Source organism: Castor canadensis, chromosome 8, assembly GCF_047511655.1.
Source record: "Castor canadensis chromosome 8, mCasCan1.hap1v2, whole genome shotgun sequence".
Classification (NCBI taxonomy): Eukaryota; Metazoa; Chordata; class Mammalia; order Rodentia; family Castoridae; genus Castor; species Castor canadensis.
This window is the reverse complement of record NC_133393.1, coordinates 66,983,720-67,055,808: the sequence shown is the minus strand read 5'-3', so window position 1 is coordinate 67,055,808 and position 72,089 is coordinate 66,983,720.

Here is a 72,089-nt window from a genome sequence, read left to right as displayed (position 1 = left end):
GATTTTCTTTCAAGAGATACATGTGTTTCTACAAGTTAGCTGAAGAGGCCAATTTGGAACAAAATGAGCCTTTCTCCACCGAAAAAATACTGATTCTCGGGAGTTATTCCTTTCAAAACCAAATTCAATTTGGACAGGGAAACAGTGTGCTAGATGCTCCTGCTTCAAACAGGGATTGTTTTCTTGCGAGAAATACCTGTGTTTCTTCACTGGAGCCGAGTAGGGCTATTTGGAATAAAATGAGCCTTTTCGACCTTAAAAACTGTGATTTGCAGGGATTACTCATTTCAAAAACTAATTCAGCTCTCAAAGTGAAACAATGTGCTCTGCTACAGCTTCTAGCATACATGCTTTTCTTTGAAGAAGTACATGAATTTCTCCAACTCAGCCGGATAGCCCTAATAGACCAAACGCAGTCTATATTAACCCTTCCACACCTAAGATTCAGGAAGTTTTCCTTTACTAACTAATGCAGTTCTCACAGGAAAACAGTGTGCTTCTAAGTTGGATGGTTTTCCTTTGAGAGATACATGTGTTTCTTCAACTCAGCTGAAAAGGCATCTTTGGAGCAAAGAGAGACAATCTATCTTGAAATACCGTAGTTGCAGGAAGCATTGCATTGAGAACCTAAGTCAATACTCACAGGGAATCAATGATCTCGATGCTCCTGCATCTAATAGCGATGGTTTTCTTTGAGAGATACCTGAATTTCTTCCACTTGGCTGAATAGGTCTTTTTGGATCAAAATGAGCTTTTTTGCGCTTTGAAAACTATGAACGACAGGAAGCATTTCTTTCCAAACCTAACACAATTCTCATTAGGACAGAGATGCTGAATGCTGCATCTTCTAACTTAGAGGGTTTTCTTAGGAGGGATACAAGGGTTTCTTCACCTCAGCTGAATATACGTTAAGTTAACAAAAAGAGTCTCTCCCCACCTTGAACCACCAAAGTTCCAGGAAGTATTCCTTTAAAAAACTAACCCAATTCTACAGGGAAACAATGTGGTAGAAGCTCCTGGTCATAAGACAGATAGATTTCTTTCCAGAGATACATGTGTTTCTTCAAGTTAGCTGAATAGGCCTATTTAGAACAACTTGAGCCTTTCTCCACCTAGAAAATTCTGATATGCAAGGGATACTCCTTTCAAAACCAAATTCAATTCTCACCGGGAAACAATGTGGTAGATGCTACATCTTTTAAAACAGGTGGTTTTCTTTAAGGAGACAGATGTGTTCCTTCAACTCAATGGAAAATGCCTAGTTGCAGCCAATGGAATCGATCTCCACCTTGAAACACCTAAGTTGCAGGATGTGTCTTTTCAGAACAAATTGAATTCTCCCAGGAAAAGCATGTGCTACATTCTCCTGCATGGAACAATGAGGGATTTCCTTGAGAGACACATGTGTTGCATCACCTCACCAGAATAGGTGTATTTGAAGCACAAGGAGCCTTTCTCGCCTGTGAACATTTTGTTTTGCAGGAATTATTCCTGTCAAAACATAACACAAGCCTCACTGGAAAAAAGGTGCTACATGCTCCTGTTTCTAACACAGGTGGTTTTCTTTTGAGGGATACAAGGATTCCTTCAATTTAGCTGAATAGGTCTATTTGCAACAAAATGAGCCCTTCTCCACCTGGAAAACTATCGTTCACAGGAATTATTCCTTTCAAAACTAACTCAATTGTCGGAGGGAGACAATGCAGAAGATGCTGCAGCTTCTCTCACAGATGGTTGTCTTTGGAGAGGTACATGTGTTCCCTCCCCTCAGTTGAATAGGCCTATTTGGAGCCAAAAGTGCCTATCTCCACCTTGAAGCACCTACTTTTCACGAAGTATTTCTTTCAAAAGTTAACTCAGTTATCACAGAGAAACAATGTGCTGCTAGCTTCTGTTTCTACACAGATGGAGTTCCTTCGAGAGATACATGTGTTTCTTCAAGTAAGATGAATTGCTGGATCTGCAGCCAAATGAGCCTTTTCCATCTTGAAAACTTTGGTTTGCAGGAAGTACTCCTTTCAAAACCTAACTGAGTTCTCATGGCCTAACAATGTGCTCGATGTGGCAGCCACTTTCATAGCTGGTTTTCTTTGGAGAGATGCGTATGGTTCTTCAACTCAGGTGAAGAGGCCTATTTGGAGCAAAGTGAGGCTATTTCCACCTTGAAAGGCCGTGGTTGCAGGAAGTATTCTTTTCCAAAACTTAGCAATTCTCACAGGAAAACAATGTGCTACGTGCTCCTGCTTCCAACAGGGATGGTTTTCTTTCGAGAAATAGCTGTGTTTCTTCAACTTAGCCAAGTCGGGCTATTTGGAATGAGATGACAATTTTCGACCTTGAAAACTGTGAATTGCAGGAATTATTCTTCTGCAAATCCAATTCAACTCTCGAAGGGAAACATTGTGCTAGATGCTAGGGCTTCTACCATGCATACTTTTCTTTTAGAGGTACATGTACTTCCTCTACTCAGCTGAATAGCCCTAATGGACCAAACGCAGCCTATCTCCCCCTGCAAACACCTAAGATTCATGAAGAATTCCTTTCAAAAACTAACACAGTTCTCACAGGCAAACATGTGCTTCTAACATGGGTGGTTTTCCTTTGAGAGATGTGTGTGTCTTCAACTTAGCTGAATAGGCCTATTTGAAATGAGGTGAGCCTCCTACTTTGAATATTGATATTTGCAGGGTGCGTTGCTTTAAAAAACTAAATGAATTCTCATAGTGAAACACTGTGCTAGATGTGGCAGTTTCTAACATTGAAGGATTTCTTTGCATACATGCATGTGTATCTGCAATTCACCCAAATAGGCCTATTTAGAGTAAGCACATGCTCTCTCCACCTTGAAACACCTAAGTGGCAGTAAGTATTCCTTTCAAAATTAACTCAAGTCTCAAAGGGAAACAACGTGCTAAACGCAAATGCTGCCATCACAGACGGTTTCCTTTGGAGAGGTACATGTGTTACATCTCCTTAGGTGAATAGGCCCATTCGGAGCAAAATGATCCTTTCTCCACTGTGAAAACGATTTGCAGGATGTATTCCTTTCAAAACGTAACTCAAGTCTCACAAGGAAACAAAGTGGTAGGTTCTTTGCATCTAACACAGATTTTTTTCTCTCGAGATATACACATGTTTCATCAACTTTCTTGAACTGGCCTATTTGCAAGAAAATGAGACTTTCTCCACCTTGAAAAGTAGGATTTGCAGGAGTTATTCTTCCCAAACCTATCTGAAGTCTCACAGGGAAACAATGTGCTTGAAACTCCTGCTTCTAACTCGGTGGTTTTCTTTCTAGGAATGCATGTGTTTCCTCCACTTAGTTGCCTAGGCCTATTTGGAACACAATGAGCCTATCTCCAACCTGAAAACTGTGATTAGCAGGATGTATTCCTTTCCAAAACTTCCTTAATTCTCAAAGGGAAACAATGTGCTAGAAGCTGCGGCTTCCACCATAGGTGATTGTCTTGGCAGGGATACATGTGTTTCTTCAACTCACCTGAATAGGCCTACTTAGTGCAAAGAGAGACCTTCTGCACCTTGAAACAACTACATTGCAAGAAGCAGTCCTTTCAAAAACTAATTTCATTGTCACAAGAACAAGGTGCTGAATGCTGCAGTTTCTAGCATACATGGTTTTCTTTGGGGAGGAACATGTGTTACTTCAACTCAGCTGAATAGGCCTATTTGGAGCAAACCCAGCCTATCTGCACTTTGAAACACCCAAGTTGCAGGAAGCATTCCTTTCCAAAACGGACACCATTCTCACTGGAATACAATGTGTTAGATGCTCCAGCTTCTAACATAGATGGTTTTCTTTGGAGAGATACATGGGTTTCTTCAACTCAGCTGAATATACTTTAAGGGAGCAAACAGAGTCTATCTCCACCTTCAACCACCTAAGTTCCAGGAAGTATTCCTTGAAAAACCTAACCGAATACTACAGGGAAACCATGTGGTAGAAGCTCCTGGTTCTAAGACGGATGATTTTCTTTCAAGAGATACATGTGTTTCTACAAGTTAGCTGAAGAGGCCAATTTGGAACAAAATGAGCCTTTCTCCACCGAAAAAATACTGATTCTCGGGAGTTATTCCTTTCAAAACCAAATTCAATTTGGACAGGGAAACAGTGTGCTAGATGCTCCTGCTTCAAACAGGGATTGTTTTCTTGCGAGAAATACCTGTGTTTCTTCACTGGAGCCGAGTAGGGCTATTTGGAATAAAATGAGCCTTTTCGACCTTGAAAACTGTGATTTGCAGGGATTACTCATTTCAAAAACTAATTCAGCTCTCAAAGTGAAACAATGTGCTCTGCTACAGCTTCTAGCATACATGCTTTTCTTTGAAGAAGTACATGAATTTCTTCAACTCAGCTGGATAGCCCTAATAGACCAAACGCAGTCTATATTAACCCTTCCACACCTAAGATTCAGGAAGTTTTCCTTTACTAACTAATGCAGTTCTCACAGGAAAACAGTGTGCTTCTAACATGGGTGGTTTTCCTTTGAGAGATACATGTGTTTCTTCAACTCAGCTGAAAAGGCATCTTTGGAGCAAAGAGAGACAATCTATCTTGAAATACCTTAGTTGCAGGAAGCATTGCATTGAGAACCTAAGTCAATACTCACAAGGAATCAATGATCTCGATGCTCCTGCATCTAATAGCGATGGTTTTCTTTGAGAGATACCTGTATTTCTTCCACTTGGCTGAATAGGTCTTTTTGGATCAAAATGAGCTTTTTTGCGCTTTGAAAACTATGAACTACAGGAAGCATTTCTTTCCAAACCTAACACAATTCTCATTAGGACAGAGATGCTGAATGCTGCATCTTCTAACTTAGAGGGTTTTCTTAGGAGAGATACAAGGGTTTCTTCTCCTCAGCTGAATATACGTTAAGTTAACAAACAGAGTCTCTCCCCACCTTGAACCACCAAAGTTCCAGGAAGTATTCCTTTAAAAAACTAACCGAATTCTACAGGGAAACAATGTGGTAGAAACTCCTGGTCATAAGACAGATAGATTTCTTTCCAGAGATACATGTGTTTCTTCAAGTTAGCTGAATAGGCCTATTTAGAACAACTTGAGCCTTTCTCCACCTAGAAAATTCTGATATGCAAGAGATATTCCTTTCAAAACCAAATTCAATTCTCACAGGGAAACAATGTGGTAGATGCTACATCTTTTAAAACAGGAGATTTTCTTTAAGGAGACAGATGTGTTCCTTCAACTCAATGGAAAATGCCTAGTTGCAGCCAATGGAATCGATCTCCACCTTGAAACACCTAAGTTGCGGGATGTGTCTTTTCAGAACAAACTGAATTCTCCCAGGAAAAGCATGTGCTACATTCTCCTGCATGGAACAATGAGGGATTTCCTTGAGAGACACATGTGTTGCATCACCTCACCAGAATAGGTGTATTTGAAGCAAAAGGAGCCTTTCTCCCCTGTGAACATTTTTTTTTGCAGGAATTATTCCTGTCAAAACATAACACAACCCTCACTGGAAAAAAGGTGCTACATGCTCCTGTTTCTAACACAGGTGGTTTTCTTTTGAGGGATACAAGGATTCCTTCAATTTAGCTGAATAGGTCTACTTGCAACAAAATGAGCCCTTCTCCACCTGGAAAACTATCGTTCACAGGAATTATTCCTTTCAAAACTAACTCAATTGTCGGAGGGAGACAATGCAGAAGATGCTGCAGCTTCTCTCACAGATGGTTGTCTTTGGAGAGGTACATGTGTTCCCTCCCCTCAGTTGAATAGGCCTATTTGGAGCCAAAAGTGCCTATCTCCACCTTGAAGCACCTACTTTTCACGAAGTATTTCTTTCAAAAGTTAACTCAGTTATCACAGAGAAACAATGTGCTGCTAGCTTCTGTTTCTACACAGATGGAGTTCCTTCGAGAGATACATGGGTTTCTTCAAGTAAGATGAATTGCTGGATCTGCAGCCAAATGAGCCTTTTCCATCTTGAAAACTTTGGTTTGCAGGAAGTACTCCTTTCAAAACCTAACTGAGTTCTCATGGCCTAACAATGTGCTCGATGTGGCAGCCACTTTCATAGCTGGTTTTCTTTGGAGAGATGCATATGGTTCTTCAACTCAGGTGAAGAGGCCTATTTGGAGCAAAGTGAGGCTATTTCCACCTTGAAAGGCCGTGGTTGCAGGAAGTATTCTTTTCCAAAACGGACGCAATTCTCACAGGAAAACAATGTGCTAGGTGCTCCTGCTTCCAACAGGGATGGTTTTCTTTCGAGAAATACCTGTGTTTCTTCAACTTAGCCAAGTCGGGCTATTTGGAATGAGATGACACTTTTCGACCTTGAAAACTGTGAATTGCAGGAATTATTCTTCTGCAAATCCAATTCAACTCTCAAAGGGAAACATTGTGCTAGATGCTAGGGCTTCTACCATGCATACTTTTCTTTTAGAGGTACATGTACTTCCTCTACTCAGCTGAATAGCCCTAATGGACCAAACGCAGCCTATCTCCCCCTGCAAACACCTAAGATTCATGAAGAATTCCTTTCACAAACTAACACAGTTCTCACAGGAAAACATGTGCTTCTAACATGGGTGGTTTTCCTTTGAGAGATGTGTGTGTCTTCAACTTAGCTGAATAGGCCTATTTGAAATGAGGTGAGCCTCCTACTTTGAATATTGATATTTGCAGGGTGCGTTGCTTTAAAAAACTAAATGAATTCTCATAGTGAAACACTGTGCTAGATGTGGCAGTTTCTAACATTGAAGGATTTCTTTGCATACATGCATGTGTATCTGCAATTCACCCAAATAGGCCTATTTAGAGTAAGCACATGCTCTCTCCACCTTGAAACACCTAAGTGGCAGTAAGTATTCCTTTCAAAAATAACTCAAGTCTCAAAGGGAAACAACGTGCTAAACGCAAATGCTGCCATCACAGACGGTTTCCTTTGGAGAGGTACATGTGTTACATCTCCTTAGGTGAGTAGGCCCATTCGGAGCAAAATGATCCTTTCTCCACTGTGAAAACGATGATTTGCAGGACGTATTCCTTTCAAAACGTAACTCAAGTCTCACAAGGAAACAAAGTGGTAGGTTCTTTGCATCTAACACAGATTTTTTTCTTTCGAGATACACACATGTTTCATCAACTTTCTTGAACTGGCCTATTTGCAAGAAAATGAGACTTTCTCCACCTTGAAAAGTAGGATTTGCAGGAGTTATTCTTCCCAAACCTATCTGAAGTCTCACAGGGAAACAATGTGCTTGAAACTCCTGCTTCTAACTCGGTGGTTTTCTTTCTAGGAATGCATGTGTTTCCTCCACTTAGTTGCCTAGGCCTATTTGGAACACAATGAGCCTATCTCCAACCTGAAAACTGTGATTAGCAGGATGTATTCCTTTCCAAAACTTCCTTAATTCTCAAAGGGAAACAATGTGCTAGAAGCTGCGGCTTCCAGCATAGGTGATTGTCTTGGCAGGGATACATGTGTTTCTTCAACTCACCTGAATAGGCCTACTTAGTGCAAAGAGAGACCTTGTGCACCTTGAAACAACTACATTGCAAGAAACAGTCCTTTCAAAAACTAATTTCATTGTCACAAGAACAAGGTGCTGAATGCTGCAGTTTCTAGCATACATGGTTTTCTTTGGGGAGGAACATGTGTTACTTCAACTCAGCTGAATAGGCCTATTTGGAGCAAACCCAGCCTATCTGCACTTTGAAACACCAAAGTTGCAGGAAGCATTCCTTTCCAAAACGGACACCATTCTCACTGGAATACAATGTGTTAGATGCTCCAGCTTCTAACATAGATGGTTTTCTTTGGAGAGATACATGGGTTTCTTCAACTCAGCTGAATATACTTTAAGGGAGCAAACAGAGTCTATCTCCACCTTCAACCACCTAAGTTCCAGGAAGTATTCCTTGAAAAACCTAACCGAATACTACAGGGAAACCATGTGGTAGAAGCTCCTGGTTCTAAGACAGATGATTTTCTTTCAAGAGATACATGTGTTTCTACAAGTTAGCTGAAGAGGCCAATTTGGAACAAAATGAGCCTTTCTCCACCGAAAAAATACTGATTCTCGGAAGTTATTCCTTTCAAAACCAAATTCAATTTGGACAGGGAAACAGTGTGCTAGATGCTCCTGCTTCAAACAGGGATTGTTTTCTTGCGAGAAATACCTGTGTTTCTTCACTGGAGCCGAGTAGGGCTATTTGGAATAAAATGAGCCTTTTCGACCTTGAAAACTGTGATTTGCAGGGATTACTCATTTCAAAAACTAATTCAGCTCTCAAAGTGAAACAATGTGCTCTGCTACAGCTTCTAGCATACATGCTTTTCTTTGAAGAAGTACATGAATTTCTTCAACTCAGCTGGATAGCCCTAATAGACCAAACGCAGTCTATATTAACCCTTCCACACCTAAGATTCAGGAAGTTTTCCTTTACTAACTAATGCAGTTCTCACAGGAAAACAGTGTGCTTCTAACATGGATGGTTTTCCTTTGAGAGATACAAGTGTTTCTTAAACTCAGCTGAAAAGGCATCTTTGGAGCAAAGAGAGACAATCTATCTTGAAATACCTTAGTTGCAGGAAGCATTGCATTGAGAACCTAAGTCAATACTCACAAGGAATCAATGATCTCGATGCTCCTGCATCTAATAGCGATGGTTTTCTTTGAGAGATACCTGTATTTCTTCCATTTGGCTGAATAGGTCTTTTTGGATCAAAATGAGCTTTTTTGCGCTTTGAAAACTATGAACTACAGGAAGCATTTCTTTCCAAACCTAACACAATTCTCATTAGGACAGAGATGCTGAATGCTGCATCTTCTAACTTAGAGGGTTTTCTTAGGAGAGATACAAGGGTTTCTTCACCTCAGCTGAATATACGTTAAGTTAACAAACAGAGTCTCTCCCCACCTTGAACCACCAAAGTTCCAGGAAGTATTCCTTTAAAAAACTAACCGAATTCTACAGGGAAACAATGTGGTAGAAGCTCCTGGTCATAAGACAGATAGATTTCTTTCCAGAGATACATGTGTTTCTTCAAGTTAGCTGAATAGGCCTATTTAGAACAACTTGAGCCTTTCTCCACCTAGAAAATTCTGATATGCAAGAGATATTCCTTTCAAAACCAAATTCAATTCTCACAGGGAAACAATGTGGTAGATGCTACATCTTTTAAAACAGGAGATTTTCTTTAAGGAGACAGATGTGTTCCTTCAACTCAATGGAAAATGCCTAGTTGCAGCCAATGGAATCGATCTCCACCTTGAAACACCTAAGTTGCGGGATGTGTCTTTTCAGAACAAACTGAATTCTCCCAGGAAAAGCATGTGCTACATTCTCCTGCATGGAACAATGAGGGATTTCCTTGAGAGACACATGTGTTGCATCACCTCACCAGAATAGGTGTATTTGAAGCACAAGGAGCCTTTCTCCCCTGTGAACATTTTTTTTTGCAGGAATTATTCCTGTCAAAACATAACACATGCCTCACTGGAAAAAAGGTGCTACATGCTCCTGTTTCTAACACAGGTGGTTTTCTTTTGAGGGATACAAGGATTCCTTCAATTTAGCTGAATAGGTCTACTTGCAACAAAATGAGCCCTTCTCCACCTGGAAAACTATCGTTCACAGGAATTATTCCTTTCAAAACTAACTCAATTGTCGGAGGGAGACAATGCAGAAGATGCTGCAGCTTCTCTCACAGATGGTTGTCTTTGGAGAGGTACATGTGTTCCCTCCCCTCAGTTGAATAGGCCTATTTGGAGTCAAAAGTGCCTATCTCCACCTTGAAGCACCTACTTTTCACGAAGTATTTCTTTCAAAAGTTAACTCAGTTATCACAGAGAAACAATGTGCTGCTAGCTTCTGTTTCTACACAGATGGAGTTCCTTCGAGAGATACATGTGTTTCTTCAAGTAAGATGAATTGCTGGATCTGCAGCCAAATGAGCCTTTTCCATCTTGAAAACTTTGGTTTGCAGGAAGTACTCCTTTCAAAACCTAACTGAGTTCTCATGGCCTAACAATGTGCTCGATGTGGCAGCCACTTTCATAGCTGGTTTTCTTTGGAGAGATGCATATGGTTCTTCAACTCAGGTGAAGAGGCCTATTTGGAGCAAAGTGAGGCTATTTCCACCTTGAAAGGCCGTGGTTGCAGGAAGTATTCTTTTCCAAAACTTAGCAATTCTCACAGGAAAACAATGTGCTAGGTGCTCCTGCTTCCAACAGGGATGGTTTTCTTTCGAGAAATACCTGTGTTTCTTCAACTTAGCCAAGTCGGGCTATTTGGAATGAGATGACAGTTTTCGACCTTGAAAACTGTGAATTGCAGGAATTATTCTTCTGCAAATCCAATTCAACTCTCAAAGGGAAACATTGTGCTAGATGCTAGGGCTTCTACCATGCATACTTTTCTTTTAGAGGTACATGTACTTCCTCTACTCAGCTGAATAGCCCTAATGGACCAAACGCAGCCTATCTCCCCCTGCAAACACCTAAGATTCATGAAGAATTCCTTTCACAAACTAACACAGTTCTCACAGGAACACATGTGCTTCTAACATGGGTGGTTTTCCTTTGAGAGATGTGTGTGTCTTCAACTTAGCTGAATAGGCCTATTTGAAATGAGGTGAGCCTCCTACTTTGAATATTGATATTTGCAGGGTGCGTTGCTTTAAAAAACTAAATGAATTCTCATAGTGAAACACTGTGCTAGATGTGGCAGTTTCTAACATTGAAGGATTTCTTTGCATACATGCATGTGTATCTGCAATTCACCCAAATAGGCCTATTTAGAGTAAGCACATGCTCTCTCCACCTTGAAACACCTAAGTGGCAGTAAGTATTCCTTTCAAAAATAACTCAAGTCTCAAAGGGAAACAACGTGCTAAACGCAAATGCTGCCATCACAGACGGTTTCCTTTGGAGAGGTACATGTGTTACATCTCCTTAGGTGAATAGGCCCATTCGGAGCAAAATGATCCTTTCTCCACTGTGAAAACGATGATTTGCAGGACGTATTCCTTTCAAAACGTAACTCAAGTCTCACAAGGAAACAAAGTGGTAGGTTCTTTGCATCTAACACAGATTTTTTTCTTTCGAGATACACACATGTTTCATCAACTTTCTTGAACTGGCCTATTTGCAAGAAAATGAGACTTTCTCCACCTTGAAAAGTAGGATTTGCAGGAGTTATTCTTCCCAAACCTATCTGAAGTCTCACAGGGAAACAATGTGCTTGAAACTCCTGCTTCTAACTCGGTGGTTTTCTTTCTAGGAATGCATGTGTTTCCTCCACTTAGTTGCCTAGGCCTATTTGGAACACAATGAGCCTATCTCCAACCTGAAAACTGTGATTAGCAGGATGTATTCCTTTCCAAAACTTCCTTAATTCTCAAAGGGAAACAATGTGCTAGAAGCTGCGGCTTCCAGCATAGGTGATTGTCTTGGCAGGGATACATGTGTTTCTTCAACTCACCTGAATAGGCCTACTTAGTGCAAAGAGAGACCTTGTGCACCTTGAAACAACTACATTGCAAGAAACAGTCCTTTCAAAAACTAATTTCATTGTCACAAGAACAAGGTGCTGAATGCTGCAGTTTCTAGCATACATGGTTTTCTTTGGGGAGGAACATGTGTTACTTCAACTCAGCTGAATAGGCCTATTTGGAGCAAACCCAGCCTATCTGCACTTTGAAACACCAAAGTTGCAGGAAGCATTCCTTTCCAAAACGGACACCATTCTCACTGGAATACAATGTGTTAGATGCTCCAGCTTCTAACATAGATGGTTTTCTTTGGAGAGATACATGGGTTTCTTCAACTCAGCTGAATATACTTTAAGGGAGCAAACAGAGTCTATCTCCACCTTCAACCACCTAAGTTCCAGGAAGTATTCCTTGAAAAACCTAACCGAATACTACAGGGAAACCATGTGGTAGAAGCTCCTGGTTCTAAGACGATGATTTTCTTTCAAGAGATACATGTGTTTCTACAAGTTAGCTGAAGAGGCCAATTTGGAACAAAATGAGCCTTTCTCCACCGAAAAAATACTGATTCTCGGGAGTTATTCCTTTCAAAACCAAATTCAATTTGGACAGGGAAACAGTGTGCTAGATGCTCCTGCTTCAAACAGGGATTGTTTTCTTGCGAGAAATACCTGTGTTTCTTCACTGGAGCCGAGTAGGGCTATTTGGAATAAAATGCGCCTTTTCGACCTTGAAAACTGTGATTTGCAGGGATTACTCATTTCAAAAACTAATTCAGCTCTCAAAGTGAAACAATGTGCTCTGCTACAGCTTCTAGCATCCATGCTTTTCTTGGCAGAGGTACATGAATTTCTTCAACTCAGCTGGATAGCCCTAATAGACCAAACGCAGTCTATATTAACCCTTCCACACCTAAGATTCAGGAAGTTTTCCTTTACTAACTAATGCAGTTCTCACAGGAAAACAGTGTGCTTCTAACATGGATGGTTTTCCTTTGAGAGATACATGTGTTTCTTCAACTCAGCTGAAAAGGCATCTTTGGAGCAAAGAGAGACAATCTATCTTGAAATACCTTAGTTGCAGGAAGCATTGCATTGAAAACCTAAGTCAATACTCACAAGGAATCAATGAACGATGCTCCTGCATCTAATAGCGATGGTTTTCTTTGAGAGATACCTGTATTTCTTCCATTTGGCTGAATAGGTCTTTTTGGATCAAAATGAGCTTTTTTGCGCTTTGAAAACTATGAACTACAGGAAGCATTTCTTTCCAAACCTAACACAATTCTCATGAGGACAGAGATGCTGAATGCTGCATCTTCTAACTTAGAGGGTTTTCTTAGGAGAGATACAAGGGTTTCTTCACCTCAGCTGAATATACGTTAAGTTAACAAACAGAGTCTCTCCCCACCTTGAACCACCAAAGTTCCAGGAAGTAATCCTTTAAAAAACTAACCGAATTCTACAGGGAAACAATGTGGTAGAAGCTCCTGGTCATAAGACAGATAGATTTCTTTCCAGAGATACATGTGTTTCTTCAAGTTAGCTGAATAGGCCTATTTAGAACAACTTGAGCCTTTCTCCACCTAGAAAATTCTGATATGCAAGAGATACTCCTTTCAAAACCAAATTCAATTCTCACAGGGAAACAATGTGGTAGATGCTACATCTTTTAACACAGGTGGTTTTCTTTAAGGAGACAGATGTGTTCCTTCAACTCAATGGAAAATGCCTAGTTGCAGCCAATGGAATCGATCTCCACCTTGAAACACCTAAGTTGCGGGATGTGTCTTTTCAGAACAAACTGAATTCTCCCAGGAAAAGCAGGTGCTACATTCTCCTCCATGGAACAATGAGGGATTTCCTTGAGAGACACATGTGTTGCATCACCTCACCAGAATAGGTGTATTTGAAGCACAAGGAGCCTTTCTCCCCTGTGAACATTTTTTTTTGTAGGAATTATTCCTGTCAAAACATAACACAAGCCTCACTGGAAAAAAGGTGCTACATGCTCCTGTTTCTAACACAGGTGGTTTTCTTTTGAGGGATACAAGGATTCCTTCAATTTAGCTGAATATGTCTATTTGCAACAAAATGAGCCCTTCTCCACCTGGAAAACTATCGTTCACAGGAATTATTCCTTTCAAAACTAACTCAATTGTCGGAGGGAGACAATGCAGAAGATGCTGCAGCTTCTCTCACAGATGGTTGTCTTTGGAGAGGTACATGTGTTCCCTCCCCTCAGTTGAATAGGCCTATTTGGAGCCAAAAGTGCCTATCTCCACCTTGAAGCACCTACTTTTCACGAAGTATTTCTTTCAAAAGTTAACTCAGTTATCACAGAGAAACAATGTGCTGCTAGCTTCTGTTTCTACACAGATGGAGTTCCTTCGAGAGATACATGTGTTTCTTCAAGTAAGATGAATTGCTGGATCTGCAGCCAAATGAGCCTTTTCCATCTTGAAAACTTTGGTTTGCAGGAAGTACTCCTTTCAAAACCTAACTGAGTTCTCATGGCCTAACAATGTGCTCGATGTGGCAGCCACTTTCATAGCTGGTTTTCTTTGGAGAGATGCATATGGTTCTTCAACTCAGGTGAAGAGGCCTATTTGGAGCAAAGTGAGGCTATTTCCACCTTGAAAGGCCGTGGTTGCAGGAAGTATTCTTTTCCAAAACGGACACAATTCTCACAGGAAAACAATGTGCTAGGTGCTCCTGCTTCCAACAGGGATGGTTTTCTTTCGAGAAATACCTGTGTTTCTTCAACTTAGCCAAGTCGGGCTATTTGGAATGAGATGACAGTTTTCGACCTTGAAAACTGTGAATTGCAGGAATTATTCTTCTGCAAATCCAATTCAACTCTCAAAGGGAAACATTGTGCTAGATGCTAGGGCTTCTACCATGCATACTTTTCTTTTAGAGGTACATGTACTTCCTCTACTCAGCTGAATAGCCCTAATGGACCAAACGCAGCCTATCTCCCCCTGCAAACACCTAAGATTCATGAAGAATTCCTTTCAAAAACTAACACAGTTCTCACAGGAAAACATGTGCTTCTAACATGGGTGGTTTTCCTTTGAGAGATGTGTGTGTCTTCAACTTAGCTGAATAGGCCTATTTGAAATGAGGTGAGCCTCCTACTTTGAATATTGATATTTGCAGGGAGCGTTGCTTTAAAAAACTAAATGAATTCTCATAGTGAAACACTGTGCTAGATGTGGCAGTTTCTAACATGGAAGGATTTCTTTGCATACATGCATGTGTATCTGCAATTCACCCAAATAGGCCTATTTAGAGTAAGCACATGCTCTCTCCACCTTGAAACACCTAAGTGGCAGTAAGTATTCCTTTCAAAAATAACTCAAGTCTCAAAGGGAAACAACGTGCTAAACGCAAATGCTGCCATCACAGACGGTTTCCTTTGGAGAGGTACATGTGTTACATCTCCTTAGGTGAATAGGCCCATTCGGAGCAAAATGATCCTTTCTCCACTGTGAAAACGATGATTTGCAGGACGTATTCCTTTCAAAACGTAACTCAAGTCTCACAAGGAAACAAAGTGGTAGGTTCTTTGCATCTAACACAGATTTTTTTCTTTCGAGATACACACATGTTTCATCAACTTTCTTGAACTGGCCTATTTGCAAGAAAATGAGACTTTCTCCACCTTGAAAAGTAGGATTTGCAGGAGTTATTCTTCCCAAACCTATCTGAAGTCTCACAGGGAAACAATGTGCTTGAAACTCCTGCTTCTAACTCGGTGGTTTTCTTTCTAGGAATGCATGTGTTTCCTCAACTTAGTTGCCTAGGCCTATTTGGAACACAATGAGCCTATCTCCAACCTGAAAACTGTGATTAGCAGGATGTATTCCTTTCCAAAACTTCCTTAATTCTCAAAGGGAAACATTGTGCTAGAAGCTGCGGCTTCCAGCATAGGTGATTGTCTTGGCAGGGATACATGTGTTTCTTCAACTCACCTGAATAGGCCTACTTAGTGCAAAGAGAGACCTTGTGCACCTTGAAACAACTACATTGCAAGAAACAGTCCTTTCAAAAACTAATTTCATTGTCACAAGAACAAGGTGCTGAATGCTGCAGTTTCTACCATACATGGTTTTCTTTGGGGAGGAACATGTGTTACTTCAACTCAGCTGAATAGGCCTATTTGGAGCAAACCCAGCCTATCTGCACTTTGAAACACCAAAGTTGCAGGAAGCATTCCTTTCCAAAACGGACACCATTCTCACTGGAATACAATGTGTTAGATGCTCCAGCTTCTAACATAGATGGTTTTCTTTGGAGAGATACATGGGTTTCTTCAACTCAGCTGAATATACTTTAAGGGAGCAAACAGAGTCTATCTCCACCTTCAACCACCTAAGTTCCAGGAAGTATTCCTTGAAAAACCTAACCGAATACTACAGGGAAACCATGTGGTAGAAGCTCCTGGTTCTAAGACAGATGATTTTCTTTCAAGAGATACATGTGTTTCTACAAGTTAGCTGAAGAGGCCAATTTGGAACAAAATGAGCCTTTCTCCACCGAAAAAATACTGATTCTCGGGAGTTATTCCTTTCAAAACCAAATTCAATTTGGACAGGGAAACAGTGTGCTAGATGCTCCTGCTTCAAACAGGGATTGTTTTCTTGCGAGAAATACCTGTGTTTCTTCACTGGAGCCGAGTAGGGCTATTTGGAATAAAATGAGCCTTTTCGACCTTGAAAACTGTGATTTGCAGGGATTACTCATTTCAAAAACTAATTCAGCTCTCAAAGTGAAACAATGTGCTCTGCTACAGCTTCTAGCATCCATGCTTTTCTTGGCAGAGGTACATGAATTTCTTCAACTCAGCTGGATAGCCCTAATAGACCAAACGCAGTCTATATTAACCCTTCCACACCTAAGATTCAGGAAGTTTTCCTTTACTAACTAATGCAGTTCTCACAGGAAAACAGTGTGCTTCTAACATGGATGGTTTTCCTTTGAGAGATACATGTGTTTCTTCAACTCAGCTGAAAAGGCATCTTTGGAGCAAAGAGAGACAATCTATCTTGAAATACCTTAGTTGCAGGAAGCATTGCATTGAAAACCTAAGTCAATACTCACAAGGAATCAATGATCTCGATGCTCCTGCATCTAATAGCGATGGTTTTCTTTGAGAGATACCTGTATTTCTTCCACTTGGCTGAATAGGTCTTTTTGGATCAAAATGAGCTTTTTTGCGCTTTGAAAACTATGAACTACAGGAAGCATTTCTTTCCAAACCTAACACAATTCTCATGAGGACAGAGATGCTGAATGCTGCATCTTCTAACTTAGAGGGTTTTCTTAGGAGAGATACAAGGGTTTCTTCACCTCAGCTGAATATACGTTAAGTTAACAAACAGAGTCTCTCCCCACCTTGAACCACCAAAGTTCCAGGAAGTATTCCTTTAAAAAACTAACCGAATTCTACAGGGAAACAATGTGGTAGAAGCTCCTGGTCATAAGACAGATAGATTTCTTTCCAGAGATACATGTGTTTCTTCAAGTTAGCTGAATAGGCCTATTTAGAACAACTTGAGCCTTTCTCTACCTAGAAAATTCTGATATGCAAGAGATACTCCTTTCAAAACCAAATTCCATTCTCACAGGGAAACAATGTGGTAGATGCTACATCTTTTAACACAGGTGGTTTTCTTTAAGGAGACAGATGTGTTCCTTCAACTCAATGGAAAATGCCGAGTTGCAGCCAATGGAATCGATCTCCACCTTGAAACACCTAAGTTGCAGGATGTGTCTTTTCAGAACAAACTGAATTCTCCCAGGAAAAGCATGTGCTACATTCTCCTGCATGGAACAATGAGGGATTTCCTTGAGAGACACATGTGTTGCATCACCTCACCAGAATAGGTGTATTTGAAGCACAAGGAGCCTTTCTCCCCTGTGAACATTTTGTTTTGCAGGAATTATTCCTGTCAAAACATAACACAAGCCTCACTGGAAAAAAGGTGCTACATGCTCCTGTTTCTAACACAGGTGGTTTTCTTTTGAGGGATACAAGGATTCCTTCAATTTAGCTGAATAGGTCTATTTGCAACAAAATGAGCCCTTCCCCACCTGGAAAACTATCGTTCACAGGAATTATTCCTTTCAAAACTAACTCAATTGTCGGAGGGAGACAATGCAGAGATGCTGCAGCTTCTCTCACAGATGGTTGTCTTTGGAGAGGTACATGTGTTCCCTCCCCTCAGTTGAATAGGCCTATTTGGAGCAAAAAGTGCCTATCTCCACCTTGAAGCACCTACTTTTCACGAAGTATTTCTTTCAAAAGTTAACTCAGTTATCACAGAGAAACAATGTGCTGCTAGCTTCTGTTTCTACACAGATGGAGTTCCTTCGAGAGATACATGTGTTTCTTCAAGTAAGATGAATTGGTGGATCTGCAGCCAAATGAGCCTTTTCCATCTTGAAAACTGTGGTTTGCAGGAAGTACTCCTTTCAAAACCTAACTGAGTTCTCATGGCCTAACAATGTGCTCGATGTGGCAGCCACTTTCATAGCTGGTTTTCTTTGGAGAGATGCATATGGTTCTTCAACTCAGGTGAAGAGGCCTATTTGGAGCAAAGTGAGGCTATTTCCACCTTGAAAGGCCGTGGTTGCAGGAAGTATTCTTTTCCAAAACGGACGCAATTCTCACAGGAAAACAATGTGCTAGGTGCTCCTGCTTCCAACAGGGATGGTTTTCTTTCGAGAAATACCTGTGTTTCTTCAACTTAGCCAAGTCGGGCTATTTGGAATGAGATGACACTTTTCGACCTTGAAAACTGTGAATTGCAGGAATTATTCTTCTGCAAATCCAATTCAACTCTCAAAGGGAAACATTGTGCTAGATGCTAGGGCTTCTACCATGCATACCTTTCTTTTAGAGGTACATGTACTTCCTCTACTCAGCTGAATAGCCCTAATGGACCAAACGCAGCCTATCTCCCCCTGCAAACACCTAAGATTCATGAAGAATTCCTTTCGCAAACTAACACAGTTCTCACAGGAAAACATGTGCTTCTAACATGGGTGGTTTTCCTTTGAGAGATGTGTGTGTCTTCAACTTAGCTGAATAGGCCTATTTGAAATGAGGTGAGCCTCCTACTTTGAATATTGATATTTGCAGGGAGCGTTGCTTTAAAAAACTAAATGAATTCTCATAGTGAAACACTGTGCTAGATGTGGCAGTTTCTAACATTGAAGGATTTCTTTGCATACATGCATGTGTATCTGCAATTCACCCAAATAGGCCTATTTAGAGTAAGCACATGCTCTCTCCACCTTGAAACACCTAAGTGGCAGTAAGTATTCCTTTCAAAAATAACTCAAGTCTCAAAGGGAAACAACGTGCTAAACGCAAATGCTGCCATCACAGACGGTTTCCTTTGGAGAGGTACATGTGTTACATCTCCTTAGGTGAATAGGCCCATTCGGAGCAAAATGATCCTTTCTCCACTGTGAAAACGATGATTTGCAGGACGTATTCCTTTCAAAACGTAACTCAAGTCTCACAAGGAAACAAAGTGGTAGGTTCTTTGCCTCTAACACAGATTTTTTTCTTTCGAGATACACACATGTTTCATCAACTTTCTTGAACTGGCCTATTTGCAAGAAAATGAGACTTGCTCCACCTTGAAAAGTAGGATTTGCAGGAGTTATTCTTCCCAAACCTATCTGAAGTCTCACAGGGAAACAATGTGCTTGAAACTCCTGCTTCTAACTCGGTGGTTTTCTTTCTAGGAATGCATGTGTTTCCTCAACTTAGTTGCCTAGGCCTATTTGGAACACAATGAGCCTATCTCCAACCTGAAAACTGTGATTAGCAGGATGTATTCCTTTCCAAAACTTCCTTAATTCTCAAAGGGAAACAATGTGCTAGAAGCTGCGGCTTCCAGCATAGGTGATTGTCTTGGCAGGGATACATGTGTTTCTTCAACTCACCTGAATAGGCCTACTTAGTGCAAAGAGAGACCTTGTGCACCTTGAAACAACTACATTGCAAGAAACAGTCCTTTCAAAAACTAATTTCATTGTCACAAGAACAAGGTGCTGAATGCTGCAGTTTCTAGCATACATGGTTTTCTTTGGGGAGGAACATGTGTTACTTCAACTCAGCTGAATAGGCCTATTTGGAGCAAACCCAGCCTATCTGCACTTTGAAACACCAAAGTTGCAGGAAGCATTCCTTTCCAAAACGGACACCATTCTCACTGGAATACAATGTGTTAGATGCTCCAGCTTCTAACATAGATGGTTTTCTTTGGAGAGATACATGGGTTTCTTCAACTCAGCTGAATATACTTTAAGGGAGCAAACAGAGTCTATCTCCACCTTCAACCACCTAAGTTCCAGGAAGTATTCCTTGAAAAACCTAACCGAATACTACAGGGAAACCATGTGGTAGAAGCTCCTGGTTCTAAGACAGATGATTTTCTTTCAAGAGATACATGTGTTTCTACAAGTTAGCTGAAGAGGCCAATTTGGAACAAAATGAGCCTTTCTCCACCGAAAAAATACTGATTCTCGGGAGTTATTCCTTTCAAAACCAAATTCAATTTGGACAGGGAAACAGTGTGCTAGATGCTCCTGCTTCAAACAGGGATTGTTTTCTTGCGAGAAATACCTGTGTTTCTTCACTGGAGCCGAGTAGGGCTATTTGGAATAAAATGAGCCTTTTCGACCTTGAAAACTGTGATTTGCAGGGATTACTCATTTCAAAAACTAATTCAGCTCTCAAAGTGAAACAATGTGCTCTGCTACAGCTTCTAGCATCCATGCTTTTCTTGGCAGAGGTACATGAATTTCTTCAACTCAGCTGGATAGCCCTAATAGACCAAACGCAGTCTATATTAACCCTTCCACACCTAAGATTCAGGAAGTTTTCCTTTACTAACTAATGCAGTTCTCACAGGAAAACAGTGTGCTTCTAACATGGATGGTTTTCCTTTGAGAGATACATGTGTTTCTTCAACTCAGCTGAAAAGGCATCTTTGGAGCAAAGAGAGACAATCTATCTTGAAATACCTTAGTTGCAGGAAGCATTGCATTGAAAACCTAAGTCAATACTCACAAGGAATCAATGATCTCGATGCTCCTGCATCTAATAGCGATGGTTTTCTTTGAGAGATACCTGTATTTCTTCCACTTGGCTGAATAGGTCTTTTTGGATCAAAATGAGCTTCTTTGCGCTTTGAAAACTATGAACTACAGGAAGCATTTCTTTCCAAACCTAACACAATTCTCATGAGGACAGAGATGCTGAATGCTGCATCTTCTAACTTAGAGGGTTTTCTTAGGAGAGATACAAGGGTTTCTTCACCTCAGCTGAATATACGTTAAGTTAACAAACAGAGTCTCTCCCCACCTTGAACCACCAAAGTTCCAGGAAGTATTCCTTTAAAAAACTAACCGAATTCTACAGGGAAACAATGTGGTAGAAGCTCCTGGTCATAAGACAGATAGATTTCTTTCCAGAGATACATGTGTTTCTTCAAGTTAGCTGAATAGGCCTATTTAGAACAACTTGAGCCTTTCTCCACCTAGAAAATTCTGATATGCAAGAGATACTCCTTTCAAAACCAAATTCCATTCTCACAGGGAAACAATGTGGTAGATGCTACATCTTTTAACACAGGTGGTTTTCTTTAAGGAGACAGATGTGTTCCTTCAACTCAATGGAAAATGCCGAGTTGCAGCCAATGGAATCGATCTCCACCTTGAAACACCTAAGTTGCAGGATGTGTCTTTTCAGAACAAACTGAATTCTCCCAGGAAAAGCATGTGCTACATTCTCCTGCATGGAACAATGAGGGATTTCCTTGAGAGACACATGTGTTGCATCACCTCACCAGAATAGGTGTATTTGAAGCACAAGGAGCCTTTCTCCCCTGTGAACATTTTGTTTTGCAGGAATTATTCCTGTCAAAACATAACACAAGCCTCACTGGAAAAAAGGTGCTACATGCTCCTGTTTCTAACACAGGTGGTTTTCTTTTGAGGGATACAAGGATTCCTTCAATTTAGCTGAATAGGTCTATTTGCAACAAAATGAGCCCTTCCCCACCTGGAAAACTATCGTTCACAGGAATTATTCCTTTCAAAACTAACTCAATTGTCGGAGGGAGACAATGCAGAGATGCTGCAGCTTCTCTCACAGATGGTTGTCTTTGGAGAGGTACATGTGTTCCCTCCCCTCAGTTGAATAGGCCTATTTGGAGCAAAAAGTGCCTATCTCCACCTTGAAGCACCTACTTTTCACGAAGTATTTCTTTCAAAAGTTAACTCAGTTATCACAGAGAAACAATGTGCTGCTAGCTTCTGTTTCTACACAGATGGAGTTCCTTCGAGAGATACATGTGTTTCTTCAAGTAAGATGAATTGGTGGATCTGCAGCCAAATGAGCCTTTTCCATCTTGAAAACTTTGGTTTGCAGGAAGTACTCCTTTCAAAACCTAACTGAGTTCTCATGGCCTAACAATGTGCTCGATGTGGCAGCCACTTTCATAGCTGGTTTTCTTTGGAGAGATGCATATGGTTCTTCAACTCAGGTGAAGAGGCCTATTTGGAGCAAAGTGAGGCTATTTCCACCTTGAAAGGCCGTGGTTGCAGGAAGTATTCTTTTCCAAAACTTAGCAATTCTCACAGGAAAACAATGTGCTAGGTGCTCCTGCTTCCAACAGGGATGGTTTTCTTTCGAGAAATACCTGTGTTTCTTCAACTTAGCCAAGTAGGGCTATTTGGAATGAGATGACAGTTTTCGACCTTGAAAACTGTGAATTGCAGGAATTATTCTTCTGCAAATCCAATTCAACTCTCAAAGGGAAACATTGTGCTAGATGCTAGGGCTTCTACCATGCATACTTTTCTTTTAGAGGTACATGTACTTCCTCTACTCAGCTGAATAGCCCTAATGGACCAAACGCAGCCTATCTCCCCCTGCAAACACCTAAGATTCATGAAGAATTCCTTTCACAAACTAACACAGTTCTCACAGGAAAACATGTGCTTCTAACATGGGTGGTTTTCCTTTGAGAGATGTGTGTGTCTTCAACTTAGCTGAATAGGCCTATTTGAAATGAGGTGAGCCTCCTACTTTGAATATTGATATTTGCAGGGTGCGTTGCTTTAAAAAACTAAATGAATTCTCATAGTGAAAACACTGTGCTAGATGTGGCAGTTTCTAACATTGAAGGACTTCTTTGCATACATGCATGTGTATCTGCAATTCACCCAAATAGGCCTATTTAGAGTAAGCACATGCTCTCTCCACCTTGAAACACCTAAGTGGCAGTAAGTATTCCTTTCAAAAATAACTCAAGTCTCAAAGGGAAACAACGTGCTAAACGCAAATGCTGCCATCACAGACGGTTTCCTTTGGAGAGGTACATGTGTTACATCTCCTTAGGTGAATAGGCCCATTCGGAGCAAAATGATCCTTTCTCCACTGTGAAAACGATGATTTGCAGGACGTATTCCTTTCAAAACGTAACTCAAGTCTCACAAGGAAACAAAGTGGTAGGTTCTTTGCCTCTAACACAGATTTTTTTCTTTCGAGATACACACATGTTTCATCAACTTTCTTGAACTGGCCTATTTGCAAGAAAATGAGACTTTCTCCACCTTGAAAAGTAGGATTTGCAGGAGTTATTCTTCCCAAACCTATCTGAAGTCTCACAGGGAAACAATGTGCTTGAAACTCCTGCTTCTAACTCGGTGGTTTTCTTTCTAGGAATGCATGTGTTTCCTCCACTTAGTTGCCTAGGCCTATTTGGAACACAATGAGCCTATCTCCAACCTGAAAACTGTGATTAGCAGGATGTATTCCTTTCCAAAACTTCCTTAATTCTCAAAGGGAAACAATGTGCTAGAAGCTGCGGCTTCCACCATAGGTGATTGTCTTGGCAGGGATACATGTGTTTCTTCAACTCACCTGAATAGGCCTACTTAGTGCAAAGAGAGACCTTCTGCACCTTGAAACAACTACATTGCAAGAAACAGTCCTTTCAAAAACTAATTTCATTGTCACAAGAACAAGGTGCTGAATGCTGCAGTTTCTAGCATACATGGTTTTCTTTGGGGAGGAACATGTGTTACTTCAACTCAGCTGAATAGGCCTATTTGGAGCAAACCCAGCCTATCTGCACTTTGAAACACCCAAGTTGCAGGAAGCATTCCTTTCCAAAACGGACACCATTCTCACTGGAATACAATGTGTTAGATGCTCCAGCTTCTAACATAGATGGTTTTCTTTGGAGAGATACATGGGTTTCTTCAACTCAGCTGAATATACTTTAAGGGAGCAAACAGAGTCTATCTCCACCTTCAACCACCTAAGTTCCAGGAAGTATTCCTTGAAAAACCTAACCGAATACTACAGGGAAACCATGTGGTAGAAGCTCCTGGTTCTAAGACAGATGATTTTCTTTCAAGAGATACATGTGTTTCTACAAGTTAGCTGAAGAGGCCAATTTGGAACAAAATGAGCCTTTCTCCACCGAAAAAATACTGATTCTCGGGAGTTATTCCTTTCAAAACCAAATTCAATTTGGACAGGGAAACAGTGTGCTAGATGCTCCTGCTTCAAACAGGGATTGTTTTCTTGCGAGAAATACCTGTGTTTCTTCACTGGAGCCGAGTAGGGCTATTTGGAATAAAATGAGCCTTTTCGACCTTGAAAACTGTGATTTGCAGGGATTACTCATTTCAAAAACTAATTCAGCTCTCAAAGTGAAACAATGTGCTCTGCTACAGCTTCTAGCATCCATGCTTTTCTTTGAAGAAGTACATGAATTTCTTCAACTCAGCTGGATAGCCCTAATAGACCAAACGCAGTCTATATTAACCCTTCCACACCTAAGTTTCAGGAAGTTTTCCTTTACTAACTAATGCAGTTCTCACAGGAAAACAGTGTGCTTCTAACATGGATGGTTTTCCTTTGAGAGATACATGTGTTTCTTCAACTCAGCTGAAAAGGCATCTTTGGAGCAAAGAGAGACAATCTATCTTGAAATACCTTAGTTGCAGGAAGCATTGCATTGAGAACCTAAGTCAATACTCACAAGGAATCAATGATCTCGATGCTCCTGCATCTAATAGCGATGGTTTTCTTTGAGAGATACCTGTATTTCTTCCATTTGGCTGAATAGGTCTTTTTGGATCAAAATGAGCTTTTTTGCGCTTTGAAAACTATGAACTATAGGAAGCATTTCTTTCCAAACCTAACACAATTCTCATTAGGACAGAGATGCTGAATGCTGCATCTTCTAACTTAGAGGGTTTTCTTAGGAGAGATACAAGGGTTTCTTCACCTCAGCTGAATATACCTTAAGTTAACAAACAGAGTCTCTCCCCACCTTGAACCACCAAAGTTCCAGGAAGTATTCCTTTAAAAAACTAACCGAATTCTACAGGGAAACAATGTGGTAGAAGCTCCTGGTCATAAGACAGATAGATTTCTTTCCAGAGATACATGTGTTTCTTCAAGTTAGCTGAATAGGCCTATTTAGAACAACTTGAGCCTTTCTCCACCTAGAAAATTCTGATATGCAAGGGATACTCCTTTCAAAACCAAATTCAATTCTCACAGGGAAACAATGTGGTAGATGCTACATCTTTTAAAACAGGAGATTTTCTTTAAGGAGACAGATGTGTTCCTTCAACTCAATGGAAAATGTCTAGTTGCAGCCAATGGAATCGATCTCCACCTTGAAACACCTAAGTTGCGGGATGTGTCTTTGCAGAACAAACTGAATTCTCCCAGGAAAAGCATGTGCTACATTCTCCTGCATGGAACAATGAGGGATTTCCTTGAGAGACACATGTGTTGCATCACCTCACCAGAATAGGTGTATTTGAAGCAAAAGGAGCCTTTCTCCCCTGTGAACATTTTTTTTGCAGGAATTATTCCTGTCAAAACATAACACATGCCTCACTGGAAAAAAGGTGCTACATGCTCCTGTTTCTAACACAGGTGGTTTTCTTTTGAGGGATACAAGGATTCCTTCAATTTAGCTGAATAGGTCTACTTGCAACAAAATGAGCCCTTCTCCACCTGGAAAACTATCGTTCACAGGAATTATTCCTTTCAAAACTAACTCAATTGTCGGAGGGAGACAATGCAGAAGATGCTGCAGCTTCTCTCACAGATGGTTGTCTTTGGAGAGGTACATGTGTTCCCTCCCCTCAGTTGAATAGGCCTATTTGGAGCCAAAAGTGCCTATCTCCACCTTGAAGCACCTACTTTTCACGAAGTATTTCTTTCAAAAGTTAACTCAGTTATCACAGAGAAACAATGTGCTGCTAGCTTCTGTTTCTACACAGATGGAGTTCCTTCGAGAGATACATGTGTTTCTTCAAGTAAGATGAATTGGTGGATCTGCAGCCAAATGAGCCTTTTCCATCTTGAAAACTTTGGTTTGCAGGAAGTACTCCTTTCAAAACCTAACTGAGTTCTCATGGCCTAACAATGTGCTCGATGTGGCAGCCACTTTCATAGCTGGTTTTCTTTGGAGAGATGCATATGGTTCTTCAACTCAGGTGAAGAGGCCTATTTGGAGCAAAGTGAGGCTATTTCCACCTTGAAAGGCCGTGGTTGCAGGAAGTATTCTTTTCCAAAACTTAGCAATTCTCACAGGAAAACAATGTGCTAGGTGCTCCTGCTTCCAACAGGGATGGTTTTCTTTCGAGAAATACCTGTGTTTCTTCAACTTAGCCAAGTAGGGCTATTTGGAATGAGATGACAGTTTTCGACCTTGAAAACTGTGAATTGCAGGAATTATTCTTCTGCAAATCCAATTCAACTCTCAAAGGGAAACATTGTGCTAGATGCTAGGGCTTCTACCATGCATACTTTTCTTTTAGAGGTACATGTACTTCCTCTACTCAGCTGAATAGCCCTAATGGACCAAACGCAGCCTATCTCCCCCTGCAAACACCTAAGATTCATGAAGAATTCCTTTCAAAAACTAACACAGTTCTCACAGGAAAACATGTGCTTCTAACATGGGTGGTTTTCCTTTGAGAGATGTGTGTGTCTTCAACTTAGCTGAATAGGCCTATTTGAAATGAGGTGAGCCTCCTACTTTGAATATTGATATTTGCAGGGTGCGTTGCTTTAAAAAACTAAATGAATTCTCATAGTGAAACACTGTGCTAGATGTGGCAGTTTCTAACATTGAAGGATTTCTTTGCATACATGCATGTGTATCTGCAATTCACCCAAATAGGCCTATTTAGAGTAAGCACATGCTCTCTCCACCTTGAAACACCTAAGTGGCAGTAAGTATTCCTTTCAAAAATAACTCAAGTCTCAAAGGGAAACAACGTGCTAAACGCAAATGCTGCCATCACAGACGGTTTCCTTTGGAGAGGTACATGTGTTACATCTCCTTAGGTGAGTAGGCCCATTCGGAGCAAAATGATCCTTTCTCCACTGTGAAAACGATGATTTGCAGGACGTATTCCTTTCAAAACGTAACTCAAGTCTCACAAGGAAACAAAGTGGTAGGTTCTTTGCATCTAACACAGATTTTTTTCTTTCGAGATACACACATGTTTCATCAACTTTCTTGAACTGGCCTATTTGCAAGAAAATGAGACTTTCTCCACCTTGAAAAGTAGGATTTGCAGGAGTTATTCTTCCCAAACCTATCTGAAGTCTCACAGGGAAACAATGTGCTTGAAACTCCTGCTTCTAACTCGGTGGTTTTCTTTCTAGGAATGCATGTGTTTCCTCAACTTAGTTGCCTAGGCCTATTTGGAACACAATGAGCCTATCTCCAACCTGAAAACTGTGATTAGCAGGATGTATTCCTTTCCAAAACTTCCTTAATTCTCAAAGGGAAACAATGTGCTAGAAGCTGCGGCTTCCAGCATAGGTGATTGTCTTGGCAGGGATACATGTGTTTCTTCAACTCACCTGAATAGGCCTACTTAGTGCAAAGAGAGACCTGCTGCACCTTGAAACAACTACATTGCAAGAAACAGTCCTTTCAAAAACTAATTTCATTGTCACAAGAACAAGGTGCTGAATGCTGCAGTTTCTAGCATACATGGTTTTCTTTGGGGAGGAACATGTGTTACTTCAACTCAGCTGAATAGGCCTATTTGGAGCAAACCCAGCCTATCTGCACTTTGAAACACCAAAGTTGCAGGAAGCATTCCTTTCCAAAACGGACACCATTCTCACTGGAATACAATGTGTTAGATGCTCCAGCTTCTAACATAGATGGTTTTCTTTGGAGAGATACATGGGTTTCTTCAACTCAGCTGAATATACTTTAAGGGAGCAAACAGAGTCTATCTCCACCTTCAACCACCTAAGTTCCAGGAAGTATTCCTTGAAAAACCTAACCGAATACTACAGGGAAACCATGTGGTAGAAGCTCCTGGTTCTAAGACAGATGATTTTCTTTCAAGAGATACATGTGTTTCTACAAGTTAGCTGAAGAGGCCAATTTGGAACAAAATGAGCCTTTGTCCACCGAAAAAATACTGATTCTCGGAAGTTATTCCTTTCAAAACCAAATTCAATTTGGACAGGGAAACAGTGTGCTAGATGCTCCTGCTTCAAACAGGGATTGTTTTCTTGCGAGAAATACCTGTGTTTCTTCACTGGAGCCGAGTAGGGCTATTTGGAATAAAATGAGCCTTTTCGACCTTGAAAACTGTGATTTGCAAGGATTACTCATTTCAACAACTAATTCAGCTCTCAAAGTGAAACAATGTGCTCTGCTACAGCTTCTAGCATACATGCTTTTCTTTGAAGAAGTACATGAATTTCTTCAACTCAGCTGGATAGCCCTAATAGACCAAACGCAGTCTATATTAACCCTTCCACACCTAAGATTCAGGAAGTTTTCCTTTACTAACTAATGCAGTTCTCACAGGAAAACAGTGTGCTTCTAACATGGATGGTTCTTCTTTGAGAGATACATGTGTTTCTTCAACTCAGCTGAAAAGGCATCTTTGGAGCAAAGAGAGACAATCTATCTTGAAATACCTTAGTTGCAGGAAGCATTGCATTGAAAACCTAAGTCAATACTCACAAGGAATCAATGATCTCGATGCTCCTGCATCTAATAGCGATGGTTTTCTTGGAGAGATACCTGTATTTCTTCCACTTGGCTGAATAGGTCTTTTTGGATCAAAATGAGCTTTTTTGCGCTTTGAAAACTATGAACTACAGGAAGCATTTCTTTCCAAACCTAACACAATTCTCATTAGGACAGAGATGCTGAATGCTGCATCTTCTAACTTAGAGGGTTTTCTTAGGAGAGATACAAGGGTTTCTTCACCTCAGCTGAATATACGTTAAGTTAACAAACAGAGTCTCTCCCCACCTTGAACCACCAAAGTTCCAGGAAGTATTCCTTTAAAAAACTAACCGAATTCTACAGGGAAACAATGTGGTAGAAGCTCCTGGTCATAAGACAGATAGATTTCTTTCCAGAGATACATTTGTTTCTTCAAGTTAGCTGAATAGGCCTATTTAGAACAACTTGAGCCTTTCTCCACCTAGAAAATTCTGATATGCAAGAGATATTCCTTTCAAAACCAAATTCAATTCTCACAGGGAAACAATGTGGTAGATGCTACATCTTTTAAAACAGGAGATTTTCTTTAAGGAGACAGATGTGTTCCTTCAACTCAATGGAAAATGTCTAGTTGCAGCCAATGGAATCGATCTCCACCTTGAAACACCTAAGTTGCGGGATGTGTCTTTTCAGAACAAACTGAATTCTCCCAGGAAAAGCATGTGCTACATTCTCCTGCATGGAACAATGAGGGATTTCCTTGAGAGACACATGTGTTGCATCACCTCACCAGAATAGGTGTATTTGAAGCAAAAGGAGCCTTTCTCCCCTGTGAACATTTTTTTTGCAGGAATTATTCCTGTCAAAACATAACACAAGCCTCACTGGAAAAAAGGTGCTACATGCTCCTGTTTCTAACACAGGTGGTTTTCTTTTGAGGGATACAAGGATTCCTTCAATTTAGCTGAATAGGTCTACTTGCAACAAAATGAGCCCTTCTCCACCTGGAAAACTATCGTTCACAGGAATTATTCCTTTCAAAACTAACTCAATTGTCGGAGGGAGACAATGCAGATGATGCTGCAGCTTCTCTCACAGATGGTTGTCTTTGGAGAGGTACATGTGTTCCCTCCCCTCAGTTGAATAGGCCTATTTGGAGCCAAAAGTGCCTATCTCCACCTTGAAGCACCTACTTTTCACGAAGTATTTCTTTCAAAAGTTAACTCAGTTATCACAGAGAAACAATGTGCTGCTAGCTTCTGTTTCTACACAGATGGAGTTCCTTCGAGAGATACATGTGTTTCTTCAAGTAAGATGAATTGGTGGATCTGCAGCCAAATGAGCCTTTTCCATCTTGAAAACTTTGGTTTGCAGGAAGTACTCCTTTCAAAACCTAACTGAGTTCTCATGGCCTAACAATGTGCTCGATGTGGCAGCCACTTTCATAGCTGGTTTTCTTTGGAGAGATGCATATGGTTCTTCAACTCAGGTGAAGAGGCCTATTTGGAGCAAAGTGAGGCTATTTCCACCTTGAAAGGCCGTGGTTGCATGAAGTATTCTTTTCCAAAACTTAGCAATTCTCACAGGAAAACAATGTGCTAGCTGCTCCTGCTTCCAACAGGGATGGTTTTCTTTCGAGAAATACCTGTGTTTCTTCAACTTAGCCAAGTCGGGCTATTTGGAATGAGATGACAGTTTTCGAAATTGAAAACTGTGAATTGCAGGAGTTATTCTTCTGCAAATCCAATTCAACTCTCGAAGGGAAACATTGTGCTAGATGCTAGGGCTTCTACCATGCATACTTTTCTTTTAGAGGTACATGTACTTCCTCTACTCAGCTGAATAGCCCTAATGGACCAAACGCAGCCTATCTCCCCCTGCAAACACCTAAGATTCATGAAGAATTCCTTTCAAAAACTAACACAGTTCTCACAGGAAAACATGTGCTTCTAACATGGGTGGTTTTCCTTTGAGAGATGTGTGTGTCTTCAACTTAGCTGAATAGGCCTATTTGAAATGAGGTGAGCCTCCTACTTTGAATATTGATATTTGCAGGGTGCGTTGCTTTAAAAAACTAAATGAATTCTCATAGTGAAACACTGTGTTAGATGTGGCAGTTTCTAACATTGAAGGATTTCTTTGCATACATGCATGTGTATCTGCAATTCACAGAAATAGGCCTATTTAGAGTAAGCACATGCTCTCTCCACCTTGAAACACCTAAGTGGCAGTAAGTATTCCTTTCAAAAATAACTCAAGTCTCAAAGGGAAACAACGTGCTAAACGCAAATGCTGCCATCACACACGGTTTCCTTTGGAGAGGTACATGTGTTACATCTCCTTAGGTGAATAGGCCCATTCGGAGCAAAATGATCCTTTCTCCACTGTGAAAACGATGATTTGCAGGACGTATTCCTTTCAAAACGTAACTCAAGTCTCACAAGGAAACAAAGTGGTAGGTTCTTTGCATCTAACACAGATTTTTTCTTTCGAGATACACACATGTTTCATCAACTTTCTTGAACTGGCGTATTTGCAAGAAAAAGAGACTTTCTCCACCTTGAAAAGTAGGATTTGCAGGAGTTATTCTTCCCAAACCTATCTGAAGTCTCACAGGGAAACAATGTGCTTGAAACTCTTGCTTCTAACTCGGTGGTTTTCTTTCTAGGAATGCATGTGTTTCCTCCACTTAGTTGCCTAGGCCTATTTGGAACACAATGAGCCTATCTCCAACCTGAAAACTGTGATTAGCAGGATGTATTCCTTTCCAAAACTTCCTTAATTCTCAAAGGGAAACAATGTGCTAGAAGCTGCGGCTTCCAGCATAGGTGATTGTCTTGGCAGGGATACATGTGTTTCTTCAACTCACCTGAATAGGCCTACTTAGTGCAAAGAGAGACCTTCTGCACCTTGAAACAACTACATTGCAAGAAACAGTCCTTTCAAAAACTAATTTCATTGTCACAAGAACAAGGTGCTGAATGCTGCAGTTTCTAGCATACATGGTTTTCTTTGGGGAGGAACATGTGTTACTTCAACTCAGCTGAATAGGCCTATTTGGAGCAAACCCAGCCTATCTGCACTTTGAAACACCAAAGTTGCAGGAAGCATTCCTTTCCAAAACGGACACCATTCTCACTGGAATACAATGTGTTAGATGCTCCAGCTTCTAACATAGATGGTTTTCTTTGGAGAGATACATGGGTTTCTTCAACTCAGCTGAATATACTTTAAGGGAGCAAACAGAGTCTATCTCCACCTTCAACCACCTAAGTTCCAGGAAGTATTCCTTGAAAAACCTAACCGAATACTACAGGGAAACCATGTGGTAGAAGCTCCTGGTTCTAAGACAGATGATTTTCTTTCAAGAGATACATGTGTTTCTACAAGTTAGCTGAAGAGGCCAATTTGGAACAAAATGAGCCTTTCTCCACCGAAAAAATACTGATTCTCGGGAGTTATTCCTTTCAAAACCAAATTCAATTTGGACAGGGAAACAGTGTGCTAGATGCTCCTGCTTCAAACAGGGATTGTTTTCTTGCGAGAAATACCTGTGTTTCTTCACTGGAGCCGAGTAGGGCTATTTGGAATAAAATGAGCCTTTTCGACCTTAAAAACTGTGATTTGCAGGGATTACTCATTTCAAAAACTAATTCAGCTCTCAAAGTGAAACAATGTGCTCTGCTACAGCTTCTAGCATACATGCTTTTCTTTGAAGAAGTACATGAATTTCTCCAACTCAGCCGGATAGCCCTAATAGACCAAACGCAGTCTATATTAACCCTTCCACACCTAAGATTCAGGAAGTTTTCCTTTACTAACTAATGCAGTTCTCACAGGAAAACAGTGTGCTTCTAAGTTGGATGGTTTTCCTTTGAGAGATACATGTGTTTCTTCAACTCAGCTGAAAAGGCATCTTTGGAGCAAAGAGAGACAATCTATCTTGAAATACCGTAGTTGCAGGAAGCATTGCATTGAGAACCTAAGTCAATACTCACAGGGAATCAATGATCTCGATGCTCCTGCATCTAATAGCGATGGTTTTCTTTGAGAGATACCTGAATTTCTTCCACTTGGCTGAATAGGTCTTTTTGGATCAAAATGAGCTTTTTTGCGCTTTGAAAACTATGAACGACAGGAAGCATTTCTTTCCAAACCTAACACAATTCTCATTAGGACAGAGATGCTGAATGCTGCATCTTCTAACTTAGAGGGTTTTCTTAGGAGGGATACAAGGGTTTCTTCACCTCAGCTGAATATACGTTAAGTTAACAAAAAGAGTCTCTCCCCACCTTGAACCACCAAAGTTCCAGGAAGTATTCCTTTAAAAAACTAACCCAATTCTACAGGGAAACAATGTGGTAGAAGCTCCTGGTCATAAGACAGATAGATTTCTTTCCAGAGATACATGTGTTTCTTCAAGTTAGCTGAATAGGCCTATTTAGAACAACTTGAGCCTTTCTCCACCTAGAAAATTCTGATATGCAAGGGATACTCCTTTCAAAACCAAATTCAATTCTCACCGGGAAACAATGTGGTAGATGCTACATCTTTTAAAACAGGTGGTTTTCTTTAAGGAGACAGATGTGTTCCTTCAACTCAATGGAAAATGCCTAGTTGCAGCCAATGGAATCGATCTCCACCTTGAAACACCTAAGTTGCAGGATGTGTCTTTTCAGAACAAATTGAATTCTCCCAGGAAAAGCATGTGCTACATTCTCCTGCATGGAACAATGAGGGATTTCCTTGAGAGACACATGTGTTGCATCACCTCACCAGAATAGGTGTATTTGAAGCACAAGGAGCCTTTCTCGCCTGTGAACATTTTGTTTTGCAGGAATTATTCCTGTCAAAACATAACACAAGCCTCACTGGAAAAAAGGTGCTACATGCTCCTGTTTCTAACACAGGTGGTTTTCTTTTGAGGGATACAAGGATTCCTTCAATTTAGCTGAATAGGTCTATTTGCAACAAAATGAGCCCTTCTCCACCTGGAAAACTATCGTTCACAGGAATTATTCCTTTCAAAACTAACTCAATTGTCGGAGGGAGACAATGCAGAAGATGCTGCAGCTTCTCTCACAGATGGTTGTCTTTGGAGAGGTACATGTGTTCCCTCCCCTCAGTTGAATAGGCCTATTTGGAGCCAAAAGTGCCTATCTCCACCTTGAAGCACCTACTTTTCACGAAGTATTTCTTTCAAAAGTTAACTCAGTTATCACAGAGAAACAATGTGCTGCTAGCTTCTGTTTCTACACAGATGGAGTTCCTTCGAGAGATACATGTGTTTCTTCAAGTAAGATGAATTGCTGGATCTGCAGCCAAATGAGCCTTTTCCATCTTGAAAACTTTGGTTTGCAGGAAGTACTCCTTTCAAAACCTAACTGAGTTCTCATGGCCTAACAATGTGCTCGATGTGGCAGCCACTTTCATAGCTGGTTTTCTTTGGAGAGATGCGTATGGTTCTTCAACTCAGGTGAAGAGGCCTATTTGGAGCAAAGTGAGGCTATTTCCACCTTGAAAGGCCGTGGTTGCAGGAAGTATTCTTTTCCAAAACTTAGCAATTCTCACAGGAAAACAATGTGCTACGTGCTCCTGCTTCCAACAGGGATGGTTTTCTTTCGAGAAATAGCTGTGTTTCTTCAACTTAGCCAAGTCGGGCTATTTGGAATGAGATGACAATTTTCGACCTTGAAAACTGTGAATTGCAGGAATTATTCTTCTGCAAATCCAATTCAACTCTCGAAGGGAAACATTGTGCTAGATGCTAGGGCTTCTACCATGCATACTTTTCTTTTAGAGGTACATGTACTTCCTCTACTCAGCTGAATAGCCCTAATGGACCAAACGCAGCCTATCTCCCCCTGCAAACACCTAAGATTCATGAAGAATTCCTTTCAAAAACTAACACAGTTCTCACAGGCAAACATGTGCTTCTAACATGGGTGGTTTTCCTTTGAGAGATGTGTGTGTCTTCAACTTAGCTGAATAGGCCTATTTGAAATGAGGTGAGCCTCCTACTTTGAATATTGATATTTGCAGGGTGCGTTGCTTTAAAAAACTAAATGAATTCTCATAGTGAAACACTGTGCTAGATGTGGCAGTTTCTAACATTGAAGGATTTCTTTGCATACATGCATGTGTATCTGCAATTCACCCAAATAGGCCTATTTAGAGTAAGCACATGCTCTCTCCACCTTGAAACACCTAAGTGGCAGTAAGTATTCCTTTCAAAATTAACTCAAGTCTCAAAGGGAAACAACGTGCTAAACGCAAATGCTGCCATCACAGACGGTTTCCTTTGGAGAGGTACATGTGTTACATCTCCTTAGGTGAATAGGCCCATTCGGAGCAAAATGATCCTTTCTCCACTGTGAAAACGATTTGCAGGATGTATTCCTTTCAAAACGTAACTCAAGTCTCACAAGGAAACAAAGTGGTAGGTTCTTTGCATCTAACACAGATTTTTTTCTCTCGAGATATACACATGTTTCATCAACTTTCTTGAACTGGCCTATTTGCAAGAAAATGAGACTTTCTCCACCTTGAAAAGTAGGATTTGCAGGAGTTATTCTTCCCAAACCTATCTGAAGTCTCACAGGGAAACAATGTGCTTGAAACTCCTGCTTCTAACTCGGTGGTTTTCTTTCTAGGAATGCATGTGTTTCCTCCACTTAGTTGCCTAGGCCTATTTGGAACACAATGAGCCTATCTCCAACCTGAAAACTGTGATTAGCAGGATGTATTCCTTTCCAAAACTTCCTTAATTCTCAAAGGGAAACAATGTGCTAGAAGCTGCGGCTTCCACCATAGGTGATTGTCTTGGCAGGGATACATGTGTTTCTTCAACTCACCTGAATAGGCCTACTTAGTGCAAAGAGAGACCTTCTGCACCTTGAAACAACTACATTGCAAGAAGCAGTCCTTTCAAAAACTAATTTCATTGTCACAAGAACAAGGTGCTGAATGCTGCAGTTTCTAGCATACATGGTTTTCTTTGGGGAGGAACATGTGTTACTTCAACTCAGCTGAATAGGCCTATTTGGAGCAAACCCAGCCTATCTGCACTTTGAAACACCCAAGTTGCAGGAAGCATTCCTTTCCAAAACGGACACCATTCTCACTGGAATACAATGTGTTAGATGCTCCAGCTTCTAACATAGATGGTTTTCTTTGGAGAGATACATGGGTTTCTTCAACTCAGCTGAATATACTTTAAGGGAGCAAACAGAGTCTATCTCCACCTTCAACCACCTAAGTTCCAGGAAGTATTCCTTGAAAAACCTAACCGAATACTACAGGGAAACCATGTGGTAGAAGCTCCTGGTTCTAAGACGGATGATTTTCTTTCAAGAGATACATGTGTTTCTACAAGTTAGCTGAAGAGGCCAATTTGGAACAAAATGAGCCTTTCTCCACCGAAAAAATACTGATTCTCGGGAGTTATTCCTTTCAAAACCAAATTCAATTTGGACAGGGAAACAGTGTGCTAGATGCTCCTGCTTCAAACAGGGATTGTTTTCTTGCGAGAAATACCTGTGTTTCTTCACTGGAGCCGAGTAGGGCTATTTGGAATAAAATGAGCCTTTTCGACCTTGAAAACTGTGATTTGCAGGGATTACTCATTTCAAAAACTAATTCAGCTCTCAAAGTGAAACAATGTGCTCTGCTACAGCTTCTAGCATCCATGCTTTTCTTGGCAGAGGTACATGAATTTCTTCAACTCAGCTGGATAGCCCTAATAGACCAAACGCAGTCTATATTAACCCTTCTACACCTAAGATTCAGGAAGTTTTCCTTTACTAACTAATGCAGTTCTCACAGGAAAACAGTGTGCTTCTAAGATGGATGGTTTTCCTTTGATAGATACATGTGTTTCTTCAACTCAGCTGAAAAGGCATCTTTGGAGCAAAGAGAGACAATCTATCTTGAAATACCGTAGTTGCAGGAAGCATTGCATTGAGAACCTAAGTCAATACTCACAGGGAATCAATGATCTCGATGCTCCTGCATCTAATAGCGATGGTTTTCTTTGAGAGATACCTGTATTTCTTCCACTTGGCTGAATAGGTCTTTTTGGATCAAAATGAGCTTTTTTGCGCTTTGAAAACTATGAACGACAGGAAGCATTTCTTTCCAAACCTAACACAATTCTCATTAGGACAGAGATGCTGAATGCTGCATCTTCTAACTTAGAGGGTTTTCTTAGGAGAGATACAAGGGTTTCCTCACCTCAGCTGAATATACGTTAAGTTAACAAACAGAGTCTCTCCCCACCTTGAACCACCAAAGTTCCAGGAAGTATTCCTTTAAAAAACTAACCGAATTCTACAGGGAAACAATGTGGTAGAAGCTCCTGGTCATAAGACAGATAGATTTCTTTCCAGAGATACATTTGTTTCTTCAAGTTAGCTGAATAGGCCTATTTAGAACAACTTGAGCCTTTCTCCACCTAGAAAATTCTGATATGCAAGAGATATTCCTTTCAAAACCAAATTCAATTCTCACAGGGAAACAATGTGGTAGATGCTACATCTTTTAAAACAGGAGATTTTCTTTAAGGAGACAGATGTGTTCCTTCAACTCAATGGAAAATGTCTAGTTGCAGCCAATGGAATCGATCTCCACCTTGAAACACCTAAGTTGCGGGATGTGTCTTTTCAGAACAAACTGAATTCTCCCAGGAAAAGCATGTGCTACATTCTCCTGCATGGAACAATGAGGGATTTCCTTGAGAGACACATGTGTTGCATCACCTCACCAGAATAGGTGTATTTGAAGCAAAAGGAGCCTTTCTCCCCTGTGAACATTTTTTTTGCAGGAATTATTCCTGTCAAAACATAACACAAGCCTCACTGGAAAAAAGGTGCTACATGCTCCTGTTTCTAACACAGGTGGTTTTCTTTTGAGGGATACAAGGATTCCTTCAATTTAGCTGAATAGGTCTACTTGCAACAAAATGAGCCCTTCTCCACCTGGAAAACTATCGTTCACAGGAATTATTCCTTTCAAAACTAACTCAATTGTCGGAGGGAGACAATGCAGATGATGCTGCAGCTTCTCTCACAGATGGTTGTCTTTGGAGAGGTACATGTGTTCCCTCCCCTCAGTTGAATAGGCCTATTTGGAGCCAAAAGTGCCTATCTCCACCTTGAAGCACCTACTTTTCACGAAGTATTTCTTTCAAAAGTTAACTCAGTTATCACAGAGAAACAATGTGCTGCTAGCTTCTGTTTCTACACAGATGGAGTTCCTTCGAGAGATACATGTGTTTCTTCAAGTAAGATGAATTGGTGGATCTGCAGCCAAATGAGCCTTTTCCATCTTGAAAACTTTGGTTTGCAGGAAGTACTCCTTTCAAAACCTAACTGAGTTCTCATGGCCTAACAATGTGCTCGATGTGGCAGCCACTTTCATAGCTGGTTTTCTTTGGAGAGATGCATATGGTTCTTCAACTCAGGTGAAGAGGCCTATTTGGAGCAAAGTGAGGCTATTTCCACCTTGAAAGGCCGTGGTTGCATGAAGTATTCTTTTCCAAAACTTAGCAATTCTCACAGGAAAACAATGTGCTAGCTGCTCCTGCTTCCAACAGGGATGGTTTTCTTTCGAGAAATACCTGTGTTTCTTCAACTTAGCCAAGTCGGGCTATTTGGAATGAGATGACAGTTTTCGAAATTGAAAACTGTGAATTGCAGGAGTTATTCTTCTGCAAATCCAATTCAACTCTCGAAGGGAAACATTGTGCTAGATGCTAGGGCTTCTACCATGCATACTTTTCTTTTAGAGGTACATGTACTTCCTCTACTCAGCTGAATAGCCCTAATGGACCAAACGCAGCCTATCTCCCCCTGCAAACACCTAAGATTCATGAAGAATTCCTTTCAAAAACTAACACAGTTCTCACAGGAAAACATGTGCTTCTAACATGGGTGGTTTTCCTTTGAGAGATGTGTGTGTCTTCAACTTAGCTGAATAGGCCTATTTGAAATGAGGTGAGCCTCCTACTTTGAATATTGATATTTGCAGGGTGCGTTGCTTTAAAAAACTAAATGAATTCTCATAGTGAAACACTGTGTTAGATGTGGCAGTTTCTAACATTGAAGGATTTCTTTGCATACATGCATGTGTATCTGCAATTCACAGAAATAGGCCTATTTAGAGTAAGCACATGCTCTCTCCACCTTGAAACACCTAAGTGGCAGTAAGTATTCCTTTCAAAAATAACTCAAGTCTCAAAGGGAAACAACGTGCTAAACGCAAATGCTGCCATCACACACGGTTTCCTTTGGAGAGGTACATGTGTTACATCTCCTTAGGTGAATAGGCCCATTCGGAGCAAAATGATCCTTTCTCCACTGTGAAAACGATGATTTGCAGGACGTATTCCTTTCAAAACGTAACTCAAGTCTCACAAGGAAACAAAGTGGTAGGTTCTTTGCATCTAACACAGATTTTTTCTTTCGAGATACACACATGTTTCATCAACTTTCTTGAACTGGCGTATTTGCAAGAAAAAGAGACTTTCTCCACCTTGAAAAGTAGGATTTGCAGGAGTTATTCTTCCCAAACCTATCTGAAGTCTCACAGGGAAACAATGTGCTTGAAACTCTTGCTTCTAACTCGGTGGTTTTCTTTCTAGGAATGCATGTGTTTCCTCCACTTAGTTGCCTAGGCCTATTTGGAACACAATGAGCCTATCTCCAACCTGAAAACTGTGATTAGCAGGATGTATTCCTTTCCAAAACTTCCTTAATTCTCAAAGGGAAACAATGTGCTAGAAGCTGCGGCTTCCAGCATAGGTGATTGTCTTGGCAGGGATACATGTGTTTCTTCAACTCACCTGAATAGGCCTACTTAGTGCAAAGAGAGACCTTCTGCACCTTGAAACAACTACATTGCAAGAAACAGTCCTTTCAAAAACTAATTTCATTGTCACAAGAACAAGGTGCTGAATGCTGCAGTTTCTAGCATACATGGTTTTCTTTGGGGAGGAACATGTGTTACTTCAACTCAGCTGAATAGGCCTATTTGGAGCAAACCCAGCCTATCTGCACTTTGAAACACCAAAGTTGCAGGAAGCATTCCTTTCCAAAACGGACACCATTCTCACTGGAATACAATGTGTTAGATGCTCCAGCTTCTAACATAGATGGTTTTCTTTGGAGAGATACATGGGTTTCTTCAACTCAGCTGAATATACTTTAAGGGAGCAAACAGAGTCTATCTCCACCTTCAACCACCTAAGTTCCAGGAAGTATTCCTTGAAAAACCTAACCGAATACTACAGGGAAACCATGTGGTAGAAGCTCCTGGTTCTAAGACAGATGATTTTCTTTCAAGAGATACATGTGTTTCTACAAGTTAGCTGAAGAGGCCAATTTGGAACAAAATGAGCCTTTCTCCACCGAAAAAATACTGATTCTCGGGAGTTATTCCTTTCAAAACCAAATTCAATTTGGACAGGGAAACAGTGTGCTAGATGCTCCTGCTTCAAACAGGGATTGTTTTCTTGCGAGAAATACCTGTGTTTCTTCACTGGAGCCGAGTAGGGCTATTTGGAATAAAATGAGCCTTTTCGACCTTAAAAACTGTGATTTGCAGGGATTACTCATTTCAAAAACTAATTCAGCTCTCAAAGTGAAACAATGTGCTCTGCTACAGCTTCTAGCATACATGCTTTTCTTTGAAGAAGTACATGAATTTCTCCAACTCAGCCGGATAGCCCTAATAGACCAAACGCAGTCTATATTAACCCTTCCACACCTAAGATTCAGGAAGTTTTCCTTTACTAACTAATGCAGTTCTCACAGGAAAACAGTGTGCTTCTAAGTTGGATGGTTTTCCTTTGAGAGATACATGTGTTTCTTCAACTCAGCTGAAAAGGCATCTTTGGAGCAAAGAGAGACAATCTATCTTGAAATACCGTAGTTGCAGGAAGCATTGCATTGAGAACCTAAGTCAATACTCACAGGGAATCAATGATCTCGATGCTCCTGCATCTAATAGCGATGGTTTTCTTTGAGAGATACCTGAATTTCTTCCACTTGGCTGAATAGGTCTTTTTGGATCAAAATGAGCTTTTTTGCGCTTTGAAAACTATGAACGACAGGAAGCATTTCTTTCCAAACCTAACACAATTCTCATTAGGACAGAGATGCTGAATGCTGCATCTTCTAACTTAGAGGGTTTTCTTAGGAGGGATACAAGGGTTTCTTCACCTCAGCTGAATATACGTTAAGTTAACAAAAAGAGTCTCTCCCCACCTTGAACCACCAAAGTTCCAGGAAGTATTCCTTTAAAAAACTAACCCAATTCTACAGGGAAACAATGTGGTAGAAGCTCCTGGTCATAAGACAGATAGATTTCTTTCCAGAGATACATGTGTTTCTTCAAGTTAGCTGAATAGGCCTATTTAGAACAACTTGAGCCTTTCTCCACCTAGAAAATTCTGATATGCAAGGGATACTCCTTTCAAAACCAAATTCAATTCTCACCGGGAAACAATGTGGTAGATGCTACATCTTTTAAAACAGGTGGTTTTCTTTAAGGAGACAGATGTGTTCCTTCAACTCAATGGAAAATGCCTAGTTGCAGCCAATGGAATCGATCTCCACCTTGAAACACCTAAGTTGCAGGATGTGTCTTTTCAGAACAAATTGAATTCTCCCAGGAAAAGCATGTGCTACATTCTCCTGCATGGAACAATGAGGGATTTCCTTGAGAGACACATGTGTTGCATCACCTCACCAGAATAGGTGTATTTGAAGCACAAGGAGCCTTTCTCGCCTGTGAACATTTTGTTTTGCAGGAATTATTCCTGTCAAAACATAACACAAGCCTCACTGGAAAAAAGGTGCTACATGCTCCTGTTTCTAACACAGGTGGTTTTCTTTTGAGGGATACAAGGATTCCTTCAATTTAGCTGAATAGGTCTATTTGCAACAAAATGAGCCCTTCTCCACCTGGAAAACTATCGTTCACAGGAATTATTCCTTTCAAAACTAACTCAATTGTCGGAGGGAGACAATGCAGAAGATGCTGCAGCTTCTCTCACAGATGGTTGTCTTTGGAGAGGTACATGTGTTCCCTCCCCTCAGTTGAATAGGCCTATTTGGAGCCAAAAGTGCCTATCTCCACCTTGAAGCACCTACTTTTCACGAAGTATTTCTTTCAAAAGTTAACTCAGTTATCACAGAGAAACAATGTGCTGCTAGCTTCTGTTTCTACACAGATGGAGTTCCTTCGAGAGATACATGTGTTTCTTCAAGTAAGATGAATTGCTGGATCTGCAGCCAAATGAGCCTTTTCCATCTTGAAAACTTTGGTTTGCAGGAAGTACTCCTTTCAAAACCTAACTGAGTTCTCATGGCCTAACAATGTGCTCGATGTGGCAGCCACTTTCATAGCTGGTTTTCTTTGGAGAGATGCGTATGGTTCTTCAACTCAGGTGAAGAGGCCTATTTGGAGCAAAGTGAGGCTATTTCCACCTTGAAAGGCCGTGGTTGCAGGAAGTATTCTTTTCCAAAACTTAGCAATTCTCACAGGAAAACAATGTGCTACGTGCTCCTGCTTCCAACAGGGATGGTTTTCTTTCGAGAAATAGCTGTGTTTCTTCAACTTAGCCAAGTCGGGCTATTTGGAATGAGATGACAATTTTCGACCTTGAAAACTGTGAATTGCAGGAATTATTCTTCTGCAAATCCAATTCAACTCTCGAAGGGAAACATTGTGCTAGATGCTAGGGCTTCTACCATGCATACTTTTCTTTTAGAGGTACATGTACTTCCTCTACTCAGCTGAATAGCCCTAATGGACCAAACGCAGCCTATCTCCCCCTGCAAACACCTAAGATTCATGAAGAATTCCTTTCAAAAACTAACACAGTTCTCACAGGCAAACATGTGCTTCTAACATGGGTGGTTTTCCTTTGAGAGATGTGTGTGTCTTCAACTTAGCTGAATAGGCCTATTTGAAATGAGGTGAGCCTCCTACTTTGAATATTGATATTTGCAGGGTGCGTTGCTTTAAAAAACTAAATGAATTCTCATAGTGAAACACTGTGCTAGATGTGGCAGTTTCTAACATTGAAGGATTTCTTTGCATACATGCATGTGTATCTGCAATTCACCCAAATAGGCCTATTTAGAGTAAGCACATGCTCTCTCCACCTTGAAACACCTAAGTGGCAGTAAGTATTCCTTTCAAAATTAACTCAAGTCTCAAAGGGAAACAACGTGCTAAACGCAAATGCTGCCATCACAGACGGTTTCCTTTGGAGAGGTACATGTGTTACATCTCCTTAGGTGAATAGGCCCATTCGGAGCAAAATGATCCTTTCTCCACTGTGAAAACGATTTGCAGGATGTATTCCTTTCAAAACGTAACTCAAGTCTCACAAGGAAACAAAGTGGTAGGTTCTTTGCATCTAACACAGATTTTTTTCTCTCGAGATATACACATGTTTCATCAACTTTCTTGAACTGGCCTATTTGCAAGAAAATGAGACTTTCTCCACCTTGAAAAGTAGGATTTGCAGGAGTTATTCTTCCCAAACCTATCTGAAGTCTCACAGGGAAACAATGTGCTTGAAACTCCTGCTTCTAACTCGGTGGTTTTCTTTCTAGGAATGCATGTGTTTCCTCCACTTAGTTGCCTAGGCCTATTTGGAACACAATGAGCCTATCTCCAACCTGAAAACTGTGATTAGCAGGATGTATTCCTTTCCAAAACTTCCTTAATTCTCAAAGGGAAACAATGTGCTAGAAGCTGCGGCTTCCACCATAGGTGATTGTCTTGGCAGGGATACATGTGTTTCTTCAACTCACCTGAATAGGCCTACTTAGTGCAAAGAGAGACCTTCTGCACCTTGAAACAACTACATTGCAAGAAGCAGTCCTTTCAAAAACTAATTTCATTGTCACAAGAACAAGGTGCTGAATGCTGCAGTTTCTAGCATACATGGTTTTCTTTGGGGAGGAACATGTGTTACTTCAACTCAGCTGAATAGGCCTATTTGGAGCAAACCCAGCCTATCTGCACTTTGAAACACCCAAGTTGCAGGAAGCATTCCTTTCCAAAACGGACACCATTCTCACTGGAATACAATGTGTTAGATGCTCCAGCTTCTAACATAGATGGTTTTCTTTGGAGAGATACATGGGTTTCTTCAACTCAGCTGAATATACTTTAAGGGAGCAAACAGAGTCTATCTCCACCTTCAACCACCTAAGTTCCAGGAAGTATTCCTTGAAAAACCTAACCGAATACTACAGGGAAACCATGTGGTAGAAGCTCCTGGTTCTAAGACGGATGATTTTCTTTCAAGAGATACATGTGTTTCTACAAGTTAGCTGAAGAGGCCAATTTGGAACAAAATGAGCCTTTCTCCACCGAAAAAATACTGATTCTCGGGAGTTATTCCTTTCAAAACCAAATTCAATTTGGACAGGGAAACAGTGTGCTAGATGCTCCTGCTTCAAACAGGGATTGTTTTCTTGCGAGAAATACCTGTGTTTCTTCACTGGAGCCGAGTAGGGCTATTTGGAATAAAATGAGCCTTTTCGACCTTGAAAACTGTGATTTGCAGGGATTACTCATTTCAAAAACTAATTCAGCTCTCAAAGTGAAACAATGTGCTCTGCTACAGCTTCTAGCATCCATGCTTTTCTTGGCAGAGGTACATGAATTTCTTCAACTCAGCTGGATAGCCCTAATAGACCAAACGCAGTCTATATTAACCCTTCTACACCTAAGATTCAGGAAGTTTTCCTTTACTAACTAATGCAGTTCTCACAGGAAAACAGTGTGCTTCTAAGATGGATGGTTTTCCTTTGATAGATACATGTGTTTCTTCAACTCAGCTGAAAAGGCATCTTTGGAGCAAAGAGAGACAATCTATCTTGAAATACCGTAGTTGCAGGAAGCATTGCATTGAGAACCTAAGTCAATACTCACAGGGAATCAATGATCTCGATGCTCCTGCATCTAATAGCGATGGTTTTCTTTGAGAGATACCTGTATTTCTTCCACTTGGCTGAATAGGTCTTTTTGGATCAAAATGAGCTTTTTTGCGCTTTGAAAACTATGAACGACAGGAAGCATTTCTTTCCAAACCTAACACAATTCTCATTAGGACAGAGATGCTGAATGCTGCATCTTCTAACTTAGAGGGTTTTCTTAGGAGAGATACAAGGGTTTCCTCACCTCAGCTGAATATACGTTAAGTTAACAAACAGAGTCTCTCCCCACCTTGAACCACCAAAGTTCCAGGAAGTATTCCTTTAAAAAACTAACCGAATTCTACAGGGAAACAATGTGGTAGAAGCTCCTGGTCATAAGACAGATAGATTTCTTTCCAGAGATACATGTGTTTCTTCAAGTTAGCTGAATAGGCCTATTTAGAACAACTTGAGCCTTTCTCCACCTAGAAAATTCTGATATGCAAGGGATACTCCTTTCAAAACCAAATTCAATTCTCACAGGGAAACAATGTGGTAGATGCTACATCTTTTAAAACAGGTGGTTTTCTTTAAGGAGACAGACGTGTTCCTTCAACTCAATGGAAAATGCCTAGTTGCAGCCAATGGAATCGATCTCCACCTTGAAACACCTAAGTTGCAGGATGTGTCTTTTCAGAACAAATTGAATTCTCCCAGGAAAAGCATGTGCTACATTCTCCTGCATGGAACAATGAGGGATTTCCTTGAGAGACACATGTGTTGCATCACCTCACCAGAATAGGTGTATTTGAAGCACAAGGAGCCTTTCTCCCCTGTGAACATTTTTTTTTGCAGGAATTATTCCTGTCAAAACATAACACAAGCCTCACTGGAAAAAAGGTGCTACATGCTCCTGTTTCTAACACAGGTGGTTTTCTTTTGAGGGATACAAGGATTCCTTCAATTTAGCTGAATAGGTCTATTTGCAACAAAATGAGCCCTTCTCCACCTGGAAAACTATCGTTCACAGGAATTATTCCTTTCAAAACTAACTCAATTGTCGGAGGGAGACAATGCAGAAGATGCTGCAGCTTCTCTCACAGATGGTTGTCTTTGGAGAGGTACATGTGTTCCCTCCCCTCAGTTGAATAGGCCTATTTGGAGCAAAAAGTGCCTATCTCCACCTTGAAGCACCTACTTTTCACGAAGTATTTCTTTCAAAAGTTAACTCAGTTATCACAGAGAAACAATGTGCTGCTAGCTTCTGTTTCTACACAGATGGAGTTCCTTCGAGAGATACATGTGTTTCTTCAAGTAAGATGAATTGGTGGATCTGCAGCCAAATGAGCCTTTTCCATCTTGAAAACTTTGGTTTGCAGGAAGTACTCCTTTCAAAACCTAACTGAGTTCTCATGGCCTAACAATGTGTTCGATGTGGCAGCCACTTTCATAGCTGGTTTTCTTTGGAGAGATGCATATGGTTCTTCAACTCAGGTGAAGAGGCCTATTTGGAGCAAAGTGAGGCTATTTCCACCTTGAAAGGCCGTGGTTGCAGGAAGTATTCTTTTCCAAAACTTAGCAATTCTCACAGGAAAACAATGTGCTAGGTGCTCCTGCTTCCAACAGGGATGGTTTTCTTTCGAGAAATACCTGTGTTTCTTCAACTTAGCCAAGTCGTGCTATTTGGAATGAGATGACACTTTTCGACCTTGAAAACTGTGAATTGCAGGAGTTATTCTTCTGCAAATCTTCTTCAACTCTCAAAGGGAAACATTGTGCTAGATGCTAGGGCTTCTACCATGCATACTTTTCTTTTAGAGGTACATGTACTTCCTCTACTCAGCTGAATAGCCCTAATGGACCAAACGCAGCCTATCTCCCCCTGCAAACACCTAAGATTCATGAAGAATTCCTTTCAAAAACTAACACAGTTCTCACAGGAAAACATGTGCTTCTAACATGGGTGGTTTTCCTTTGAGAGATGTGTGTGTCTTCACCTTAGCTGAATAGGCCTATTTGAAATGAGGTGAGCCTCCTACTTTGAATATTGATATTTGCAGGGTGCGTTGCTTTAAAAACCTAAATGAATTCTCATAGTGAAACACTGTGTTAGATGTGGCAGTTTCTAACATTGAAGGATATCTTTGCATACATGCATGTGTATCTGCAATTCACAGAAATAGGCCTATTTAGAGTAAGCACATGCTCTCTCCACCTTGAAACACCTAAGTGGCAGTAAGTATTCCTTTCAAAAATAACTCAAGTCTCAAAGGGAAACAACGTGCTAAACGCAAATGCTGCCATCACACACGGTTTCCTTTGGAGAGGTACATGTGTTACATCTCCTTAGGTGAATAGGCCCATTCGGAGCAAAATGATCCTTTCTCCACTGTGAAAACGATGATTTGCAGGACGTATTCCTTTCAAAACGTAACTCAAGTCTCACAAGGAAACAAAGTGGTAGGTTCTTTGCATCTAACACAGATTTTTTCTTTCGAGATACACACATGTTTCATCAACTTTCTTGAACTGGCGTATTTGCAAGAAAAAGAGACTTTCTCCACCTTGAAAAGTAGGATTTGCAGGAGTTATTCTTCCCAAACCTATCTGAAGTCTCACAGGGAAACAATGTGCTTGAAACTCTTGCTTCTAACTCGGTGGTTTTCTTTCTAGGAATGCATGTGTTTCCTCCACTTAGTTGCCTAGGCCTATTTGGAACACAATGAGCCTATCTCCAACCTGAAAACTGTGATTAGCAGGATGTATTCCTTTCCAAAACTTCCTTAATTCTCAAAGGGAAACAATGTGCTAGAAGCTGCGGCTTCCAGCATAGGTGATTGTCTTGGCAGGGATACATGTGTTTCTTCAACTCACCTGAATAGGCCTACTTAGTGCAAAGAGAGACCTTCTGCACCTTGAAACAACTACATTGCAAGAAACAGTCCTTTCAAAAACTAATTTCATTGTCACAAGAACAAGGTGCTGAATGCTGCAGTTTCTAGCATACATGGTTTTCTTTGGGGAGGAACATGTGTTACTTCAACTCAGCTGAATAGGCCTATTTGGAGCAAACCCAGCCTATCTGCACTTTGAAACACCAAAGTTGCAGGAAGCATTCCTTTCCAAAACGGACACCATTCTCACTGGAATACAATGTGTTAGATGCTCCAGCTTCTAACATAGATGGTTTTCTTTGGAGAGATACATGGGTTTCTTCAACTCAGCTGAATATACTTTAAGGGAGCAAACAGAGTCTATCTCCACCTTCAACCACCTAAGTTCCAGGAAGTATTCCTTGAAAAACCTAACCGAATACTACAGGGAAACCATGTGGTAGAAGCTCCTGGTTCTAAGACAGATGATTTTCTTTCAAGAGATACATGTGTTTCTACAAGTTAGCTGAAGAGGCCAATTTGGAACAAAATGAGCCTTTCTCCACCGAAAAAATACTGATTCTCGGGAGTTATTCCTTTCAAAACCAAATTCAATTTGGACAGGGAAACAGTGTGCTAGATGCTCCTGCTTCAAACAGGGATTGTTTTCTTGCGAGAAATACCTGTGTTTCTTCACTGGAGCCGAGTAGGGCTATTTGGAATAAAATGAGCCTTTTCGACCTTGAAAACTGTGATTTGCAGGGATTACTCATTTCAAAAACTAATTCAGCTCTCAAAGTGAAACAATGTGCTCTGCTACAGCTTCTAGCATACATGCTTTTCTTTGAAGAAGTACATGAATTTCTCCAACTCAGCCGGATAGCCCTAATAGACCAAACGCAGTCTATATTAACCCTTCCACACCTAAGATTCAGGAAGTTTTCCTTTACTAACTAATGCAGTTCTCACAGGAAAACAGTGTGCTTCTAAGATGGATGGTTTTCCTTTGAGAGATACATGTGTTTCTTCAACTCAGCTGAAAAGGCATCTTTGGAGCAAAGAGAGACAATCTATCTTGAAATACCTTAGTTGCAGGAAGCATTGCATTGAGAACCTAAGTCAATACTCACAAGGAATCAATGATCTCGATGCTCCTGCATCTAATAGCGTTGGTTTTCTTTGAGTGATACCTGTATTTCTTCCACTTGGCTGAATAGGTCTTTTTGTATCAAAATGAGCTTTTCTGCACTTTCAAAAGTATGAACTACAGGAAGCATTTCTTTCCAAACCTAACACAATTCTCATTAGGACAGAGATGCTGAATGCTGCATCTTCTAACTTAGAGGGTTTTCTTAGGAGAGATACAAGGGTTTCTTCACCTCAGCTGAATATACGTTAAGTTAACAAACAGAGTCTCTCCCCACCTTGAACCACCAAAGTTCCAGGAAGTATTCCTTTAAAAAACTAACCGAATTCTACAGGGAAACAATGTGGTAGAAGCTCCTTGTCATAAGACAGATAGATTTCTTTCCAGAGATACATTTGTTTCTTCAAGTTAGCAGAATAGGCCTATTTAGAACAACTTGAGCCTTTCTCCACCTAGAAAATTCTGATATGCAAGAGATATTCCTTTCAAACCAAATTCAATTCTCACAGGGAAACAATGTGGTAGATGCTACATCTTTTATAACAGGTGGTTTTCTTTAAGGAGACAGATGTTTTCCTTCAACTCAATGGAAAATGCCTAGTTGCAGCCAATGGAATCGATCTCCACCTTGAAACACCTAAGTTGCGGGATGTGTCTTTTCAGAACAAACTGAATTCTCCCAGCAAAAGCATGTGCTACATTCTCCTGCATGGAACAATGAGGGATGTCCTTGAGAGACACATGTGTTGCATCACCTCACCAGAATAGGTGTATTTGAAGCACAAGGAGCCTTTCTCCCCTGTGAACATTTTTTTTTGCAGGAATTATTCCTGTCAAAACATAACACAAGCCTCACTGGAAAAAAGGTGCTACATGCTCCTGTTTCTAACACAGGTGGTTTTCTTTTGAGGGATACAAGGATTCCTTCAATTTAGCTGAATAGGTCTATTTGCAACAAAATGAGCCCTTCTCCACCTGGAAAACTATCGTTCACAGGAATTATTCCTTTCAAAACTAACTCAATTGTCGGAGGGAGACAATGCAGAAGATGCTGCAGCTTCTCTCACAGATGGTTGTCTTTGGAGAGGTACATGTGTTCCCTCCCCTCAGTTGAATAGGCCTACTTGGAGCAAAAAGTGCCTATCTCCACCTTGAAGCACCTACTTTTCACGAAGTATTTCTTTCAAAAGTTAACTCAGTTATCACAGAGAAACAATGTGCTGCTAGCTTCTGTTTCTACACAGATGGAGTTCCTTCGAGAGATACATGTGTTTCTTCAAGTAAGATGAATTGGTGGATCTGCAGCCAAATGAGCCTTTTCCATCTTGAAAACTTTGGTTTGCAGGAAGTACTCCTTTCAAAACCTAACTGAGTTCTCATGGCCTAACAATGTGTTCGATGTGGCAGCCACTTTCATAGCTGGTTTTCTTTGGAGAGATGCATATGGTTCTTCAACTCAGGTGAAGAGGCCTATTTGGAGCAAAGTGAGGCTATTTCCACCTTGAAAGGCCGTGGTTGCATGAAGTATTCTTTTCCAAAACTTAGCAATTCTCACAGGAAAACAATGTGCTAGGTGCTCCTGCTTCCAACATTGATGGTTTTCTTTCGAGAAATACCTGTGTTTCTTCAACTTAGCCAAGTCGGGCTATTTGGAATGAGATGACAGTTTTCGACCTTGAAAACTGTGAATTGCAAGAATTATTCTTCTGCATATCCAATTCAACTCTCAAAGGGAAACATTGTGCTAGATGCTAGGGCTTCTACCATGCATACTTTTCTTTTAGAGGTACATGTACTTCCTCTACTCAGCTGAATAGCCCTAATGGACCAAACGCAGCCTATCTCCCCCTGGAAACACCTAAGATTCATGAAGAATTCCTTTCAAAAACTAACACAGTTCTCACAGGAAAACATGTGCTTCTAACATGGGTGGTTTTCCTTTGAGAGATGTGTGTGTCTTCAACTTAGCTGAATAGGCCTATTTGAAATGAGGTGAGCCTCCTACTTTGAATATTGATATTTGCAGGGTGCGTTGCTTTAAAAAACTAAATGAATTCTCATAGTGAAACACTGTGCTAGATGTGGCAGTTTCTAACATTGAAGGATTTCTTTGCATACATGCATGTGTATCTGCAATTCACCCAAATAGGCCTATTTAGAGTATGCACATGCTCTCTCCACCTTGAAACACCTAAGTGGCAGTAAGTATTCCTTTCAAAAATAACTCAAGTCTCAAAGGGAAACAACGTGCTAAACGCAAATGCTGCCATCACAGACGGTTTCCTTTGGAGAGGTACATGTGTTACATCTCCTTAGGTGAATAGGCCCATTCGGAGCAAAATGATCCTTTCTCCACTGTGAAAACGATGATTTGCAGGACGTATTCCTTTCAAAACGTAACTCAAGTCTCACAAGGAAACAAAGTGGTAGGTTCTTTGCATCTAACACAGATTTTTTTCTCTCGAGATACACACATGTTTCATCAACTTTCTTGAACTGGCCTATTTGCAAGAAAATGAGACTTTCTCCACCTTGAAAAGTAGGATTTGCAGGAGTTATTCTTCCCAAACCTATCTGAAGTCTCACAGGGAAACAATGTGCTTGAAACTCCTGCTTCTAACTCGGTGGTTTTCTTTCTAGGAATGCATGTGTTTCCTCCTCTTAGTTGCCTAGGCCTATTTGGAACACAATGAGCCTATCTCCAACCTGAAAACTGTGATTAGCAGGATGTATTCCTTTCCAAAACTTCCTTAATTCTCAAAGGGAAACAATGTGCTAGAAGCTGCGGCTTCCACCATAGGTGATTGTCTTGGCAGGGATACATGTGTTTCTTCAACTCACCTGAATAGGCCTACTTAGTGCAAAGAGAGACCTTCTGCACCTTGAAACAACTACATTGCAAGAAACAGTCCTTTCAAAAACTAATTTCATTGTCACAAGAACAAGGTGCTGAATGCTGCAGTTTCTAGCATACATGGTTTTCTTTCGGGAGGAACATGTGTTACTTCAACTCAGCTGAATAGGCCTATTTGGAGCAAACCCAGCCTATCTGCACTTTGAAACACCCAAGTTGCAGGAAGCATTCCTTTCCAAAACGGACACCATTCTCACTGGAATACAATGTGTTAGATGCTCCAGCTTCTAACATAGATGGTTTTCTTTGGAGAGATACATGGGTTTCTTCAACTCAGCTGAATATACTTTAAGGGAGCAAACAGAGTCTATCTCCACCTTCAACCACCTAAGTTCCAGGAAGTATTCCTTGAAAAACCTAACCGAATACTACAGGGAAACCATGTGGTAGAAGCTCCTGGTTCTAAGACGGATGATTTTCTTTCAAGAGATACATGTGTTTCTACAAGTTAGCTGAAGAGGCCAATTTGGAACAAAATGAGCCTTTCTCCACCGAAAAAATACTGATTCTCGGGAGTTATTCCTTTCAAAACCAAATTCAATTTGGACAGGGAAACAGTGTGCTAGATGCTCCTGCTTCAAACAGGGATTGTTTTCTTGCGAGAAATACCTGTGTTTCTTCACTGGAGCCGAGTAGGGCTATTTGGAATAAAATGAGCCTTTTCGACCTTGAAAACTGTGATTTGCAGGGATTACTCATTTCAAAAACTAATTCAGCTCTCAAAGTGAAACAATGTGCTCTGCTACAGCTTCTAGCATCCATGCTTTTCTTGGCAGAGGTACATGAATTTCTTCAACTCAGCTGGATAGCCCTAATAGACCAAACGCAGTCTATATTAACCCTTCTACACCCACGATTCAGGAAGTTTTCCTTTACTAACTAATGCAGTTCTCACAGGAAAACAGTGTGCTTCTAACATGGATGGTGTTCCTTTGAGAGATACATGTGTTTCTTCAACTCAGCTGAAAAGGCATCTTTGGAGCAAAGAGAGACAATCTATCTTGAAATACCTTAGTTGCAGGAAGCATTGCATTGAAAACCTAAGTCAATACTCACAAGGAATCAATGATCTCGATGCTCCTGCATCTAATAGCGATGGTTTTCTTTGAGTGATACCTGTATTTCTTCCACTTGGCTGAATAGGTCTTTTTGGATCAAAATGAGCTTTTCTGCACTTTCAAAACTATGAACTACAGGAAGCATTTCTTTCCAAACCTAACACAATTCTCATTAGGACAGAGATGCTGAATGCTGCATCTTCTAACTTAGAGGGTTTTCTTAGGAGAGATACAAGGGTTTCCTCACCTCAGCTGAATATACGTTAAGTTAACAAACAGAGTCTCTCCCCACCTTGAACCACCAAAGTTCCAGGAAGTATTCCTTTAAAAAACTAACCGAATTCTACAGGGAAACAATGTGGTAGAAGCTCCTGGTCATAAGACAGATAGATTTCTTTCCAGAGATACATGTGTTTCTTCAAGTTAGCTGAATAGGCCTATTTAGAACAACTTGAGCCTTTCTCCACCTAGAAAATTCTGATATGCAAGAGATATTCCTTTCAAAACCAAATTCAATTCTCACAGGGAAACAATGTGGTAGATGCTACATCTTTTAAAACAGGTGGTTTTCAATAAGGAGACAGATGTGTTCCTTCAACTCAATGGAAAATGCCTAGTTGCAGCCAAGGGAATCGATCTCCACCTTGAAACACCTAAGTTGCGGGATGTGTCTTTTCAGAACAAACTGAATTCTCCCAGGAAAAGCATGTGCTACATTCTCCTGCATGGAACAATGAGGGATTTCCTTGAGAGACACATGTGTTGCATCACCTCACCAGAATAGGTGCATTTGAAGCACAAGGAGCCTTTCTCCCCTGTGAACATTTTTTTTTGCAGGAATTATTCCTGTCAAAACATAACACAAGCCTCACTGGAAAAAAGGTGCTACATGCTCCTGTTTCTAACACAGGTGGTTTTCTTTTGAGGGATACAAGGATTCCTTCAATTTAGCTGAATAGGTCTATTTGCAACAAAATGAGCCCTTCTCCACCTGGAAAACTATCGTTCACAGGAATTATTCCTTTCAAAACTAACTCAATTGACGGAGGGAGACAATGCAGAAGATGCTGCAGCTTCTCTCACAGATGGTTGTCTTTGGAGAGGTACATGTGTTCCCTCCCCTCAGTTGAATAGGCCTACTTGGAGCAAAAAGTGCCTATCTCCACCTTGAAGCACCTACTTTTCACGAAGTATTTCTTTCAAAAGTTAACTCAGTTATCACAGAGAAACAATGTGCTGCTAGCTTCTGTTTCTACACAGATGGAGTTCCTTCGAGAGATACATGTGTTTCTTCAAGTAAGATGAATTGGTGGATCTGCAGCCAAATGAGCCTTTTCCATCTTGAAAACTTTGGTTTGCAGGAAGTACTCCTTTCAAAAACTAACTGAGTTTTCATGGCCTAACAATGTGTTCGATGTGGCAGCCACTTTCATAGCTGGTTTTCTTTGGAGAGATGCATATGGTTCTTCAACTCAGGTGAAGAGGCCTATTTGGAGCAAAGTGAGGCTATTTCCACCTTGAAAGGCCGTGGTTGCAGGAAGTATTCTTTTCCAAAACTTAGCAATTCTCACAGGAAAACAATGTGCTAGGTGCTCCTGCTTCCAACAGGGATGGTTTTCTTTCGAGAAATACCTGTGTTTCTTCAACTTAGCCAAGTCGGGCTATTTGGAATGAGATGACACTTTTCGACCTTGAAAACTGTGAATTGCAGGAATTATTCTTCTGCAAATCCAATTCAACTCTCAAAGGGAAACATTGTGCTAGATGCTAGGGCTTCTACCATGCATACTTTTCTTTTAGAGGTACATGTACTTCCTCTACTCAGCTGAATAGCCCTAATGGACCAAACGCAGCCTATCTCCCCCTGCAAACACCTAAGATTCATGAAGAATTCCTTTCAAAAACTAACACAGTTCTCACAGGAAAACATGTGCTTCTAACATGGGTGGTTTTCCTTTGAGAGATGTGTGTGTCTTCAACTTAGCTGAATAGGCCTATTTGAAATGAGGTGAGCCTCCTACTTTGAATATTGATATTTGCAGGGTGCGTTGCTTTAAAAAACTAAATGAATTCTCATAGTGAAACACTGTGCTAGATGTGGCAGTTTCTAACATTGAAGGATTTCTTTGCATACATGCATGTGTATCTGCAATTCACCCAAATAGGCCTATTTAGAGTAAGCACATGCTCTCTCCACCTTGAAACACCTAAGTGGCAGTAAGTATTCCTTTCAAAAATAACTCAAGTCTCAAAGGGAAACAACGTGCTAAACGCAAATGCTGCCATCACAGACGGTTTCCTTTGGAGAGGTACATGTGTTACATCTCCTTAGGTGAATAGGCCCATTCGGAGCAAAATGATCCTTTCTCCACTGTGAAAACGATGATTTGCAGGACGTATTCCTTTCAAAACGTAACTCAAGTCTCACAAGGAAACAAAGTGGTAGGTTCTTTGCATCTAACACAGATTTTTTTCTCTCGAGATACACACATGTTTCATCAACTTTCTTGAACTGGCCTATTTGCAAGAAAAAGAGACTTTCTCCACCTTGAAAAGTAGGATTTGCAGGAGTTATTCTTCCCAAACCTATCTGAAGTCTCACAGGGAAACAATGTGCTTGAAACTCCTGCTTCTAACTCGGTGGTTTTCTTTCTAGGAATGCATGTGTTTCCTCCACTTAGTTGCCTAGGCCTATTTGGAACACAATGAGCCTATCTCCAACCTGAAAACTGTGATTAGCAGGATGTATTCCTTTCCAAAACTTCCTTAATTCTCAAAGGGAAACAATGTGCTAGAAGCTGTGGCTTCCACCATAGGTGATTGTCTTGGCAGGGATACATGTGTTTCTTCAACTCACCTGAATAGGCCTACTTAGTGCAAAGAGAGACCTTCTGCACCTTGAAACAACTACATTGCAAGAAACAGTCCTTTCAAAAACTAATTTCATTGTCACAAGAACAAGGTGCTGAATGCTGCAGTTTCTAGCATACATGGTTTTCTTTGGGGAGGAACATGTGTTACTTCAACTCAGCTGAATAGGCCTATTTGGAGCAAACCCAGCCTATCTGCACTTTGAAACACCCAAGTTGCAGGAAGCATTCCTTTCCAAAACGGACACCATTCTCACTGGAATACAATGTGTTAGATGCTCCAGCTTCTAACATAGATGGTTTTCTTTGGAGAGATACATGGGTTTCTTCAACTCAGCTGAATATACTTTAAGGGAGCAAACAGAGTCTATCTCCACCTTCAACCACCTAAGTTCCAGGAAGTATTCCTTGAAAAACCTAACCGAATACTACAGGGAAACCATGTGGTAGAAGCTCCTGGTTCTAAGACAGATGATTTTCTTTCAAGAGATACATGTGTTTCTACAAGTTAGCTGAAGAGGCCAATTTGGAACAAAATGAGCCTTTCTCCACCGAAAAAATACTGATTCTCGGGAGTTATTCCTTTCAAAACCAAATTCAATTTGGACAGGGAAACAGTGTGCTAGATGCTCCTGCTTCAAACAGGGATTGTTTTCTTGCGAGAAATACCTGTGTTTCTTCACTGGAGCCGAGTAGGGCTATTTGGAATAAAATGAGCCTTTTCGACCTTAAAAACTGTGATTTGCAGGGATTACTCATTTCAAAAACTAATTCAGCTCTCAAAGTGAAACAATGTGCTCTGCTACAGCTTCTAGCATACATGCTTTTCTTTGAAGAAGTACATGAATTTCTCCAACTCAGCCGGATAGCCCTAATAGACCAAACGCAGTCTATATTAACCCTTCCACACCTAAGATTCAGGAAGTTTTCCTTTACTAACTAATGCAGTTCTCACAGGAAAACAGTGTGCTTCTAAGTTGAATGGTTTTCCTTTGAGAGATACATGTGTTTCTTCAACTCAGCTGAAAAGGCATCTTTGGAGCAAAGAGAGACAATCTATCTTGAAATACCGTAGTTGCAGGAAGCATTGCATTGAGAACCTAAGTCAATACTCACAGGGAATCAATGATCTCGATGCTCCTGCATCTAATAGCGATGGTTTTCTTTGAGAGATACCTGAATTTCTTCCACTTGGCTGAATAGGTCTTTTTGGATCAAAATGAGCTTTTTTGCGCTTTGAAAACTATGAACGACAGGAAGCATTTCTTTCCAAACCTAACACAATTCTCATTAGGACAGAGATGCTGAATGCTGCATCTTCTAACTTAGAGGGTTTTCTTAGGAGGGATACAAGGGTTTCTTCACCTCAGCTGAATATACGTTAAGTTAACAAAAAGAGTCTCTCCCCACCTTGAACCACCAAAGTTCCAGGAAGTATTCCTTTAAAAAACTAACCCAATTCTACAGGGAAACAATGTGGTAGAAGCTCCTGGTCATAAGACAGATAGATTTCTTTCCAGAGATACATGTGTTTCTTCAAGTTAGCTGAATAGGCCTATTTAGAACAACTTGAGCCTTTCTCCACCTAGAAAATTCTGATATGCAAGGGATACTCCTTTCAAAACCAAATTCAATTCTCACCGGGAAACAATGTGGTAGATGCTAAATCTTTTAAAACAGGTGGTTTTCTTTAAGGAGACAGATGTGTTCCTTCAACTCAATGGAAAATGCCTAGTTGCAGCCAATGGAATCGATCTCCACCTTGAAACACCTAAGTTGCAGGATGTGTCTTTTCAGAACAAATTGAATTCTCCCAGGAAAAGCATGTGCTACATTCTCCTGCATGGAACAATGAGGGATTTCCTTGAGAGACACATGTGTTGCATCACCTCACCAGAATAGGTGTATTTGAAGCACAAGGAGCCTTTCTCGCCTGTGAACATTTTGTTTTGCAGGAATTATTCCTGTCAAAACATAACACAAGCCTCACTGGAAAAAAGGTGCTACATGCTCCTGTTTCTAACACAGGTGGTTTTCTTTTGAGGGATACAAGGATTCCTTCAATTTAGCTGAATAGGTCTATTTGCAACAAAATGAGCCCTTCTCCACCTGGAAAACTATCGTTCACAGGAATTATTCCTTTCAAAACTAACTCAATTGTCGGAGGGAGACAATGCAGAAGATGCTGCAGCTTCTCTCACAGATGGTTGTCTTTGGAGAGGTACATGTGTTCCCTCCCCTCAGTTGAATAGGCCTATTTGGAGCCAAAAGTGCCTATCTCCACCTTGAAGCACCTACTTTTCACGAAGTATTTCTTTCAAAAGTTAACTCAGTTATCACAGAGAAACAATGTGCTGCTAGCTTCTGTTTCTACACAGATGGAGTTCCTTCGAGAGATACATGTGTTTCTTCAAGTAAGATGAATTGCTGGATCTGCAGCCAAATGAGCCTTTTCCATCTTGAAAACTTTGGTTTGCAGGAAGTACTCCTTTCAAAACCTAACTGAGTTCTCATGGCCTAACAATGTGCTCGATGTGGCAGCCACTTTCATAGCTGGTTTTCTTTGGAGAGATGCGTATGGTTCTTCAACTTAGGTGAAGAGGCCTATTTGGAGCAAAGTGAGGCTATTTCCACCTTGAAAGGCCGTGGTTGCAGGAAGTATTCTTTTCCAAAACTTAGCAATTCTCACAGGAAAACAATGTGCTACGTGCTCCTGCTTCCAACAGGGATGGTTTTCTTTCGAGAAATAGCTGTGTTTCTTCAACTTAGCCAAGTCGGGCTATTTGGAATGAGATGACAATTTTCGACCTTGAAAACTGTGAATTGCAGGAATTATTCTTCTGCAAATCCAATTCAACTCTCGAAGGGAAACATTGTGCTAGATGCTAGGGCTTCTACCATGCATACTTTTCTTTTAGAGGTACATGTACTTCCTCTACTCAGCTGAATAGCCCTAATGGACCAAACGCAGCCTATCTCCCCCTGCAAACACCTAAGATTCATGAAGAATTCCTTTCAAAAACTAACACAGTTCTCACAGGCAAACATGTGCTTCTAACATGGGTGGTTTTCCTTTGAGAGATGTGTGTGTCTTCAACTTAGCTGAATAGGCCTATTTGAAATGAGGTGAGCCTCCTACTTTGAATATTGATATTTGCAGGGTGCGTTGCTTTAAAAAACTAAATGAATTCTCATAGTGAAACACTGTGCTAGATGTGGCAGTTTCTAACATTGAAGGATTTCTTTGCATACATGCATGTGTATCTGCAATTCACCCAAATAGGCCTATTTAGAGTAAGCACATGCTCTCTCCACCTTGAAACACCTAAGTGGCAGTAAGTATTCCTTTCAAAATTAACTCAAGTCTCAAAGGGAAACAACGTGCTAAACGCAAATGCTGCCATCACAGACGGTTTCCTTTGGAGAGGTACATGTGTTACATCTCCTTAGGTGAATAGGCCCATTCGGAGCAAAATGATCCTTTCTCCACTGTGAAAACGATTTGCAGGATGTATTCCTTTCAAAACGTAACTCAAGTCTCACAAGGAAACAAAGTGGTAGGTTCTTTGCATCTAACACAGATTTTTTTCTCTCGAGATATACACATGTTTCATCAACTTTCTTGAACTGGCCTATTTGCAAGAAAATGAGACTTTCTCCACCTTGAAAAGTAGGATTTGCAGGAGTTATTCTTCCCAAACCTATCTGAAGTCTCACAGGGAAACAATGTGCTTGAAACTCCTGCTTCTAACTCGGTGGTTTTCTTTCTAGGAATGCATGTGTTTCCTCCACTTAGTTGCCTAGGCCTATTTGGAACACAATGAGCCTATCTCCAACCTGAAAACTGTGATTAGCAGGATGTATTCCTTTCCAAAACTTCCTTAATTCTCAAAGGGAAACAATGTGCTAGAAGCTGCGGCTTCCACCATAGGTGATTGTCTTGGCAGGGATACATGTGTTTCTTCAACTCACCTGAATAGGCCTACTTAGTGCAAAGAGAGACCTTCTGCACCTTGAAACAACTACATTGCAAGAAACAGTCCTTTCAAAAACTAATTTCATTGTCACAAGAACAAGGTGCTGAATGCTGCAGTTTCTAGCATACATGGTTTTCTTTGGGGAGGAACATGTGTTACTTCAACTCAGCTGAATAGGCCTATTTGGAGCAAACCCAGCCTATCTGCACTTTGAAACACCCAAGTTGCAGGAAGCATTCCTTTCCAAAACGGACACCATTCTCACTGGAATACAATGTGTTAGATGCTCCAGCTTCTAACATAGATGGTTTTCTTTGGAGAGATACATGGGTTTCTTCAACTCAGCTGAATATACTTTAAGGGAGCAAACAGAGTCTATCTCCACCTTCAACCACCTAAGTTCCAGGAAGTATTCCTTGAAAAACCTAACCGAATACTACAGGGAAACCATGTGGTAGAAGCTCCTGGTTCTAAGACGGATGATTTTCTTTCAAGAGATACATGTGTTTCTACAAGTTAGCTGAAGAGGCCAATTTGGAACAAAATGAGCCTTTCTCCACCGAAAAAATACTGATTCTCGGGAGTTATTCCTTTCAAAACCAAATTCAATTTGGACAGGGAAACAGTGTGCTAGATGCTCCTGCTTCAAACAGGGATTGTTTTCTTGCGAGAAATACCTGTGTTTCTTCACTGGAGCCGAGTAGGGCTATTTGGAATAAAATGAGCCTTTTCGACCTTGAAAACTGTGATTTGCAGGGATTACTCATTTCAAAAACTAATTCAGCTCTCAAAGTGAAACAATGTGCTCTGCTACAGCTTCTAGCATCCATGCTTTTCTTGGCAGAGGTACATGAATTTCTTCAACTCAGCTGGATAGCCCTAATAGACCAAACGCAGTCTATATTAACCCTTCTACACCTAAGATTCAGGAAGTTTTCCTTTACTAACTAATGCAGTTCTCACAGGAAAACAGTGTGCTTCTAAGATGGATGGTTTTCCTTTGATAGATACATGTGTTTCTTCAACTCAGCTGAAAAGGCATCTTTGGAGCAAAGAGAGACAATCTATCTTGAAATACCGTAGTTGCAGGAAGCATTGCATTGAGAACCTAAGTCAATACTCACAGGGAATCAATGATCTCGATGCTCCTGCATCTAATAGCGATGGTTTTCTTTGAGAGATACCTGTATTTCTTCCACTTGGCTGAATAGGTCTTTTTGGATCAAAATGAGCTTTTTTGCGCTTTGAAAACTATGAACGACAGGAAGCATTTCTTTCCAAACCTAACACAATTCTCATTAGGACAGAGATGCTGAATGCTGCATCTTCTAACTTAGAGGGTTTTCTTAGGAGAGATACAAGGGTTTCCTCACCTCAGCTGAATATACGTTAAGTTAACAAACAGAGTCTCTCCCCACCTTGAACCACCAAAGTTCCAGGAAGTATTCCTTTAAAAAACTAACCGAATTCTACAGGGAAACAATGTGGTAGAAGCTCCTGGTCATAAGACAGATAGATTTCTTTCCAGAGATACATGTGTTTCTTCAAGTTAGCTGAATAGGCCTATTTAGAACAACTTGAGCCTTTCTCCACCTAGAAAATTCTGATATGCAAGGGATACTCCTTTCAAAACCAAATTCAATTCTCACAGGGAAACAATGTGGTAGATGCTACATCTTTTAAAACAGGTGGTTTTCTTTAAGGAGACAGACGTGTTCCTTCAACTCAATGGAAAATGCCTAGTTGCAGCCAATGGAATCGATCTCCACCTTGAAACACCTAAGTTGCAGGATGTGTCTTTTCAGAACAAATTGAATTCTCCCAGGAAAAGCATGTGCTACATTCTCCTGCATGGAACAATGAGGGATTTCCTTGAGAGACACATGTGTTGCATCACCTCACCAGAATAGGTGTATTTGAAGCACAAGGAGCCTTTCTCCCCTGTGAACATTTTTTTTTGCAGGAATTATTCCTGTCAAAACATAACACAAGCCTCACTGGAAAAAAGGTGCTACATGCTCCTGTTTCTAACACAGGTGGTTTTCTTTTGAGGGATACAAGGATTCCTTCAATTTAGCTGAATAGGTCTATTTGCAACAAAATGAGCCCTTCTCCACCTGGAAAACTATCGTTCACAGGAATTATTCCTTTCAAAACTAACTCAATTGTCGGAGGGAGACAATGCAGAAGATGCTGCAGCTTCTCTCACAGATGGTTGTCTTTGGAGAGGTACATGTGTTCCCTCCCCTCAGTTGAATAGGCCTATTTGGAGCAAAAAGTGCCTATCTCCACCTTGAAGCACCTACTTTTCACGAAGTATTTCTTTCAAAAGTTAACTCAGTTATCACAGAGAAACAATGTGCTGCTAGCTTCTGTTTCTACACAGATGGAGTTCCTTCGAGAGATACATGTGTTTCTTCAAGTAAGATGAATTGGTGGATCTGCAGCCAAATGAGCCTTTTCCATCTTGAAAACTTTGGTTTGCAGGAAGTACTCCTTTCAAAACCTAACTGAGTTCTCATGGCCTAACAATGTGTTCGATGTGGCAGCCACTTTCATAGCTGGTTTTCTTTGGAGAGATGCATATGGTTCTTCAACTCAGGTGAAGAGGCCTATTTGGAGCAAAGTGAGGCTATTTCCACCTTGAAAGGCCGTGGTTGCATGAAGTATTCTTTTCCAAAACTTAGCAATTCTCACAGGAAAACAATGTGCTAGGTGCTCCTGCTTCCAACATTGATGGTTTTCTTTCGAGAAATACCTGTGTTTCTTCAACTTAGCCAAGTCGGGCTATTTGGAATGAGATGACAGTTTTCGACCTTGAAAACTGTGAATTGCAAGAATTATTCTTCTGCATATCCAATTCAACTCTCAAAGGGAAACATTGTGCTAGATGCTAGGGCTTCTACCATGCATACTTTTCTTTTAGAGGTACATGTACTTCCTCTACTCAGCTGAATAGCCCTAATGGACCAAACGCAGCCTATCTCCCCCTGGAAACACCTAAGATTCATGAAGAATTCCTTTCAAAAACTAACACAGTTCTCACAGGAAAACATGTGCTTCTAACATGGGTGGTTTTCCTTTGAGAGATGTGTGTGTCTTCAACTTAGCTGAATAGGCCTATTTGAAATGAGGTGAGCCTCCTACTTTGAATATTGATATTTGCAGGGTGCGTTGCTTTAAAAAACTAAATGAATTCTCATAGTGAAACACTGTGCTAGATGTGGCAGTTTCTAACATTGAAGGATTTCTTTGCATACATGCATGTGTATCTGCAATTCACCCAAATAGGCCTATTTAGAGTATGCACATGCTCTCTCCACCTTGAAACACCTAAGTGGCAGTAAGTATTCCTTTCAAAAATAACTCAAGTCTCAAAGGGAAACAACGTGCTAAACGCAAATGCTGCCATCACAGACGGTTTCCTTTGGAGAGGTACATGTGTTACATCTCCTTAGGTGAATAGGCCCATTCGGAGCAAAATGATCCTTTCTCCACTGTGAAAACGATGATTTGCAGGACGTATTCCTTTCAAAACGTAACTCAAGTCTCACAAGGAAACAAAGTGGTAGGTTCTTTGCATCTAACACAGATTTTTTTCTCTCGAGATACACACATGTTTCATCAACTTTCTTGAACTGGCCTATTTGCAAGAAAATGAGACTTTCTCCACCTTGAAAAGTAGGATTTGCAGGAGTTATTCTTCCCAAACCTATCTGAAGTCTCACAGGGAAACAATGTGCTTGAAACTCCTGCTTCTAACTCGGTGGTTTTCTTTCTAGGAATGCATGTGTTTCCTCCTCTTAGTTGCCTAGGCCTATTTGGAACACAATGAGCCTATCTCCAACCTGAAAACTGTGATTAGCAGGATGTATTCCTTTCCAAAACTTCCTTAATTCTCAAAGGGAAACAATGTGCTAGAAGCTGCGGCTTCCACCATAGGTGATTGTCTTGGCAGGGATACATGTGTTTCTTCAACTCACCTGAATAGGCCTACTTAGTGCAAAGAGAGACCTTCTGCACCTTGAAACAACTACATTGCAAGAAACAGTCCTTTCAAAAACTAATTTCATTGTCACAAGAACAAGGTGCTGAATGCTGCAGTTTCTAGCATACATGGTTTTCTTTGGGGAGGAACATGTGTTACTTCAACTCAGCTGAATAGGCCTATTTGGAGCAAACCCAGCCTATCTGCACTTTGAAACACCCAAGTTGCAGGAAGCATTCCTTTCCAAAACGGACACCATTCTCACTGGAATACAATGTGTTAGATGCTCCAGCTTCTAACATAGATGGTTTTCTTTGGAGAGATACATGGGTTTCTTCAACTCAGCTGAATATACTTTAAGGGAGCAAACAGAGTCTATCTCCACCTTCAACCACCTAAGTTCCAGGAAGTATTCCTTGAAAAACCTAACCGAATACTACAGGGAAACCATGTGGTAGAAGCTCCTGGTTCTAAGACGGATGATTTTCTTTCAAGAGATACATGTGTTTCTACAAGTTAGCTGAAGAGGCCAATTTGGAACAAAATGAGCCTTTCTCCACCGAAAAAATACTGATTCTCGGGAGTTATTCCTTTCAAAACCAAATTCAATTTGGACAGGGAAACAGTGTGCTAGATGCTCCTGCTTCAAACAGGGATTGTTTTCTTGCGAGAAATACCTGTGTTTCTTCACTGGAGCCGAGTAGGGCTATTTGGAATAAAATGAGCCTTTTCGACCTTGAAAACTGTGATTTGCAGGGATTACTCATTTCAAAAACTAATTCAGCTCTCAAAGTGAAACAATGTGCTCTGCTACAGCTTCTAGCATCCATGCTTTTCTTGGCAGAGGTACATGAATTTCTTCAACTCAGCTGGATAGCCCTAATAGACCAAACGCAGTCTATATTAACCCTTCTACACCCACGATTCAGGAAGTTTTCCTTTACTAACTAATGCAGTTCTCACAGGAAAACAGTGTGCTTCTAACATGGATGGTGTTCCTTTGAGAGATACATGTGTTTCTTCAACTCAGCTGAAAAGGCATCTTTGGAGCAAAGAGAGACAATCTATCTTGAAATACCTTAGTTGCAGGAAGCATTGCATTGAAAACCTAAGTCAATACTCACAAGGAATCAATGATCTCGATGCTCCTGCATCTAATAGCGATGGTTTTCTTTGAGTGATACCTGTATTTCTTCCACTTGGCTGAATAGGTCTTTTTGGATCAAAATGAGCTTTTCTGCACTTTCAAAACTATGAACTACAGGAAGCATTTCTTTCCAAACCTAACACAATTCTCATTAGGACAGAGATGCTGAATGCTGCATCTTCTAACTTAGAGGGTTTTCTTAGGAGAGATACAAGGGTTTCCTCACCTCAGCTGAATATACGTTAAGTTAACAAACAGAGTCTCTCCCCACCTTGAACCACCAAAGTTCCAGGAAGTATTCCTTTAAAAAACTAACCGAATTCTACAGGGAAACAATGTGGTAGAAGCTCCTGGTCATAAGACAGATAGATTTCTTTCCAGAGATACATGTGTTTCTTCAAGTTAGCTGAATAGGCCTATTTAGAACAACTTGAGCCTTTCTCCACCTAGAAAATTCTGATATGCAAGAGATATTCCTTTCAAAACCAAATTCAATTCTCACAGGGAAACAATGTGGTAGATGCTACATCTTTTAAAACAGGTGGTTTTCAATAAGGAGACAGATGTGTTCCTTCAACTCAATGGAAAATGCCTAGTTGCAGCCAAGGGAATCGATCTCCACCTTGAAACACCTAAGTTGCGGGATGTGTCTTTTCAGAACAAACTGAATTCTCCCAGGAAAAGCATGTGCTACATTCTCCTGCATGGAACAATGAGGGATTTCCTTGAGAGACACATGTGTTGCATCACCTCACCAGAATAGGTGCATTTGAAGCACAAGGAGCCTTTCTCCCCTGTGAACATTTTTTTTTGCAGGAATTATTCCTGTCAAAACATAACACAAGCCTCACTGGAAAAAAGGTGCTACATGCTCCTGTTTCTAACACAGGTGGTTTTCTTTTGAGGGATACAAGGATTCCTTCAATTTAGCTGAATAGGTCTATTTGCAACAAAATGAGCCCTTCTCCACCTGGAAAACTATCGTTCACAGGAATTATTCCTTTCAAAACTAACTCAATTGACGGAGGGAGACAATGCAGAAGATGCTGCAGCTTCTCTCACAGATGGTTGTCTTTGGAGAGGTACATGTGTTCCCTCCCCTCAGTTGAATAGGCCTATTTGGAGCAAAAAGTGCCTATCTCCACCTTGAAGCACCTACTTTTCACGAAGTATTTCTTTCAAAAGTTAACTCAGTTATCACAGAGAAACAATGTGCTGCTAGCTTCTGTTTCTACACAGATGGAGTTCCTTCGAGAGATACATGTGTTTCTTCAAGTAAGATGAATTGGTGGATCTGCAGCCAAATGAGCCTTTTCCATCTTGAAAACTTTGGTTTGCAGGAAGTACTCCTTTCAAAAACTAACTGAGTTTTCATGGCCTAACAATGTGTTCGATGTGGCAGCCACTTTCATAGCTGGTTTTCTTTGGAGAGATGCATATGGTTCTTCAACTCAGGTGAAGAGGCCTATTTGGAGCAAAGTGAGGCTATTTCCACCTTGAAAGGCCGTGGTTGCAGGAAGTATTCTTTTCCAAAACTTAGCAATTCTCACAGGAAAACAATGTGCTAGGTGCTCCTGCTTCCAACAGGGATGGTTTTCTTTCGAGAAATACCTGTGTTTCTTCAACTTAGCCAAGTCGGGCTATTTGGAATGAGATGACACTTTTCGACCTTGAAAACTGTGAATTGCAGGAATTATTCTTCTGCAAATCCAATTCAACTCTCAAAGGGAAACATTGTGCTAGATGCTAGGGCTTCTACCATGCATACTTTTCTTTTAGAGGTACATGTACTTCCTCTACTCAGCTGAATAGCCCTAATGGACCAAACGCAGCCTATCTCCCCCTGCAAACACCTAAGATTCATGAAGAATTCCTTTCAAAAACTAACACAGTTCTCACAGGAAAACATGTGCTTCTAACATGGGTGGTTTTCCTTTGAGAGATGTGTGTGTCTTCAACTTAGCTGAATAGGCCTATTTGAAATGAGGTGAGCCTCCTACTTTGAATATTGATATTTGCAGGGTGCGTTGCTTTAAAAAACTAAATGAATTCTCATAGTGAAACACTGTGCTAGATGTGGCAGTTTCTAACATTGAAGGATTTCTTTGCATACATGCATGTGTATCTGCAATTCACCCAAATAGGCCTATTTAGAGTAAGCACATGCTCTCTCCACCTTGAAACACCTAAGTGGCAGTAAGTATTCCTTTCAAAAATAACTCAAGTCTCAAAGGGAAACAACGTGCTAAACGCAAATGCTGCCATCACAGACGGTTTCCTTTGGAGAGGTACATGTGTTACATCTCCTTAGGTGAATAGGCCCATTCGGAGCAAAATGATCCTTTCTCCACTGTGAAAACGATGATTTGCAGGACGTATTCCTTTCAAAACGTAACTCAAGTCTCACAAGGAAACAAAGTGGTAGGTTCTTTGCATCTAACACAGATTTTTTTCTCTCGAGATACACACATGTTTCATCAACTTTCTTGAACTGGCCTATTTGCAAGAAAAAGAGACTTTCTCCACCTTGAAAAGTAGGATTTGCAGGAGTTATTCTTCCCAAACCTATCTGAAGTCTCACAGGGAAACAATGTGCTTGAAACTCCTGCTTCTAACTCGGTGGTTTTCTTTCTAGGAATGCATGTGTTTCCTCCACTTAGTTGCCTAGGCCTATTTGGAACACAATGAGCCTATCTCCAACCTGAAAACTGTGATTAGCAGGATGTATTCCTTTCCAAAACTTCCTTAATTCTCAAAGGGAAACAATGTGCTAGAAGCTGTGGCTTCCACCATAGGTGATTGTCTTGGCAGGGATACATGTGTTTCTTCAACTCACCTGAATAGGCCTACTTAGTGCAAAGAGAGACCTTCTGCACCTTGAAACAACTACATTGCAAGAAACAGTCCTTTCAAAAACTAATTTCATTGTCACAAGAACAAGGTGCTGAATGCTGCAGTTTCTAGCATACATGGTTTTCTTTGGGGAGGAACATGTGTTACTTCAACTCAGCTGAATAGGCCTATTTGGAGCAAACCCAGCCTATCTGCACTTTGAAACACCCAAGTTGCAGGAAGCATTCCTTTCCAAAACGGACACCATTCTCACTGGAATACAATGTGTTAGATGCTCCAGCTTCTAACATAGATGGTTTTCTTTGGAGAGATACATGGGTTTCTTCAACTCAGCTGAATATACTTTAAGGGAGCAAACAGAGTCTATCTCCACCTTCAACCACCTAAGTTCCAGGAAGTATTCCTTGAAAAACCTAACCGAATACTACAGGGAAACCATGTGGTAGAAGCTCCTGGTTCTAAGACAGATGATTTTCTTTCAAGAGATACATGTGTTTCTACAAGTTAGCTGAAGAGGCCAATTTGGAACAAAATGAGCCTTTCTCCACCGAAAAAATACTGATTCTCGGGAGTTATTCCTTTCAAAACCAAATTCAATTTGGACAGGGAAACAGTGTGCTAGATGCTCCTGCTTCAAACAGGGATTGTTTTCTTGCGAGAAATACCTGTGTTTCTTCACTGGAGCCGAGTAGGGCTATTTGGAATAAAATGAGCCTTTTCGACCTTGAAAACTGTGATTTGCAGGGATTACTCATTTCAAAAACTAATTCAGCTCTCAAAGTGAAACAATGTGCTCTGCTACAGCTTCTAGCATCCATGCTTTTCTTGGCAGAGGTACATGAATTTCTTCAACTCAGCTGGATAGCCCTAATAGACCAAACGCAGTCTATATTAACCCTTCTACACCCACGATTCAGGAAGTTTTCCTTTACTAACTAATGCAGTTCTCACAGGAAAACAGTGTGCTTCTAACATGGATGGTTTTCCTTTGAGAGATACATGTGTTTCTTCAACTCAGCTGAAAAGGCATCTTTGGAGCAAAGAGAGACAATCTATCTTGAAATACCTTAGTTGCAGGAAGAATTGCATTGAAAACCTAAGTCAATACTCACAAGGAATCAATGATCTCGATGCTCCTGCATCTAATAGCGATCGTTTTCTTTGAGTGATACCTGTATTTCTTCCACTTGGCTGAATAGGTCTTTTTGGATCAAAATGAGCTTTTCTGCACTTTCAAAACTATGAACTACAGGAAGCATTTCTTTCCAAACCTAACACAATTCTCATTAGGACAGAGATGCTGAATGCTGCATCTTCTAACTTAGAGGGTTTTCTTAGGAGAGATACAAGGGTTTCCTCACCTCAGCTGAATATACGTTAAGTTAACAAACAGAGTCTCTCCCCACCTTGAACCACCAAAGTTCCAGGAAGTATTCCTTTAAAAAACTAACCGAATTCTACAGGGAAACAATGTGGTAGAAGCTCCTGGTCATAAGACAGATAGATTTCTTTCCAGAGATACATGTGTTTCTTCAAGTTAGCTGAATAGGCCTATTTAGAACAACTTGAGCCTTTCTCCACCTAGAAAATTCTGATATGCAAGAGATATTCCTTTCAAAACCAAATTCAATTCTCACAGGGAAACAATGTGGTAGATGCTACATCTTTTAAAACAGGTGGTTTTCAATAAGGAGACAGATGTGTTCCTTCAACTCAATGGAAAATGCCTAGTTGCAGCCAACTGAATCGATCTCCACCTTGAAACACCTAATTTGCGGGATGTGTCTTTTCAGAACAAACTGAATTCTCCCAGGAAAAGCATGTGCTACATTCTCCTGCATGGAACAATGAGGGATTTCCTTGAGAGACACATGTGTTGCATCACCTCACCAGAATAGGTGCATTTGAAGCACAAGGAGCCTTTCTCCCCTGTGAACATTTTTTTTTGCAGGAATTATTCCTGTCAAAACATAACACAAGCCTCACTGGAAAAAAGGTGCTACATGCTCCTGTTTCTAACACAGGTGGTTTTCTTTTGAGGGATACAAGGATTCCTTCAATTTAGATGAATAGGTCTATTTGCAACAAAATGAGCCCTTCTCCACCTGGAAAACTATCGTTCACAGGAATTATTCCTTTCAAAACTAACTCAATTGTCGGAGGGAGACAATGCAGAAGATGCTGCAGCTTCTCTCACAGATGGTTGTCTTTGGAGAGGTACATGTGTTCCCTCCCCTCAGTTGAATAGGCCTACTTGGAGCAAAAAGTGCCTATCTCCACCTTGAAGCACCTACTTTTCACGAAGTATTTCTTTCAAAAGTTAACTCAGTTATCACAGAGAAACAATGTGCTGCTAGCTTCTGTTTCTACACAGATGGAGTTCCTTCGAGAGATACATGTGTTTCTTCAAGTAAGATGAATTGGTGGATCTGCAGCCAAATGAGCCTTTTCCATCTTGAAAACTTTGGTTTGCAGGAAGTACTCCTTTCAAAACCTAACTGAGTTCTCATGGCCTAACAATGTGTTCGATGTGGCAGCCACTTTCATAGCTGGTTTTCTTTGGAGAGATGCATATGGTTCTTCAACTCAGGTGAAGAGGCCTATTTGGAGCAAAGTGAGGCTATTTCCACCTTGAAAGGCCGTGGTTGCATGAAGTATTCTTTTCCAAAACTTAGCAATTCTCACAGGAAAACAATGTGCTAGGTGCTCCTGCTTCCAACAGGGATGGTTTTCTTTCGAGAAATACCTGTGTTTCTTCAACTTAGCCAAGTCGGGCTATTTGGAATGAGATGACAGTTTTCGACCTTGAAAACTGTGAATTGCAAGAATTATTCTTCTGCATATCCAATTCAACTCTCAAAGGGAAACATTGTGCTAGATGCTAGGGCTTCTACCATGCATACTTTTCTTTTAGAGGTACATGTACTTCCTCTACTCAGCTGAATAGCCCTAATGGACCAAACGCAGCCTATCTCCCCCTGGAAACACCTAAGATTCATGAAGAATTCCTTTCAAAAACTAACACAGTTCTCACAGGAAAACATGTGCTTCTAACATGGGTGGTTTTCCTTTGAGAGATGTGTGTGTCTTCAACTTAGCTGAATAGGCCTATTTGAAATGAGGTGAGCCTCCTACTTTGAATATTGATATTTGCAGGGTGCGTTGCTTTAAAAAACTAAATGAATTCTCATAGTGAAACACTGTGCTAGATGTGGCAGTTTCTAACATTGAAGGATTTCTTTGCATACATGCATGTGTATCTGCAATTCACCCAAATAGGCCTATTTAGAGTAAGCACATGCTCTCTCCACCTTGAAACACCTAAGTGGCAGTAAGTATTCCTTTCAAAAATAACTCAAGTCTCAAAGGGAAACAACGTGCTAAACGCAAATGCTGCCATCACAGACGGTTTCCTTTGGAGAGGTACATGTGTTACATCTCCTTAGGTGAATAGGCCCATTCGGAGCAAAATGATCCTTTCTCCACTGTGAAAACGATGATTTGCAGGACGTATTCCTTTCAAAACGTAACTCAAGTCTCACAAGGAAACAAAGTGGTAGGTTCTTTGCATCTAACACAGATTTTTTTCTCTCGAGATACACACATGTTTCATCAACTTTCTTGAACTGGCCTATTTGCAAGAAAATGAGACTTTCTCCACCTTGAAAAGTAGGATTTGCAGGAGTTATTCTTCCCAAACCTATCTGAAGTCTCACAGGGAAACAATGTGCTTGAAACTCCTGCTTCTAACTCGGTGGTTTTCTTTCTAGGAATGCATGTGTTTCCTCCTCTTAGTTGCCTAGGCCTATTTGGAACACAATGAGCCTATCTCCAACCTGAAAACTGTGATTAGCAGGATGTATTCCTTTCCAAAACTTCCTTAATTCTCAAAGGGAAACAATGTGCTAGAAGCTGCGGCTTCCACCATAGGTGATTGTCTTGGCAGGGATACATGTGTTTCTTCAACTCACCTGAATAGGCCTACTTAGTGCAAAGAGAGACCTTCTGCACCTTGAAACAACTACATTGCAAGAAACAGTCCTTTCAAAAACTAATTTCATTGTCACAAGAACAAGGTGCTGAATGCTGCAGTTTCTAGCATACATGGTTTTCTTTGGGGAGGAACATGTGTTACTTCAACTCAGCTGAATAGGCCTATTTGGAGCAAACCCAGCCTATCTGCACTTTGAAACACCCAAGTTGCAGGAAGCATTCCTTTCCAAAACGGACACCATTCTCACTGGAATACAATGTGTTAGATGCTCCAGCTTCTAACATAGATGGTTTTCTTTGGAGAGATACATGGGTTTCTTCAACTCAGCTGAATATACTTTAAGGGAGCAAACAGAGTCTATCTCCACCTTCAACCACCTAAGTTCCAGGAAGTATTCCTTGAAAAACCTAACCGAATACTACAGGGAAACCATGTGGTAGAAGCTCCTGGTTCTAAGACGGATGATTTTCTTTCAAGAGATACATGTGTTTCTACAAGTTAGCTGAAGAGGCCAATTTGGAACAAAATGAGCCTTTCTCCACCGAAAAAATACTGATTCTCGGGAGTTATTCCTTTCAAAACCAAATTCAATTTGGACAGGGAAACAGTGTGCTAGATGCTCCTGCTTCAAACAGGGATTGTTTTCTTGCGAGAAATACCTGTGTTTCTTCACTGGAGCCGAGTAGGGCTATTTGGAATAAAATGAGCCTTTTCGACCTTGAAAACTGTGATTTGCAGGGATTACTCATTTCAAAAACTAATTCAGCTCTCAAAGTGAAACAATGTGC